Source organism: Prionailurus viverrinus, chromosome F1 (assembly GCF_022837055.1).
Source record: "Prionailurus viverrinus isolate Anna chromosome F1, UM_Priviv_1.0, whole genome shotgun sequence".
NCBI lineage: Eukaryota > Metazoa > Chordata > Mammalia > Carnivora > Felidae > Prionailurus > Prionailurus viverrinus.
In genome coordinates this window covers 37,624,075-37,694,614 of record NC_062577.1, presented here as the reverse complement: position 1 = coordinate 37,694,614, position 70,540 = coordinate 37,624,075, and the positions used below count along the sequence as shown (strand labels likewise).

At 51.8% G+C, this 70,540-nt stretch overlaps 1 protein-coding gene across 1 annotated transcript; it reads right to left on the bottom strand.

Moving 5' to 3' along the window:
• Nucleotides 1-18,942: 18,942 nt before the first annotated feature.
• Nucleotides 18,943-69,910, bottom strand: IGFN1 (immunoglobulin like and fibronectin type III domain containing 1). The gene is made up of 25 exons (XM_047840989.1): nucleotides 69,853-69,910; nucleotides 48,582-48,631; nucleotides 47,981-48,103; nucleotides 46,530-46,669; nucleotides 45,501-45,600; nucleotides 44,065-44,109; nucleotides 43,755-43,800; nucleotides 43,048-43,222; nucleotides 42,065-42,178; nucleotides 40,384-40,552; nucleotides 38,923-39,195; nucleotides 38,134-38,183; nucleotides 31,929-32,046; nucleotides 31,287-31,411; nucleotides 31,018-31,159; nucleotides 30,367-30,669; nucleotides 29,551-29,850; nucleotides 28,902-29,075; nucleotides 27,743-27,871; nucleotides 25,402-25,704; nucleotides 24,329-24,417; nucleotides 22,154-22,349; nucleotides 21,130-21,429; nucleotides 20,039-20,365; nucleotides 18,943-19,139 (listed from the first exon to the last, which is right to left on the bottom strand). The coding sequence occupies exons 2-25, from the start codon at nucleotides 48,586-48,588 to the stop codon at nucleotides 19,126-19,128; spliced, it is 3,762 nt and encodes a 1,253-aa protein (XP_047696945.1). The 5' UTR covers nucleotides 48,589-48,631; nucleotides 69,853-69,910; the 3' UTR covers nucleotides 18,943-19,125.
• Between the last annotated feature and the right edge of the window lie 630 nt (nucleotides 69,911-70,540).

Genomic DNA, 70,540 nt, shown 5'->3' with positions numbered 1-70,540 from the left:
TGGTCCATGCAAGGAGTAGAGCTCCAGAGAGAACTGTGAAGGGTGATGGACAGGCTGGCGGGGCTTCCAGCTGGTTGTGGGGTCTGGGGGAGGTAGGAGCCTGCAGCGTCGCCCAAGGTGGGCGGGAAGCTCACTTTGCACTGGGAAGACCCCGCCCCGCGCCCCAGCTAAATGCCAGGCCAGCCAGGCTGTTCCTACAGCATCGACTGCAGCAAAGGGCTGAGGACGAGCACCTGTCACTTTACCCTTGGGGACCCCACCCTCCCTGGGCCTGTGCCCAGACTATGCCCCACATCCTAGGCACCTCACCCAGGACACCATGTCCTCGGAGTGCAACAGAGCTGTCAGCAGCAAAGGCCGCGCCCTTGAGGTGCCTCCCTCCTGGGCTGCCAAGCACCTCCCAGCCGAAGTGGGCAAGGGTGGAGGGAAAGGGCCCCCCTCCATCGTCCAGGGAGGACATGTTGCCAGGCAGCAAGTGTCAGCTCTGGGTCTGAGCCCCTGGTTAGGCCCGGCATCACTTTCCTCTGCCACCAGCCCCATCCACCCTTTCTTGGCCGTGGCCATGCCCTGTCTTTGGCGGGACACTCTGCGGTCCCATCTGGACCATCTGAGCCTGGGCCCCAGAGCTCTACTCTGGCCTTGCCCCCAGCACTGCTCTTTGACCCTCAGGGAGACCCCAGCTTTGGACGCAGGAAGAAGAGACGAGGGTCTGCTATGTGGGCCTAGCCTGTCTTCTCCGGGGTCCTGCAGGGGGGAGGGGGGAGGCAGTCTAGAATCCTACCCAGGATCCAGGAGGGAAAGTGCTAAAGAGAAGTGCACCTGAGAAGAGGTAAGAAGGCCAAGCAGGCCCAGGTGGCAGCGGGAGAGGGAGAATGGTGGCAGGCTGGGTCCCCACCCAGGATCCAGGCAGCCTCTTCTCACCTATAGGCCATCCAGGACATCCTGACCTCCAAGGGTCCTGCCTCCTGCCCTGAACTCGGAAGCTCTTCTCAGTGACACCCTGGGCCCTATCCCTGACCCCTAGAAGACCCCAGGCCGAGGGTCTGCTCAAGCTGAAGTTCTGGCCAGTTTGAGGACCATGGAGGGTGGCTAGGGGTGGGGGCTGGGGAAGGAGACATCTCTCACCCAGGCTCTGTACAGGGATCTCGGGTCCAGCATGTTCTAGAGAGACCTGGGAGAGAACAGAGGGGGAGGGAGAACCTGCTGGTGCCCACTACCCCACCCCTGCTCCAGCTTCCCTTCCATCCTCCTCCCCTGCTCCCTTGCCTCAAGGCTGTCTCCGGATTTCTCAAAGGGCCCTTTCTCTTGGCCCCACCTGCTACCTCTCCAGTACTGCTGAAAAGCCTGTGGTGCCACCTGGTGGTCAAATGTGGGATGGCAGGCCATGTGACACCCAGGACTCTGAGGAACTGGCTGAGACCTCTCTGGTCCTCTCCCCACAACCTGTGATCTCCCAGAGCTCCAGGCCCTTCCGCTGCTGGACCCCACTGCTCTGGCTGCCTTCCGCCTGCTCCAGGCACTCGGTGTTGGAGAGCTGGGCCTGCACCCGAGGTGTGAGAGATTTAGAAATAACAGCACCCAGGGTGCGGGAGGGTCATCTGGGTGGCTCAGTCCTTAAGTGTCCGACTCTGATTTTGGCTCAGGTCATGATCTCGTGTAAGTTAGAGCCCTGCATGGAGCTCTGCTCTGGCAACGTGTAGCCTGCTTGGGATTCTCTCTCTCTCCCTCTCTCTCTCTCTGACCCTCCTCTTCCCCAAATAAATAAATAAACATTTTTTAAAAAGGAAAAACAGCACGGAATATGGAGTAACACTGGATTCTCGCAACGGCGTGCTGGAGGAGGTTCTGGGATGATCTCCATTGTACATACGAGGACCTGGGCTCAAGGGTATGAAATATGAAATGACCGGCCCAAGACCACACAAGTAAGTGATGGGGCTGGAACTGAACCCCCTGCCAGGACAGCCAGAGCCTCTCCGCTTTGCAGACAGCCTGTGAAATCTGCAGCCTCAGTCCCAGGACAAACTCAAGCCCTGAGGGAGAGTGTGGAAAGAACACTCAACCAGGAGTTTGATCTTAATCCCAGCCCTGCCACTAACTTGCTGTGTTACTCTGGGCGAGGCACTTTCCCTCTCTGGGTCTTATGCATCCCCTGAGGGAGTCAGATCAGACAATCCTCCAGGGGCTGGGGGAATCCGGGCTGCCCATCCAGGGCTGGGCTGGGGGGTGGGGGTGGGCTGCAGTGCCCCTGGCTTTCACAGGTCACCAGATACCCAAAGGTGTTGAATGAGGTTCTGGGGTTCTGACGTGTGGTGTTTGAAGTAGGCCTCAAAGACCATAGGTCGAGTGTTCAGTATCACTGAACCTTCTTCCTGGCCCCCACTCTCCCCCTTCTGCCAAGCACTTGTGGCAAGTCTCTTAAAATCCTCAACTTCCCCTCATAATGTGCCCCTCAGAGCCCCTCTTTCACTCCCACAGACCATGGGCTCCAGCCACTGTGGGGTTTTATCTGGTGATCGGAAGGCACTTTCCCTGGCCTTCAAGAATGCGCAGGCTCCTCTCCCCGCCAGAATGCTCTCCCTCACATCTTTGCCAAAAACATTCTGCCCTCCTGTCCTCACCCAGGTCAGCACGGGTCCCTGAGCCGTGTGGCCCCATAGCGCCCAGCACCACATGGAATATGGAACTGTTTGGCTGTGGGACCTCCAGTAAGCCTCAGGGAGCGGGAGCCTGATCGTAACTGTATTCGCAGGCATGCAGCAGACTCTTAAAAACCTTCAGAATGTCTGTACATGGCCTGACATGACTACTGCCCCCTACCATTGTTTACTCAGTAACGCAGCACCTGGCTGGCTGTTTGCTTCTACCCATTTCCTGTCGCCAGCCCCTCCTGTCCATCTAAGGACAGGGACTATGCCTCCCCTCCTCACACAGGGCTTGAAGAGAGGCTGATGTTGGGTGTCTTCGAGTCTGACTCCAGCCTGACCTGCTGGCTCCCAAGAGTCCCTGTCACAGGTATCCTGGGGAAGGTGCCTGGAACGCTGTCTACACCCCTGGCCACCTAAGGCACGTTCTTCTCCCCTGGCAGGAGAGCACACACCTGGGGAGATGTACTCGGAAATGTGGGAGGGAGGGAGGCGCAGCCCCAGCACGGCCCCCCCCTCCCCCCCCCCCCCCGAGAATATCAGAAATGCAGACAGAACAGGAAGGAACCCTGGGGGCACAGATAGGGGACGGGACTTGCTCAAAGTCGCTCAGAGCTCGGTCAGTGGCCAGGTGCCCTGGCCCAGGGCTCTTCCACTGTCTGTGGTCTTGGGTGCTGCAAGAGGGATCTCCCGGGAAGTGGGAGGGTCCCTGACCCCCTTCCCAGCATGGTTGGGGCAGGGAGGCCAGAAGAGCAATCGGAGGGCTCCTGGAGGAGGAGACAGGAGCCGAGCCCCCTTCCCTGCTCTCGGGGCGATTTAGATTCCCAGCAACCTGGCAATGAAGCCTCTTATTATTGCCATGATGAATATTCATTGTGATGTATTCTAACATCAACTGAGCCCTTCCGCACACATTTCCTCATTTCATTCTAACGACCCTAAAACACAGGTATTATTACCCGCATTTGGCAGCTGGGGAACATGAGGTTTGCAGAGATGAAGCGGCGGGAGGTCAGATGCTGGCTGCTGTACCCTTCTCTGTGCTTCTCAGGCCTTCTTTCCCGGCCTGGCTTCTGCCGCCCTCCCCTGGGCATCCAAGCAGTGCCCCCTCCCCAGGCCAGGAAGCCACAGTGAGCAGAGAGGTCTGCACGCCCTGTCGCCCTGGCCCTGTCGGGGCTGGTGATCCTCAGGCCGCTGGCTTCTCAGCCCGCAGCTGCTGTCACAGGGACCTGGAGGCCGGGGGGTGGGCGGTGAGTGGGCCTCTCCCCTCTTGCCGGATGTCAGTCTGAAAACTGGGGACCTCGGGTTGGTCATCTGGGCTCCACTGTGCCTGTTCCAGAACCGCTTGCCTCATCCTGCCTGGGGCTGCCGGACTCACCCCCAAAGGGCCCCACCCCCTTCCCACCGGGCAGGTGTGGTCCCCCTGGTGCGATCTGAGGGGGTCCGGGAGGGGCTTCTCTCTGCTTCCTCTCCAAGTATCTCTTCTAAGAGGCTGACGTTCCCCCTTAGGGTGCAGCTTAGGGAGAGTGGCGGGGGAGGACCGTCCCCTAGACAGTGCCAACTGCCCGTGGCCATCGTGACTTGGTCTGAACCTCCTGGCCTTGCTTATGTCATCTCATTCGTCCTCCCAAGGGTGCAGCAGGAGGGGGCATCCTGAGCTGTTCTACTGATTCCGACAGAGCAAGTGGCCAAGCCAGAACAGGAACCAGGTCGCTTCGGGTGAAAACATTTGGCTGGCTACCCAAAAGACAAACTGACCAAAGGACGTATGGCTGATCCCTTAGGGTGGCCCTCAAGGCCTCCTCCTCCTGCTGCCACCCAAGATTCATCCCCAGTGCTCCAAGGAAGCTGGGTCATCCTCTTCCATGCCCTGGTCCACGTTCTTCCTCCTCTGACCTCCACACATCCATTGAACTCCAGCTGAGATGTCACCTCCTCCATGAAGCCACCCCAGATATATCCCCAGTGCCCCAAGGATGCTGAGTCATGTTCTTCCTCCTCTGACCTCTCACTCATCCATTGAGCTCCAGCTAAAATATCACCTCCTCCGTGAAGCCACCCCAGCACAAGTTGCTGTCCAGGCCATGCCCCTACTCAAGGTCATCCTTGCCAACATCTTTAACACTGTGACCAACAAGCTCTTGGCCAAACCTCGCCGTGGGTTTGGGGCGGCTGTCCTCATGCCTTCCTGCTCACCTCCTGCTCACCAGACAGTGCTTGCTGGGCCCCTCACCCCACAGGGGCTCCGTGAGGAAAGTCCAGAACCCCCTGCCCCCCCCCCACACCAGCCCATCTATAGCCCCCAGGCCCCACAAGGAGATGCCGGCCCTGGAAGGGCCTGTTCTCTGGAGCCCAGCCACACCCCCAGGAGCCTTCTCAGGCTTGACCCTACTTGACCTCCCAGAGCATCTAGTCTCACAGATCCTCTCTCCTTAAGATCTACTGGCTTCCCTCCTACCTCCTTGGCTACTTCTGAGCCCTCGGTCTACCTCGGGGTCCACCCTGGCACCCTACCCCGGAGCTGCCGCATCCCCTCCCACGTCCTCCTAACCAAAGGGACAGACACCTCTCAAATGCACATCTCCAACTCCGATCCCTTACCCGACTCCCTGCCAGCCTCACCACTGGGATGCACCACTCAACGTGTTGTGTGGCTTCTCAGGAAGTGGCTTCTCAGCCTCTCAGCTGACAGCTGAGATCCAGTCTTGAAGATTCCGCTGTAAAGACCCAAACTTAACTTCTTTTGCTCCCCAATGTGCCCACTGTTCACTGGCACCCCTGTCTCTGGAAACTCCTCCTTATGGCTCGGTCATTGCTAATTTGTCCTTTGGGACTCTGATCGGGCACCACTCTCTCCAGGAAATCTTCCTCGATTTCCCTAAGCCAGGTTAGGTGCCCAGCTAGGCACTCCCATGGCACCCGTGCTCACCTGTAAGCTCACCCTAACCCCACAGTAATGCAACTGCCTGGTCACTGGCGAGTGCATTCCTAGGCTAGGGGCCCCTGTAGGGAACAGACCATGTTTTGTTCTCTTAGCATCCAGCTGGGGCCTGGTACATAATAAGTGGTCGGTTACAATTGGATGAGGGAATTGATAACTTAATGAGACTAATGCTTGGGAAACCCTGAGGCTTTGGATCTAGAGGAAAAACCCACAAGGGAAGAGGTGAGCCAGCCCACGCGGTCTTCTCTGCCCCAATAGTACTGCCACCAGGGGCCTGCCGCCATCAGCTGTCATCGGCAGGGTGATGAAGTACACCCACTGGGGAACTAGTCAGAACATCACTGGGCATTATCAGTGCTGCTCAAAGTGCGTCCTTCCTCATGGCCGTGGGAAGCAGGCAGGACTGCAGTATCAGCCCCTTTGAGGAAAGTCTAAGACCCAAGGTGGTTCAGTGAGGTCCCCAAGGTCCCCAAGGAGGCAGTGGTAGCCTTCCGACTCTCAGCGCAGTTTGTCTGGCCCACCCTGCTCTTACCAGCTGCTGGACCCTGGGGTGCCACTTAGCTCTGTCACACTCTCCTTCACCTTCTCCAGTTCCCACCGGCTCCTGTCCAGCTGCGGCCACAGAGCCTGAGAGAGCCAGGCCACCTGGCCCACGGCCCTCTCCTCCCCCCCAGCCTCCTCCCCAGTCTCTCTGGAGGGACATTGGCCGGTATCTGCTCAGCCAGCCCTGTGGCTTCTGGGAACTTCAGCCCCAGCTTGGCCTGTGCTCTCCAAAGCTTGGTAAGCTCTTAGCTCCAGGAACCTCAGGCTGTGGCTCTATAACCCAACACAGCAGTTATTCATTTCTTTTCTAAGCTTTATTACATTTCATTTTCTTTTTCTGCCGATTCCAGATGGATATTGGGTTGTTTCCAGTGTGTGGCTATCGTAGGAGCCACAGTCCTGCCATGAATGTTCTTCTACATGGGGCATGTATATAAAAGTTTCTCGTCTATACTATATACGTAGGAGTGGGAATGCTGGGTCAAAAGGTGTAACTCCTATAATGGTTAATTTTATGTGCCAGCTTGGCTGGGATAAGGGATGCTCAGCTAGCTGGTAAAACACGGTTTCTGGGTGTGTCTGTGGGGGGGTTTCCAGAAGAGATCAGCATTTGACTCTGTAGACCGAGTACAGAAGGCGGTCCTCACCAATGCAGGTGGGTACCACATAATCCATTGAAAGCCTGAATAGAACAGAGAGGCAGAGACGGGCAGATTTGCGCTCAGCGTAAAGCTTGACATCCGTCCGTCGTCTGCTTGTGGATACTGATGCTCCTGCAGACTCAGCCCAGGACTTATACCACTGTCTCCTCCAGTCCTCAGTTCTTGGGTCCTCAGTTTTGGACTAGAACTTCAGTACCAGCTTTCCTGGGCCTCCAGCTTGCAGACAGCAGACTGTGGGATGTATCAGCCTCCATGATCCCTCATGATAAATCTCTGGTTCTGTTTCTCCGGAGAGCCCTCACCAACACAATTGCCAAGGTCAACTTGATCGGGTAATGGCAGATTTTCCCTAATTTGCAGCCTTCCCAGCAGGGGGTGAGAGTCCCCATGTTTCACAGTCTTACCAACACCTGAACAGACCGCTGACTTTTGCCAGTCTGATAGAGGTGAAGGGTTATACAGTTGTGTGTTTGACGTTACTATGTGTTTAATTGTGTGTTTATTTTTTTTATTTTTTAACTTAAAAAAAATTTTTTTAATGTTTATTCTTGAGAGAGAGAGAAAGAGAGAAAAGGAGAGAGACAGAGACAGAGCATGAGCAGGGAAGGGGCAGAGAGCGAGGGAGACACAGAATCCAAAGATCCAAAGCAGGCTCCAGGCTCTGAGCGGTCAGCACAGAGCCCGACTTGGGCCTCAAACTCATAAACAGTGAGATCATGACCTGAGCCGAAGTCGGACGCTTAACCGACCGAGCCACCCAGGTGCCCCTTTAATTGTGCGTTTAAATGTCATAAATTAGGGCCAAGAGTTTAGGGTTACAAACGAAACTGAACATTTTCCCTGTGTATTTATGAGCCAGTATTCATGCTACTTTTTTGAAGGGTCTAGTAGTTTCTTTTGCTCATTTTTCTCTTGAGATGTTTATCTTTTTCTCATCGATTTCAAGACACTGACACTAATTACAGGCAATAATTCTCTGACAGATATTTGTGCAGCAAATCTTTCTCCAGCTCTGTGGCTTATTCTTTCACACACTTTGTTGTCTTTGGGTGAAAACACGGCTCTAATTTTAATGTAGTCAAAATTTTTACTCTTTTCCTTTACGGCTTTGCTTTTGGCATCTTGTTTAAGAAACCCTTCCCTACCTCAAAGTAATATAGACATTTTCCTACCGTATCTTCTAAGATTTATAGTTTCACCACCCAGAATTTGTTTTTATGTGTAGGAGAAAGTAGCAATTTAACTTCACTTGGATAACCAGTTGTCCTGGAATAACGTATTAAAGAGTTGACTCTTTCCTGTTGATTTATAATGTCCACTGTGTCACAAATCAAGTTTCCAAATAGGCATGTGTCTGCTTGTTCTGTTATTTCTAGAAGTCTATTGATAACACAAAAAACACGCTGTTTTAATGTCTGTAGAGGTAATAAATCTTGATAACTGACAGGGCAAGTGTCTTTCTTTCTTTTTTTTATTCTTCTTCAGGAATGTTTTGACTTTTTTTTTTATTCTGTTCATCCACATAAATTTTAGAGTTGCTTTATTAGTTTGTATGAAAAAACCTGCTGGGATTTTTTATTGAAAATGCATTGAATCTATCGATGAATCTGGGAAAAACTGACATCTGGGTAATATTATCTTCTTATCCAGAAATTTAGTATGTCCATCTACCTATGCCTTTAACATTTTTTCGATAGAGTTTTATAATTTCTCCATCTGTGTTTTGCACATCTTCTCTTGGATCTATTCCCGGCTATTTCATATTTCCTATTCTAAAATGATATCTTTTTAAAGGTACATTTTCTAATTGTGTGTAAATGTTTTATGAAAATACAAATTATTTTTGTATATTATTTCTTTTATCCAGAGTTCTTGTTAAATTCTTTTCTTGATCTGTATGATTTGTAGATCATTTTGCATTTTGTATGTAGGCATTCCTGTTGTCTATAAGTAAATGCTAGCTTTGGTTCTTCCTCTCGAATTCTTGTACATTTATTTGTGGTTTTTTTGTTTGTTTGTTTTGTTTTTTGCACTGGCTAGTTGTCCCAGTGTAATGTTAAGTGTAAACAATGACAGTAAGCATTATGTCTTTCTTCAGCTTTAAAGAGAATGCTTTCAACATTTCAGCCGCAATTATGATATTTGCTGCAGGCTTTTGTAGGTGCCCTTTATGGACATTATGGATGTTTACTTCTTTTCCTAGTTTGCTAAGAGTTTTTAAAAATCGCTAATATAACAGTAGCAAACGTGTATTACCACGTGCAAGGATTGTTCTAACTGCTTTACATATATAAATTATTTTAATCCTCACAACAAACCTATGAGGAAACTACTATTATTATCTTTATAGATAACAAGGAAATGGAAGCTCGGAGAGATTAAATAACTTGCCGAAGGTCACAAAGCTTCTTAATGATATAGTCAGCATTCAAAAGTAGGCAGCCTGGCTCCAGACTCCGTGTTTGTAACACTCTCTAGTACCTGTCATTAGATGTGGAATTTCACTGAACGTTTCTTGTACATCTCTTGAAATGCTTGCATGGCTTCCCTTTTATCTCATCAATGTGGTGAATTACGTTGTTTTTCTAATATGAATCCAACATTGCAACTCTGATAGAAATCTATCTTGTTCATGGGATGTAAACATTTTTCCTCCTTACTGGATTCGGTTTGTGAATATTTGTTAAGGATTTTGCATCTAGGTTAATGAGTTAGGTTGGCCAATAGTGTTCCTCCTTTGCGCTGTCCTTGTGGGTCTGGCACCAGGGTTAGGCTAATCTCATTTACTAAGCTGGAGAGTACCCCGTCTTTTTCTATTCTCTGGAGAAGTGTTTAAAAATTGTAAATGTTCCTCAAACACTTGGAAGAACATTTCACCCAATCAGACGACTGGGCTATGTTTTCTTTGTGGGAAAAGTGCTTAGCTACCAAATGAATTTCTTCAATGATATAGGACTATTTAGGTTTTCCATCTCTTCTTTGAGTCTGTTTTGATGAATGGCTTTTTTCTACAAATTCACACATTTCATTAAAATTTTCGAATGTATTAACATATAGTTTTAAATAGTGTTCCTTTTTCTGCTGAACCTGGAGTGCATCCATTTTCACTCTTAGTGTTTATTTTTGCCATTTCCTTTCCCCCATGATTAATCATAACAAAAGTTTGTCAATTTTATTAACCATTGCAAAAAGATAACCTTCGAATTTAATTATCCCCTCTATGAAGTGTTTTATTTCATTAATTTTTGCACTTCATTATTTTCCTCTAAATTTTTAAGTACCATTCTGTGGGTTTTTTTTTTTCAGTTTTAAAAAGTTATTTGCTGTATTAGTGAGGATGGGCTGCCATAACAAACTCCAAACCTCAGTAGCCTAATATGATACAGTTAAGTGGAGAGGCATGGATGAACTTGCTCTATCTGAAGTCGTTTAGGAGGTTAAGTTCCTTTCATCGGTTGGCTGCACCGTATTTTAGAGCTAGGGAGTCCCACAAAGGATTCTTTGCATCTAGAAAGTGGATGCTTGCAAAGGAAGTTTTAAGGGTTAGACCTGGGAGCTACTCACATTATGTCTGGGCATCCGCCATTGGCCCATTGATATGGGCACACATGAGCATGTCAATGGTGGGAGGCTGGATGACTGTCTCTGATATGAATCCTTCTCTCATTGATTTTGAGCCTTTTTTCTTTTTTTAGAGTTATCATATAAGCTATAAATTTCCTTCTACATTTGATTTTCACTGAAGTCTATAAGGTTTTACACATAGTTTTATTAATTTTTATTATTTATTTCTAAATATTTTTTTCTTTTCCATTGTGCTCTTTGTGGCTGTTGTTTGAATCATTAATTGTTTAAAGTGTATTTTTAAATTTCCAATTGTGTGAGATTCCTTTCTATCTGTCTTTCATTATTGATTTCCAACTTAACTGCATTGTGGTCGATGTGGTCTACATGATACCAATCATTTAAAGTTTGTTCAAGCTAGCTTCATGACCTAGTACATAGCAACTTTCATAAACGTTTTATGCGTGCTTTAAAAGAATGCTGTTCTCCATTTGTTGGTCACAATGGTCTATGTGTATCTATTACAACAAGCTCATTAATAGAGTTGTTCACATCTTCTCTATCCTTATTACTTTTTTGTCTGTTTGATACATTAACTGCTGACAGAAGCGTGGTACAATAGCATGATGATTAGTTATTTTTTCTTGTAGTTCTATCAATTTCTGCTTTAGAATTTTTGACACTATATTCAAAATATATCTGGGGGTTCTATGTTTAGGTGCATACCAGTTCAGAATTATCTTTGTAAATAACGCTAATTATTCCAGTTTTTATTTGTTCAAATAAAGTCTTTCTCCCCATCCCCATGGAATTAGCTACATGGCCTCAGTCCAGTATGACTGGAGGTTGCATTTAAATCAAGCCTTTACCTCCATTTCTGTACGTCTGCCTCATTGCCCCTCTTCTTTCATTTTTATCAGTTGAGTCAGGAGAGGAGAAGATATGTGTGTGGTTGAGTCTTTGTATGTGGGTCTATTGAGAAATTGGAAGAGACATTAACATGTTGAAGAATAATCAATAGATATCCATCATCAAGAGGAATAATCAATAGATATTTGAGCTCACTATATACCAGGAACTAAGCAAGAAGAGGAGGGTCCAAGAATGAATAAGGGCCAGTCCCCACTTGCACGGAGTCAATATCCTAGTTGGAGAGGAAACAGACACATACCTGCGCAGGAACAAAGATAAGAATGATGGCAGACTTCTCAACACAACTGAAAGTCAAAAGATAATGGAGTGACATCTTTGGAGAATGGAAATGAAAACAAAGAATGACTTAGGATTCTAAACTCCCCCAATTTTTTTTTCCAAAACTAAGGACTGGGATAATGCAATGTTGGCTTAAGCTGAATCTCCTATGGCACGTGTGGAAAACAGGGTCATTTCTAGATGCACCCCGGCTCCATGGTGAAATCTATACTCTTATTTTTTATTAAGGTTTATTTTTGACACACACACACACACACACACACACACAAGAAACAACAAAAAAAGTCAGTGGAATCTTCAAGATTTCTGAAGTAAAATAGTTACATTTTAGATTTTTTCCTTTTTGAAATGTAATGGGAGCTGTTATATTACATAGTCATTTTGAGTCTTATTACATTCAAAACTAGAATTATTGTTTTAATTTTGATAAGTAATAACATTAAATGTATGAATATTGCATTTGGAATTAAGCACTTGAATTTACTCATTACTTCAGTAACTATTTATTGAGCCTTAGTACGTGCCTGGATCCTATCTACATCCTGGGGATAAGTAATAAACTAAGTTCCTGCTCTCATGCAGAGTTATAATCAACAAATTAACATTTAATTCATTTTATCGGCTCATTTCCCTGAATATAACACCCTGACTTCATCAAGTTTTCTGAGATTCTGATCTAATGAATTGCTATCCTAAATAGCACAAATCATTTGAAAGAAAGGGTGGTCAGTGACGTATTTTGTCTTTTTACAAATTTTTTTTAACTTTATTTTGAGAGAGAGAGAGTGTGTGTGTGTGTGTGTGTGAGAGAGAGAGAGAGAGAGAGAGTGCAGGGGCAGAGAGAGTAGAGAGAGACAATCCCAAGTAGCCCCCTTGCTGTCAGTGTGGATCCCCAGGGTGGGGCTTGAACTCACTGACTGTGAGATCATGACCTGAGCTGAGACTACGAGTTGGAAGCTTAATCAACTGAGCCACCCAGGTGTCCCCGTATTTTCTCTTTTATAGCTAAAATAACTGTGAAAAAAGAGGAGGGCAGTTCTGAGGGTAAAGATAACAGGTGTTCCAACCTTCTTGCTAGATTGCAGATGGAGTCTCTCCTTTTCTTTTTTTAAACTTCGTTTTGAGAAAGAGAGACAGAGCATGAGCAGGGAAGGGGCAGAGAGAGAGGAAGAGAGAGAGGGAGAAAAAGAATCCCAAGCAAGGTCCATACTGTCGGCACATAGCCCGATGTGTGGCTCAATGCGGGGCTTGATGCAAGGGCTCGATGCCATCAACTGTGAAATCATGGCCTGAGCGGAAATCAAGAGTCAGACGCTTAACCAACTGAGCCACCCAGGCGTCCCTGGAGTCTCCTTCTAAATGATGCCATTTACATCTTGTGAAACTTCTCTAGACATTCCCCAGAACAGGACCCTTTGGGACTGTAGATTTAGTTACCGTCTCATGCTTTTGATGGCACTTGGCAGCCCCCTCGTGGCCAAATACTATAACTAAAAAAATCTTTTGCTATGCTGAGATGCTCAGATGTGAAGTGTACTCATGTTTGAAACTCGCTTTGAGATGTGTAAAAAAATAATAGGATGGATTAATGGATGAATAGAGAGACGCACAGATGGTTAGGTACGTGATGCAGCAGATACAGCACGCTAATTGTAGAATCCAGGTGATGGGCATATGGATCACAGTATAATTCAGCTTTTCTGTGAACATTTATATGCTGATATATTGAATAAAAGCCTCTTTGGTAGGCTCTGGAAAAAACAAAGGATAAATAAAGACTTTTTTGGATGACTAGTAGCTGAAAAACTACAAGAGACCTGCAATACGAGACACGTTCAAACAAGTTCTTTCAGCAGAAGCAAAATGATACCACATGGAAACCTGAACTACACAAAGGAGTGAAGAACACTGAAAATAGTAAATATAAATGGTTTTTCCTCATTAAAAATATCTTTAAAAGACAATTAAGGTTTTTTTTAAAAAAAAGTTTATTTATTTATTGTGAGGGGGAAGAGGTAGAGACAGAGAGAGAGGAAGAGAGAATCTCAACTAGGTTCTGCGCTGTCAGCACAGAGCCCAATGGGGGTCTCAATCTCATGAACTGTGAGATGATGACCTGAGCCAAAATCACGAGTTGGGTGCTTAACTGACTGAGCCACCCAGGTGCCCTGACAATTGAGTTTTTAAAGCAGAAATAATAATGTATTTGGTGGGAATGCAAACTGGTGCAGCTGCTCTGGCTATGTGGAGGTTCCTCAAAAAATTAAAAGTAGAACTACCCTATGACCCAGCAATAGCACTGCTAGGAATTTACCCAAGGGATACAGGAGTGCTGATGCATAGGGGCACGTGCACCCCAATGTTTATAGCAGCATTTTCAACAATAGCCAAATTATGGAAAGAGCCTAACTGTCCATCAACTGACGAATGGACAAAGAAGATGTGGTTTATATATTCAATGAGACACTACTTGGCAATGAGAAAGAATGAAATCATGCCATTTGCAGCAACATGGATGGAACTGGAGAGTATTATGCTAAGTGAAATAAGTCAGTCAGAGACAGGCAGATATCATATGTTTTCACTCGTATGTGGATCTTGAGAAACTTAACAGAAGACCATCGGGGAAGGGAAGGGGAAAAAAATAGTTACAGACAGAGAGGGAGGGAGGCAAACCATAAGAGACTCTTAAATACAGAGAAAAAAACCGAGGGTTGATTGGGGGGTGGGGGAGAAGGGAAAGTGGGTGATGGGCATGGAGAAGGGCATTTGTTGGGATGAGCACTGGGTGTTTCACGGAAGCCAATTTGACAATAAATTATATAAAAAATAATTAAAAAATAAAAATTCACTGAAAAAAATAACGTATTTGGGGTTTGTAACTTATGTAGAAGTAAAGAGCCATGACAAAACAGCCCAGAAGATGGAAAGAGGAGAAGAGAGTAAGCACGCTATGGTGAGGTTCTTACTCTGTATTTGAAGAGGCATATTCTTTGAATGTAAACTGTGATAAATTAAAGATACATATTGTACCCTAGACAAGTCCAGAATTTTGTTGGCTATGTCAACACTCCTTTCTCAGGAACTGAGAGAGAAAATGGCAAGAAAATCAATAAGAATATGGCAGATTTATAACACCATCAACCAACTTCACCTAATCGATATTTGCATAACACTCCCTGAAACAAAGGCAGAATGCATCTCCTTTCAAGTGCACAGGGAATATTTAACAAGATGGGCCATGAAACAAGTTTCATTAGGTTTTTTAAAAATGTTTATTTATTTTTGAGAGACAGAGCACGAGCAGGGGAGGGGCAGAGAGAAAAGGGGACAGAGGATCTGAAGCAGGCTCTGTGCTGACAGCAGAGAGCCCTATGTGGAGCTCAAGTTCATGAACCGTGAGACCATGACCTGAGCCGAAGTTGGATAGTCAACCAACTGAGCCACTCAGGTGTCCCCCATTAGGTTTTGAACACGTTGAATGACAGGGTACCTGGGTGGCTCAGTTGGTTAAGTATCCGACTTCTCGATTTCTTCTCAGGTCATAATCTCACTGTCGTGGGATCAAGCCCCGTGGCAGTCTCTGCCCTGGGCATGGAGGCTGCTCAGGAGTATCTCTCTCTCCCTCTCCCTCTGGCCCTTCCCTTAGCACACTCTCTCTCTCTCTCTCTCAAAAAAAGAATGAAGTAAACAATAAATAAATAAATAAATAAATAAATAGGTAGGTAGAATCATAAAAGTGTACTATCTAATTGCAATGGAATTAAGATAGAAATCAAGAAGGGATAGGTCGAAAATCTCACCTATTTCAAAATCAAACAACACACTTGTAAATAATCCACGGGTAAATAAAAAAGTCATAAGGTAAATTAGAAAATATCTTGAACTGAAAGAACATGAATACGCATATCAAAACTCATGGTTTTATAAACCACATAGCTCAAACAGCATTTCAAAGAAAAGAGCACGTTAAATCCAAAGTGAGCCAAAGAAAGGAAATAACAAAGATAAGAGCAGAAATCAATGAAATTGAAAACAGAAAAATAACAGAAAATCAACGAAACCAAAAACTGGCTCTTTGTAAGGATCAATAAAATGAATAAACCTACAGCCAAACTGATTAAGAACAAAAAGGAGAAGACACATATTATCAATATTAAGAATGAAAGAGGGGGCGCCTCTGTGGCTCAGTTGAGAGTCTGACTTCAGCTCAGGTCATGATCTCACAGTTCGTGGGTTCGACCCCACATTAGGCTCTGTGCTGACAGCTCAGAGCCTGGAGCCTGCTTCGCATTCTGTGTCTCTGTCTCTCTCTGCCCCTCCCCCACTCATGCTCTGTCTCTCAAAAATAAATAAAACATTAAAAAATTAAAAAAAGAAGAATGAAAGAGAAGATATCACTAGAGATCTTACAGTAAGTGAGTATTACAAACAACTTTATGCTGATAAATTCAATAATCTGGATGAAACGGATAAGTTCTTTGAAAGTCATAAATTACCAAACATTCAAGATGACACTGATAGCCTGGATAGCCCTATACGCCTATTAAAGAAATTAAATTTGTGGTTAAATCCTTCCCCTAGAGAGAACTCTAGGTCCGGTGGCTTCATTGGTAAGTTCTGCCAAAAACTTAAAGAAGATACTGTATCAATTCTATACAAACTTTCCCAGAAAACCGAAAAGAAGTAGGTAAGACAGATTCCAAAAACAGACCTACACATATACGGTCAATTGATTTTCAGTGAAGGTTCCGGCTAATTCAATGGGGGGAAAGGATAATCTCTTTTTAAAAATGGTGCTGGGCCAACTGGATAATGAAAAAAGAAAGCAAGCACGTTTTGGCTATTACCTCACACCACATAGAAAACTCAACTCAAAAGGGATAGATCTAAAAGTGAGAATTAAAACCCTAAAACTTCGAGAAGAAAACAGGAGAAAATCCTTGGGGCCTTGGGTTAGGAATTATTGTTCTTCATTTACAAGTGAGGAAGCGGGCAAAGACAGGATAAGGAACTGCTGAGGCCACATAACTAGTTAGGTGGCAGAACTAGTCTTCAAACCCTAACATTCATGCTCACACGGAATGTACTTGACTGGCAAGGGCTTGGGGGCTTTGTGCGGAAATGAATGAAAATGTCCATGATCTTTCCCTTCTCCTCCACGTTCTGTCCTGGTCACAGAAGTGTGCAACTCCCTCCCAGGCACACGTGGCGTCACTTGCCCTGGACGTGAGCACTGGTGTCCACCGTCAAAACAGACCCCTGCTTTCCACGGTCCTGGGCTGAGTTGTTCACACTGAACCGCCTGCAGTCCTTGAACCGAGCCTGTGCTTTCCCACCTCCAAGCCTGCGCTAATCACGTTCTCATCTCTGCAAGCCCACTTCCTGCTTATCTGCCGAGAAGGTTTCCACCTCCTTCAGGAAGCCCTCCTTGATGCTCTCAGCCTGCAGCTCTCCCCTCCTCTGAGCTCCTCAGGACTTTCTTGGTGCCTTTGTTAGTCTTCTCTCCCTTCCAGAAGGTAGGTGTCTTGAGGGCGGGTCCCATGTCTGAGTCACCTTTGTACCTCCCCGCACAGCACCTGCTCTGGGCCGTCAAATGGATGAATGTATCTTGAGAAGCTATCACAAGTTGGGGTCTTTTGTTTTTGTATCTCCTTGGAAGGTCAGGCCCCAGCTCCACCCTTAGGAACGCGGAAAGGGCTCTTCTTCCATCCTTGCTATGTGAGCCTTTGTTCAGAGCCAGGCAGGCCGCGGGCACTGGGTCATCCCTTCTGTGGGAACCCCCCTCTTCTCCCTATTGCTGACACTGCGGTCTGAGCTGAAGCCCTGCCCTCCCCACACTGCAGCCTAAAAAGCACTCAGGCGAACAGTTCATACAGGCTGAAGTGTTCAGCCACTGCCTCGTAGTTTCCAAGAACTTCTTTCTTTGCCCGTGGCCCCAGGTTGGCCTGCCGTGGTAGCAAGGCAAAGACGGCAAGAGAAAACCCAAGGAAAACGGCTCTTGTGGGTTTCCCTGGTGGGGGCAGGAGTGAACCACGGCTTATACAAAGTCATCTAGTCCGTCGCCCTGCCTCTGGGGGCCGCTATTGGGCCATTTGGGGTGGACAATTATTTCTCGAATCCAGAAAGCTTTCCCCGGGTCACATATTCCCACATCTCGGAAAGGAGTTTTTGACATCCACCCTCTCTCATCCCTCCGTGGGGCTTGTGCGCCTTCCTTCCTGCATCTGACTGCAGTTGGGTGTGAGGGGAGGCCAGGAAGATGGAAGCCCGGAACCGGGCAGAGGGAGTGAAGAGCAGACTATGTCAGGCCACTGGCAGGGCCTCGGAGCTGGCACCCTGGGACAGAGTGGGGCTCAGCCTTCCCGGGGCCCCCTCCTTCCTTCTCGTCCCTGGGAACCCTGGAGTATTTCATGGAAGCCCAGGAGGCGCAGAGGCCACGCCTTGGGGACGGAGGGGCACCTTCCGGTGGGAGGTCACATAGAGGTCCTTCCCTGGAAAGGGAGGCGTCCCAGCCTGTCTGTGACACAGGGACTGTGGAGAAGGCGAGGAGGGGCCCACACAGCCCTGGATGAGAGCCAAATCCCCATGCACTTGACGGTCTCTCTCAGCACCTTCTCACGGGGCCCACAGGTCACAACCTGGAGTAGGATTTTCCCCAACCCTGACTCTTTCTGGTGCCGGGGAGGGACAGGCAAAGGGCAGTCCTGGGTAACACTGGCTCCGTGACCCCTACACTATAACACCCAGGAAAGCCCTTGCTCTGCCGCTCACAGGAGTTTTGCCAAACAGAGGAGCGTGGGAGGTCTCTCTACTATGCAGACCCAACAAGTCTCCGCTTTCCTGCCCCGGGAAGCCACTGCTCACAGGCCTGGGCTGCAGAAGGAGGCCAGTCCTCACCCAATTTTTCCCTTGAGCCAGAACCCACCCGTCCTCCCAGCTGGAGCCTGGAATGAAGGCTCTGCATTGGGAACCTTTCCTCCACCACACCACCCCCAAGTTAACTTGCAAATGATAGGCTTGTATTAGCTTAATGTTTTAATGATGAAAGGCACAGAAGGCACTCCCTCCACACATGCCCTGGACGCCCTGGCCCTCACCCAGGTCCTCTGACCTCCTCATTCTTCCCTCTGGTGTCCACAGCAGGCCCAGCTCTTCCTGCTCTCCCTCTAGGAACCCAGCTCAGGAAAACAAGGACTTGGCCTCCATGTTGCAGACAGGTTCTCTCTGGATTCCCCCAAAGTAGAAAAGAAAGAAGCCCACGTAATGAGGGCGGAGGAGGTTCCCTGTCATCTGTTCAGGCACTTGGCTTGGGGTTGAGAGGCTGGATGCCCCGCTTCTTCTCTTTCTTCCCCAAGGACTCCATGCCCTTCTGGTGGAACATCCCCAGGAAGCCCCTCACTCTGTCTCCCTGGGGCTCTGGGCACTACCAGTGTGCTCCATCCTTTAGGACTGGCTCTCTGGGCCAGTGTGGGCGTCAAGAGGGAAGTTTCAGGAATCTGTCACCATCCGATGGCCGTGGGGCCAGACAGGGCCATCCCAGGGCGAGGTGGGGCTAGGAGCTAGATTCTGCAAGACAAAGCACACCAGAATATTCTGGCTGGTCCCGAAGGAGCAGCTGCCACTTCCCCTCCCACCCCTCTTACATGGTGAAGGTCACACAGAACAGGGTCAGGCCCAGGGGCTCCGCCGTCAGGGGCCATGGGTTCAAATGCAGAGACACCGCGTGCTCTCTGAGCTTGGGCAAACTCCCTCCCTGGCAACCATCTCCAAACACCTTTTTGAAAACCGTCTTTTCAGGACTAGGTGTGTGCACACGCTGGGGCGCTTTGAGAGTGGTTTCCCGAGGGCCTTGGCATAAAAGCCACAGAGACAAAAGACACGCTGGTTCGGGGCTGAAAGGGGCATTTTTGCCCAAAGGTTGATTCTGAAGAGTGAAAAATGTGTAGGAGTTACTTCCCACCCCCCCCCCTTCTTCAAAATAGAAGATGTTTAAGTACTATTAAGGAAAAATGGTTTCTTATTAACATATATTATTTGCTTTACTGAAAAGGAGACTACTGATAAGGAAATCAGTGGGGCTTTTTGGACTTAACGTCTGTATCTGGGCAAATTTATGAAGGTGCAACACAGAAGGCAGAAGAAGCCTCTTTAGCTCTCAGCTTGAGATGTGTTGCAAGGCCATACTGGGAAGCTTGGGTGGGTGGCACATAGTCCCCTAAGCCAAGAGTTGGTTGTCAAGGATCTAAGTCAATACCTCATTTTGCAGATGGGCAAATCAAGGCCCTGGATGGCAAGAGATGGCCAGCTTAGGTAACAGAGATCCTGGAGAGCCAAGGCGGTTGGAAGAACCTGGTATCCTGACCTGCAGCCCACTCACTCTTGAGGTGACAGGGTGGGCTCCCTGCTCTGACTCTCCTTCCCTTCCCCCTTGCCAGCTTGGCCTTCTGCCAGGGCGGGACGTTTACCTATGACAATGAGGGTGGCGGTGCTGACAGCCTGGCCCAGCGTGTTCTCAGCCACTGCCTTGTACTGGCCGCTGTCCTTGGGGGAGACACTGGGGATGATGAGGGAGCACACGCCCAGCACATCAGTGCTATATACTTCCGGGTTTCCTGCCAGGCTCTGGTCGTCCTTGAACCAGGTGACGCTGGGCCGGGGCCAGCCCTGCACGGCACAGCTCATGCAGCACTCACAGCCCTCAGGCAGCAGGTGAGTCCGCAGGCCCACCAGGAACCGGGGCTTCTGGCTCAGGTCAGGCTCCCGGTAGCTGGGAGCCTTCACCGTGAACCTGTCTGTGGCAGAAACCAGGGAGAGAGAGAGAGAGAGAGAGAGAGAGAGAGAGAGAGAGAGAAAGGTCAGCAAGCAAGGAAGGGCTGGCTGAGGCGTGAGTCACATGGAATGCAGGCATTTCCTCGGTCCTTCTGCCACATCTTACCTGCAAATTTGGCCCCCACGGCTTGACTCACTTTTTTATCTTTTTCTTAAAATATCTTTTGGATTTTTTTTTTCAACTACAAGCTAATACACATTCACTGTGGACAAACTAGAATGTATAGAAAGTCAAAAAGGGAAAGAATAAAAACCATGCATAATTTCACTGCCTATCAACGACCAGGGCTAACATTTTGGTGTGGAATCTTCCAGACATTTTTTGTGTGTGTGTGTTTTAGAAATATGGAATCATGCATTCGATTTCATAATCTGCTTTTTCTAGTAACCACTTTGAAGGCCCACATTTCGTTAACTCTAAAACATACTTGGTTTTCAGAGAAACATTAACCTCTCTTTGCTGTATTGCCTGCAGCTGATTTGTGACCCTGCCCAAAGGCTTCCTGGACACGTGGACACCCACGGCCCTCTGTTCTCTCTGGACCCACCCTGAGTCAAGGACACAGAGGCCCGTAGGCTGAGCGAGGTTCGGAGGTGGTGAGGCGGGGAGTGGGGGAGGCAGGGAGGCGGGGGATGAGGGCGGGGCGGCCAGAGATACACTGAGCGGAGCTCGGCCCCCACTGCCCGGGTTGCCCCCCAGTGGCAGCCCGCATCCCCGAGAGCTCACCTCGCTGCCGCTGGATGCACCAGGGCTGACTGGTGTCTGAGGGCTGGCTGGCCCCCAGCTCGTTCTTGGCCACCACCCGGAAGTGGTACTCGTGGCCGGGGAGCACACCCAGGAGGGTGAAGTGGTTGGTGTGCACGTGGTCGGCCACCTGGCGCCACGGCCCGTGTGCCGAGGAGCGTGTCAGCACCTCGTAGTGCAGGGGGACATCCCCGGCCTCATCTGGAGAAGGTTCCCACTCAGCCGTCACTGTCCCAGGCACGTTCTCCTGCAGGCGGATGGGCCCGGGAGACTTCGGGCATGCTGCTCAAGAAAGCAAAGGGAGCTGAGTTCCGGGGGTACTGAGCAGGGGTCCCCAGGGCTTCTGCACGGCCCTCCCGGAGGTCCCCAAGTCTTCCGAGGTCCTGGGAGTGCAGTCTTGCCATGCAGGCAGCTAGAGCCAGAGAGAGAGCTCAGCTGGGGGTCTGCTGCTATCCCTAGAGAGTAGAAAACCTTTCCAACAAGAATTATTTGAATTCACTCTGGTTTATAAGTCCAATGACACAGGACAGCGGAGGGGCTTCCACAAGACCAAGTTGCAGAGCCCCCATCATTAGCTGTAGGTCACTTCTGTGTTCTAGAAGCTTCTCCAGGGTGGGTGGGGGCTATGTGGGAGTCCCAGTGGGGAGGGCCACTTTTATCGTGTACAAGGACCACAGACAATCCTTCCAAGGCTCATTCAGTTGAGGTAATGATGATGGCTATCTTTGCTCACTGACCCCAAATGAAGAATAACAAGTCCAGTGAAGGGCTGTGGCTTGACTGTCCCTAAGTTCCTGGGGCAGGACAACGGACCTGCACCCCGCACCCCACTCCAGACTCTCCTTCTGCCTTTTCTCCTTTCTTCAAGCTCTTAGGAATGGCTGGTGGTGTGGTCACCTTGGATTCCCTGGCATGGTAGACGAGCTGAGACTAGGCTAGATGGAGAGCTCCATGCCTTGGGGAGTGGCAAGCCAGTGTCGGCAGACCCTGCCTAGGCCTGCCTCACCTGCCACCCTGAGGGGGAAGCTGTAGGTAGCCTCCTTGCCCTCCAAGCTCCTCAGCACCACAGTGTAGAGGCCACTGTCTGAGAGGCTGGCCACAGGAATCAGGAGCTGGGTGAGGCCATCCTTGGTGAAGGTCACATTTCTTTTAGGCAAGGGCAAGCCATCCTTCAGCCAGGTCACCTCAGGCATGGGGGCAGCCTGGGAAATGAGAGGAAAGAAAAGTAAGCAGGGGAGGTTTTGTGGGGGTGATGGTATTTAAGCTGGGCCTAAGGGGAGAAGAGCATTCTCGGAGGGGAAATGTCTGGGCAGAATCACAGAGGTGGGAAGTGCCTCTTTAGGGAGGGGCTGGTCGAGAGGGAATGATACAGGATGGTATGGTAGGGGGCGGTGGGATAGTGAGGAAGCAGGACAGGGAGAGTAAGGCAAACCCCCAGCTCCTCGCGAGATCCTCTGGTATTGTACTCACTGGGCATCAGAGTCAAATGGGCATTCCAACAGTAATGAATCTCACGGGATTGTTCTGAGGAGTGGAGAAGTTAGTAACACGTGGAAAGCATAGAGAAGAGGGCCAAGGAACACTCAGTGTTAAACACTCAGTGTGTGTTAGGTATTTTTGTCACCACCGTTGTCCTTATTATGGTCTAATTGTTAAGGACATGTAATTTAAATTTTTTTTTAATGTTTTGTTTATTTTTGAGACAGAGAGAGACAGAGCATGAGCAGGGGAGGGGCAGAGAGAGAGGGAGACACAGAATCCGAAGCAGGCTCCAGGCTCCGAGCGGTCAGCACAGAGCCTGACACGGGGCTCGAACTCACGAATCGTGAGATCATGACCTGAGCCGAAGTCGGACGCTTAACTGACTGAGCCACCCAGGTGCCCCAAGGACATGTAATTTAGAGTTATGTCTGGGTTTGAGTCTGGCTCTGCCGCCTATGAGTTCCCACACAGATGATGTTGGTGACAATGATGATTCTTTCTGAAGGTTTTTAAAATTTATTTATTTTTTTTTAATTTTTTTTTTCAACGTTTATTTATTTTTGGGACAGAGAGAGACAGAGCCTGAACGGGGGAGGGGCAGAGAGAGAGGGAGACACAGAATCGGAAACAGGCTCCAGGCTCCGAGCCATCAGCCCAGAGCCCGACATGGGGCTCGAACTCACGGACGGTGAGATCGTGACCTGGCTGAAGTCGGACGTTTAACCGACTGCGCCACCCAGGCGCCCCTGAAGGTTTTTAAAATTTAATTAGAGAGAGAGAGAGAGTGCAAGTGGGAGAGGGAGAGAGAAGGGGGGAGGGGCCAAGGGAGAGAGAGAGAGAGAGAGAGAGAGAGAGAGAGAGAATCCCAAGTAGGCTCCACACTAACAGTGTGGAGCCCAACGCAGGGCTAGAACGCATGAACCAAAAGATCATGACCTGAGTCGATATTGGATGCTTAACCGACTGAGCCACCCAGGCGCCCCGACAATGATGATCTTAATAGTAATCATCATCATCATCGTAATTACTGATGGATAACAAACACTGGGCACTTGCTATATGCCAGGTACTGCACATGCTTTCCATGTATTAATTCCTTGAATCCTCAGAAAAATCCTTTGAGATAAGTTACTATTTATCCCCATTTGACAGATGAGGAATTTGGAACACAGAGAGGGTAAGATATTTGTCCAAAGTCAAACGGCTAGTGAGTAATGATGCTAGAACCTGACCCCAGGCAATCTGGGCTTCCAGCCCCCACACATTACTGCTACATTACACATACAGAGACAGGTGGTGTTGGTTGGGGATCATCCCGAGTCAAATGCAGGTCATGTGCTTGTACAATACTCATTCTAAGGTCAAAAGGATTATCCATCCTGCAGGCCCCTGAATTCCCAGGCTAAGTAAGGAGAGGTGGAGGAAAGTGGGCACCATAGCTTAGAGGTGCAGTGACAGAAGCTACCACTAGAGGGACTTGTAGACAAGAGCAGAGTGGCCACCCAGTGGCCAGGTGAGGGGCTGTGCCTTCAGGGAGGACCCTCTTCTTTCCTCACTTCTGGCCTGATTTCCAGCACAAGCCCTGACCACTGGCTGGGGACCAAAAAGGAGGGCGGTGGGGAAGAACCACAGGGCTGAATCCGGCTCTCTTGGCTGCTCTGGGCTCCCTTCTGCCCCACTCCCCATTAGATATACTCACTTCAAAGGAAACAGGCACACGAATGGTGTCCCCAGCTCTGACCATCAGCAGGTCCTCTGTGCTGGAATCCATGAGGAACTTGGGACAGACTGGAACACACAATATAGCTCGTCACCTCCCTCCACACTTGGGCCCCAGCTCCAGGTCTCCAACAAGGAGGAGCTGGAGGGGGAAGTCTGGGCCCGACTAATTGGTGCAGAGATCCATGGTGGCAGGGGAGGCTCTGGAGGAAATGGATAGGGAGCTGGGAGGAGGATCCTGGGGGCAGGGGGAGCCGCAGGAGGTGGTGGGGAGCTGAGAAAGGGAAGCCATCGGGGAGAGGGTGAGGGTTAGGCCGGAACAGAGGGGGACAGTGAAAAGTAATCCAACTCTTATTTTGCAGAGGAGATAGATGAACACTGATCTGAGCTAGGAAGTGATAGGCTTGGGACCACACCAAGCCGGAGGCGGAACCAGGACAAGGTTCCAGGATTCTGGACTCTGGGTACACGTGCTATTCATTGTACTTGTCTTCCTTATGGTTACTATGACAACTAGGGCCTGCTGGGATGGCCCAGGTCAGCTTGGGTCAAAGACGAGTCAGCTGTTTCCAGGGGTTAAATCCAAAGGAAAAGATCCACATTTGGGTAACAGGGAGCTGTGTGTCTTCTACTCTGAGCACGAACTGGGGGTGCTTAGTAGCACTTGAGTAGCACTTATGCCTTCTTAGGTCATGCTTGGGAAGCAGCAAAGAATCCTGGAGAGAGCCTGGACTTTGGAGTCAGAGTCACCTGGTTTAAATCCTGGCCATGCCACATACCAGTGGTATGACCCAGGGCCAAGGGCCTCCGACCTCAGGTTCCCTATCTGTAAATTGGGGGCAAAAATACGAACCCTATAGGATTTTTATGAGTTGTAATGAGAAAACATTTCTGGACGGGCCTGCCTGGTCCAGTGCCGGGCTCATAATAGGTGCTTGATAAATGGCCCTTCATGAAACTGGGGAAGGGGATCTTGGCTCGGCAAGTGCACGGACGCTGCTCAGAGGCCCTCTCAGGAAGGGGGCACAGGAAGAGCAAGGAGGTGGCACTCACCGGTAACAGGCATGGCTTGCACTAATGCATCCAGGGCAGTGGGCTGGCCGTGGCCCCCGTCGTTAACTGCTGTCACCCTCATGAAGTAGCCCTCTTGGGGCCGAAGCCCTTTGACTGTGAAGGTGGTGACCAGCACGGTGCCCGTATGGCATGGGCTCCATTGCAGACTGTCTGAGCCACGCAGCTCCACCACATATCCCTGGGCTTCGTCCCCATCCTGAGCATCCGGCTGGGCCCAGCTCAAGGTGATGCTGGTGTTCGACGTATCTGTGACTTGGAGGTCCCTCACGGGCCCTGGGGGTCCTGGCCAGGTACCACGGGAATGTCAGGAACGGCATCACCCTCTCTTGAGGGAGGCCACTCAGTGTGGATATTCATTAGTTTTCATGGGGGAGGGTGGGTATCTCTTTCACTTAAGGATTCTGCCCCTAGACTTCCCTAGAGCAGGTACCTGGAACCACACCCTTACTCTATCCTATACTCTGCCTCAGCTACACACCACAGATCCCAGGTCACCTGCTCCAGAAAGCTTTCCCCACCTCAGTCCACTCATTCAGCCACCTGCCAACCCACTTCCCCTAACTGCCCTTCTGTATTTCCTGGAATGGGGTATTTTCGTTGATGACCTCTTGGGCTCCAAGATCCCCGAAGGCTAGAATTCTATCTTTTGGTTCTGAGCTCTAAGTTAGTCAAGACCGCCTTTTGGGCACTCAGTCCATACTTACTCTTCACCTGTTAAATGGGAAGGATAATAACAGGCCCTATGCACCCACAGGGGTTGTGAAGTGTGTAAAGAAAGGGCTCTGAATTGCACAGCAGTCTCTCAGGCCTGGTTGCCCACTGGAATCATGTAGGGGGAGCCTTACAAACACTGATGCCTAGATCCCACCCCCAGAAACGTGCATTTCATTAGTCTGGGGTGCAGCCCAGGCAGCAGGATTTTTAAGAGCTGTCCACGTGTTTCTAAATCTGGGCTAGGGCAGTGCTTCTCAAACTTGAATTTGTTTACAAACTGCCTGGGGATTTGGTTAAGACTACAGATCCTAATTCGGCAGCCTGGGTGAGGGCTGAGATTCTGCATTCCTAGCAAGTCCCCAGGTAATGCTGCTGGTCCATGGACCATGCTTAGTAGCAAGGGTCTAGGACAGGTAGGGACTGGGGTGGCTAATGTGGGGCGCTGCTTACGCTGCTTGCTGTCTCCATTCCCTATTAGCGATGAGAGAGGGAGAGAGATTGATAAACTAGGACGGGGTTGGTCCACTTGCAAGGGATAAAATCTTCCCCCTCTCATCCCCTCCACTCCACACTCTGCCCTTTCTAGGACTAAAACTTAGATGCCACTGGGTCCATTCAACTTGTACAACGTTCTGTTCCTGCTGGGTTCGTTTCAACAGACCTGACACCTACCGTGTGTGCCCTGTGGGGATACAAAAGGACTCTCAAGGTGTGGACCACCTGGCCGACCCAGGAGGTGCCAGAAATGTGCCGCTCCCTCCATGGCTTGTCATTAGCAGACTCATAAAGGGATAAGAGGCTCATAAGAGGTATACAGAGGAGCGTCTTCCAAGTTGTATGTCTTGGGGTGAGGTTTTGGATAGGTGTTTTGTGGAAAAGGTATTCTCTCCTCAAATTTGGGAAATCTGGCTCAAACTAGAACAGGACCCTTTCCTGTAGGACTTGGAAATATCAGAGGCTAGATGTTATAAATATCTGTTGTTGTTGTTGTTGTTATGCACATCTTTGATCACAGAACTTTTTGGCTGTCTGTGTTGTTCTCAACATCATGATGCTCTGACATCTCTCTGTGCATGGAGGTCTGAAATCACAGACAGGGAAATGCTGTTCGAGGCTGAATGTTTCTCAAGGGCAGAGACCAGGATTTATTTACCTAGTTGCGGGCACAGTGTTAGCCACCTTGAAGGGCAAATATCTGCTGTTTGGAGAGTCAATGGTGAGGTTCCACTGTGACCTCCCACCTGCCCCACAGAGATGATGACCCTTCACTGGGGTGGGTGGACTGTTATAGGACTGGAATGAGTCCTTGAGAGCTGACCTGCTCAGAACCTGAAGAGTGAGCAAAGTGATCTTAGGAAGGGCTTCTTCTAATCCCCACTGCCTGGCCCCTGGGCCTGTCTGATCTCAACTTGGGGGCTTATGTCTCCCCCAGGCCCCTAAAATATGCCTCACCCCAGAGGCCTTCCGACCTTTGTCTTCCAGCCTTCCTGACCATTTCCTTCAGTACTGGCCCTGACCTACGGTCCCAGTCCTGTCCCACGGGCTTCAGAGCTGTCCCCTGCGCCTCACCACCACCACCCCCAACCTGGGTTGGTGTTCTACTTACTCATGGGGTCCCGAGCAAAGACAGCATCTGATGGGGGTCCAGGCTCTCCGGGGCCAGAGGGAGCCACAGCCGTGACCCGGAACTGATATTGACAGCCCTGCCGCATGTCCACCACGGTCCACTTCCTGCCTGTGAGAAGCCAACCCCACATTAGTCCCACCATGACAGGACCAGGTGATGGGGACACAGATGGCGCCACCAAGCTCTGGAAAAGACCAAACCTAGGGTGCTAACACCTTCCTCCTCTCCAGGCAGCCAGCTACCGGCGACTCGGTTCTCTCCAAGGTGAAAACAACACTGCTCAGGATGTCAGAGGCCCTAATCCTTGTCTGGTTCTGTCACTAACCTGCTGGTGGTCTCGGACAAGTGCCTTAATCTCTCTGGTTCTCTCTGCTTTACAGAGTTATAAGAGTTGTTATAAATATATATATTTATAAATAAGACAGAATGACTAAACAGGGAAGTTGGAAGAATGCCCTTAGTTCCAAACCCTTTTTCCAGAGATGAGGAAACTGAGGCCCTGAGAGGCCTCTGCTCCTAAGTGGCACAGCCCTGGCTAGAAACCTGGTCTCCGGACAACCCGCCTCGAACCTGGTCTTTCTCCTGCAAACTTGGCTTGGACTTTTCTGAGTTCTTTCCGATCTCAGAAAGCGGTTTCTTGGAAACCGCAGGGAAGTTAATGGGATAGGGGACACTTCTCCCCATCTTATGGATGAGGAAGGTAAGATCTAGAGAAAAGAGTGCATTGCCCAAGGTCCAGGCCCGAAGGAAAGGGGTTAGTGCTAGCAGCTCCATCTCTGGCTTCCATCCTGAGACTTCTGGAACCCTCTCCAGGGTTTCCTAACCTTGGCACTATTGGCATTTGTAGCCAAATAGTTCTTTGGGGGCGTGGGGATGGGGACAGGGGCGTGGCCCTGTGTATCGTAGGATGTTTAGCAGCGTCTCTGGCCTCTACCCCCCACCTTCCCATGCTTCAGTTATGACAACCCCAAATTGCCAGACAATTGCCAAATGCCCGCAGGGGGCGAGACCACCCCAAGTGAGACCCACTGTACTAACGGGATCGGGCACCATGGTGCCACAGGACCCTGGAGCCCGGAGGTCACGTAGGGAAGCTTTGGGCCAGGATAACTCAGAGCGCCCATTCTGGCCCACTCACCAGGCACGGGCTGCGCATTTACTGCTGTCCAGGTGTTACTCCCCTTCTTGCGCTTCTCGATCAGGTAGCCCAGGATGTGGGCACTGCCGGGGCCCCTAGGTGCCGTCCATGTCAGTGTGATGCCCTGGCTGGAGGCCGACTGGATGGCTGGGGTGGAAGGGGGCCCGGGGAGAGCTGGGGGCAGAGAAGGTGCCGATCAGCCCAGCGGCTGAGGAAAGGTGCCAGCTCACAGTGAGGTCCTGGGGACCACACTCTGCTCTTTCCTAGGGAGCATCAGGGGGCTGAGCCAGCCTGCCCTAGGACACTGTTCTGGCTGTGGCCTGGGAGCCTAGAGGCTGCCCTGAGGCCCCTCAGCTTCCAGTTCCCTCCAGATGGAGGGCATCTGCTGGAGAATGGCGCTTGCCCCACCCACGCTCCTGAGAACGCAGGCTCTGCTTGTCTACCCCTACTCCCAGAGAGCCAGGGCCACGAGAAGACCCCATAAATCTTGCTTCCTGATCGCCCGCCAGATCCCCAAGGAAGCTGACGTAAGGAGTCTCCACAGTGCTCTCGAAGGGCCCCAAGACCCCCGGTGTCCCTCAGTGTCTGGGGCAGCCCCGCCTACTCTCTGGGCACAGCGGAGAGCCCGGGAGTGTTAGAGCCCTCTTACCCTCGGGAGCCACCAGCACCTCTGTGGACTCCAGGGCCTCCCCGGGCCCCTCAGAGGTCACAGCCCGCACTCGGAAGGTGTATTTCTTGCCCTGCTCCACGTGGGTATCGGTGAAGGTGGTGGTGCCTGCGGGGGGCTCGCCCACCTTCAGCCAAGTGCTTCTGCCAGCCTGCCGCCTCTCCACCACGTAGTGCTCCAAGGCCCGGCCCCCGTCGTCCTGGGGGGGCCGCCAGTGGAGGCAGACACCAGCCCCCTGGCAGTCCTGTGCCTCCAGGGGACCTTGTGGGGGCTGGGGCTTGTCTGGGGTCCCACCGAGGGGAGCAGAAGAGAAGGGGGGGTCAAAGAAGCTGGAGGGGAGTGGCGCTAGACTGCCCCCCTCATCAGCGGATAAGCCTGCAGTGGGGTAGAATGTCCAGAGGGCCTTGGGCATTACCTGGAGGTGTCCCTGGCCTCCACCCCCAACACACACACACAGACCCACAGGGGTGACGTGGAACGTGCCACCGTGGCTGCCCCTGCTCCGCGCTAACTTGCTGCCACCACTCAAGGCCGGGTGCATTAGCTCCCGGGGCCGGGTGCATTCTCCCGGAGAAGCACAACCAGAGGGAGCCCAGCCCTGTATTTATCTAAACTGCTTCTTCCTGACCAGTCTGAGAGGGGGAGAAAGGACAAGGTGGAGAAGGTCTGGATCTTAAACAGCATGCAAATGAGGATCTGAGCCCGGGGACCGCACTCTGGGCCTGCTCCTCCTGGCAGGGAGGTTCCAGAAGCCCAGGACCCTCAGGCCTTGGCTGGGGAGAAGGCTGGGGCTGGCACCTATAACTTGCAGGGTGAGCTCGGCCTGGACGGAGCCTCCCTCGCTCCTCAGCGTCACGCTGTACTGGCCACGGTCCTTCCTGCCAGCGCTAGGGAGGCACAGCCGAGTGAAGCCGTCCCCCAGGGCCACCTGGACCCCCCGGCTGCTGCCGCTGCCCACCAGCTCAGCTCCGTCCTTCTTCCAGGCAGCCTGAACTGGGAGGTGGCTCTGGAAGGGGATCTTCACTGTCACCGGCTTCCCAGCCTTGACCACCAGGGGCTCTCTCAGTTTCTCTGTCACATCTGGAGCGATGACGGGGCGATCTAGAGACACAACGGGGCAAGGGCGTCAAACGGCAGCCTGGGCACCGCGCACCTGGGGGGTGGGGACACAAGGACCCGGAGAAGGAAATGTGGCCGAGAGTAAAGACCCCTCCCCAAGAGGACTAACAAGGGGATGAATGGGCTTCATCCGCTGCAGGAGGGACTAGGATTAGACCTCTCTTCCTGGCAGAGGGTAGGGAGAGTGTGGGTCGGCTTTTTAAAATCACCTTCTCAGACTGAGGATGACATTCGTCACTGGCTACAGACTAGCACACAGTCAGGTGTCTAAAGGGGGAGCATACCACCTGGTGCAAAGGGGCTGCTGAGCAGGGCAGGGCGGAGCCTCACCATGGACACTCAGGGTGGCCTCGCTCCGCTGGTTGCCGGCTACAAAGGTGTACCTCCCAGCCTGGCGCCCCTGCACGTGGGCAATGAGGAGCCTGTGCACGAGACCATCTTGCTCAAAAGTGACTCCATCCTGGGCGCTGAGCTGGAAACAAGGGCCACAGAAGAGCCTGTCATCCCCACCCCTGCCCAGCTCTTCCAGCCCCCCCCCCCCGGGGTAAGCAGAGGCCCCTCCCACAAACTGGCTGGAAAAGCACGGGAGCAGGCCGTACCTTGACTCCATCTTTAAACCAGGCACCGGGGCCCAAGTCACGGGTGAGGGTACAGGAGAGGACAGCGGCCTCTCCCTGCTGTACTTCCAGGTCAGCCAGGCTCTTGGAGAAGTAGCTCATGGGGCCTGGAGATACAGAGAGGGAGTTGGGGGGGGGGGGCTAGCCACCCAAGGATTCCCCCCAAGGCCCAGCCTCCCAGACCATGGCCTACACTGTGCCCTGGGAGGCCACCACATCCTGCCAGCTGGGCTCAGCAAAGCCAAACCTTCCATTTCTTCTCAGCAGGACCTAGGCTTGTATGGGAGACCTGGGATGCAAGGTAGATGAAGGGGCCCCTTGAGTCACATGGGTGGGAAGACTGAGGTCTGAGTGGCTCACACAGAGCATTTCAACAGCTCTAGTTCTTTGGACATAGGATGTTAAGACAGAGACCCAGAGACCTCTGGGCCCCACGCAGCCTGGATCCCACCTGCACAAGGAAGAAGAGGCTGCTTCCTAGATGGGAAGAGATCCCTAAAAATGGGGGGAGGGGCGCCAGCAGGGACAAACTCCTGGGGCTGGAGACAGAATTGAGACCGACCCAGTCATTCCAGTTGCCCTTGGCTCTACCCCACTGGAGCCATTCCCCTGAGAAATACTTACCTTGGGCCTCCTTGGAGAAAGCGTCAGTGCCACGCTTGGATCTGGATCTGGTACTCGGGGTGGCATCCCTCCCCTGGCCATAGATGTCTGACCTGCCGTCCTTGCCACCTCTCCTGCTGCCAAGATGACTTGGGGGCTCCTGGCTCCAGTCTTCGTGTAGAGTCACCCCTCCGCTCCCTCTGCTGTCTCCTCCCAGTGGCTGCCCCAAGCCTCTGCCCTCCTCTGCTCCCCTTCTCTTTGCTGTTCCAGCCTCCACCCCTGACTGTCTCAGGGACCTGCTTCTGAGCTGGCCAGGCCTTCTGTCTGAGCCGCCCCACTCTTCTGCTCCCCATCCCTCATATTCCTTTTGGGCACCTGGACCCTGGGCCTTGTCATTCTCAGCCTCCAGGGACCCTCTTTCTCCTCTATGTCCTTTGTCTAGCTGAAAGCCCATGCCCTGGATGCCCCCTGATCTGTCTACAGAGTCTTTTCTGCCAAAGGGCCCATCTAGGCTATTCCAGGCTCCCTGAGGCCCTAAATCCCCAGGTTTTTGGGTGAAGCCATTCTCCCTATAAGTGGAATTCTCTTCCTCCAGGACACCTGAGTCCCCTGGGCCAATAGACCTGCCCCTTCCAGGACCTGACCCTTTGCTATCCAGGAACCATGGGCCTTGACGCCCACCAGCTCCTTCTTGGCCTGGAGCACCCTTCCTGCTCCTGGAGCCATCATGGGTCCCACTGAAAGTGGGATCTTTCTCCTGCAGAGATCTGGAAGCTCTGGAACCTGGGGACTGATTCCCAGCACCTGTGCTACCTTGGCCAAATCCCTGGTCTTCCCTGTCTAGGGCCCCAGTGTGGCTTACACCTTGTCCATCAGCAGAACCTGATGCTGATTTATTCCTTTCCCCAGGCATCCGGTTGCTGTCCAGAACCTGGCCTGTACCCACTGAACTCCTCCATGTAGCTCCCATCCTTCTGCCTTCCACCTGTGAGTCCCCACCTCCCCGAGGTGCAAATCCCCCAAGGCCAGCTGCTCTACCCCTGTCTGATGTTCCTGGGCCTGCTTTCCAGAAGTCCTGCTCATGTCCACATTCCAGAGCAGCCACATCTGCCCATGTCTCACCCTCCATTGCGCCCTGACCATCAGGAAACCCAGAAGCCCCCATACCCCCTGCTTGATCTGCAGACCCACCCTCCCTACTGGGAGGTTCTCTGCCCCCAGGAGACCCTGGGATCCCAGCAGCATCTTGCCACTCTCTGACACCTGATTTTCCCATAGAGCCAACAGCCCCCGGCGCCTCAGGGACCCCTGAGGTTCCAGGGCCCCTGAGACCCTTCTTGGAGTCCTGCCCATCTGAAAGACTCTGTGACCCTCCTTGAATCCCCAACACCCCTGCGCCCGAAGGGTCGTCCCTGCATGCTGCACCATCTGTAGTTGCTGGCACCCCAGTCGTCCTAGAGCCCAGTCCTGGACGTGCCCCTTTCAAAAGCCTCCTTCCTCTGCCCCTCTCCGAGCCATCTTTGGAGTTTGTGCCACCATCAGCCCCTTCTGATGCTGTCCAGTATCTTGACCCTTGCCCTATGGCTTCTTGGTCTCTGGGTGCACCCTCATATCCCACTCCAGCCTGTGTGCCTGTTACTCTGAAACTCCCTGAACCATCTCTGTAGCCCACCTCACCTTCTGACCCCATTTTTTCAGATACCCCTGAGCCTCTCCTATAATCTGCCTCATTTCCTGACCCCAGTCCCTCAGTACCCCCCAAATCACCCCTATGGCCTGCTTCACCCCCTGACCAGATTCTGCCAGAACCTCCCAAGCCATCCTTATAACCTGCCTCATCTCCTAACCCGATTCTCCCAGAACCCCCCAGACCATCCCTATAATCTGCCTCACCCCCTGATTTGATTCTCCCAGAAACCCCCAAACCATCCTTATAACCGGTCTCATCTCCTGACCCCATTCTCCCAGGACCCCCCAAGCCATCCCCATAGCCTGCCTTACCCCCTGACCCCATTCTCCCAGAATCCTCCAAGCCATCCCCATAGCCTGCCTTACCCCCTGACCCCATTCTCCCAGAATCCTCCAAGCCATCCCCATAGCCTGCCTTACCCCCTGACCCCATTCTCCCAGAATCCTCCAAGCCATCCCCATAGCCTGTCTTACCCCCTGACCCCATTCTCCCAGAACCCTCCAAGCCATCCCCATAGCCTGCCTTACCCCCTGACCCCATTCTCCCAGAACCCCCCAAGCCATCCCCATAGCCTGCCTTACCCCCTGACCCCATTCTCCCAGAACCCCCCAAGCCATCCCCATAGCCTGCCTTACCCCCTGACCCCATTCTCCCAGAACCCTCCAAGCCATCCCCATAGCCTGCCTTACCCCCTGACCCCATTCTCCCAGAACCTTCCAAGCCATCCCCATAGCCTGCCTTACCCCCTGACCCTATTCTCCCAGAACCCTCCAAGCCATCCCCATAGCCTGCCTTACCCCTTGACCCCATTCCCCCAGAATCCTCCAAGCCATCATCATAACCTGACCCGATTCTCCCAGAACCCTCCAAGCCACCCTTATAACCTGCCCCACCCCCCATCCTCATTCTCCCAGAACCCCCCAAGCCATCCCCATAACTTGCCTCACCCCCTGACCCCATTTTCCCAGAGCCCCCCAGACCATCCCTATAACCTATCTCACCCCCTGACCCCATTCTCCCAGAACCCCCTAAGCCATCCCCATAACCTGCCTCACCCCCTGACCCCATTTTCCCAGAGCCCCCCAGACCATCCCTATAACCTATCTCACCCCCTGACCCCATTCTCCCAGAACCCCCTAAGCCATCCCCATAACCTGCCTCACCCCCTGACCCCATTTTCCCAGAACCCCCCAGACCATCCCTATAACCTATTTCACCCTCTGACCCAATTCTCCCAGAACCCCCCAAACCATCCTTATAACCTTCCCCACCCCCCATTCCCATTCTCCCAGAACCCTCCAAGCCATCCCCATAACCTGTATCACCCTGTGGCCCCATTCTCCCAGAACTCCCCAAACCATCCTTATAACCTGCCTCACCCCCCATCCTCATTCTCCCAGGATCCCTGAAGCCATCCCCATAACCTGCCTCACCCCCTGACCCCATTTTCCCAGAACCTCCCAGACCATCTCTATAACCTATCTCACCCCCTGATCTGATTTTCCCAGAACCCCCTAAACCATCCTTATAACCTGCCCCACCCTCCATCCCCATTCTCTCAGAACTCCCCAAGCCATCCCCATAACCTGCATCACCCCCTGACCCCATTTTCCCAGAACCCCCCAGACCATCCCTATAACCTATCTTATCCCCTGACCCCATTCTCCCAGAACCCCCTAAGCCATCCCCATAACCTGCCTCACCCCCTGACCCCATTTTCCCAGAACCCCCCAGACCATCCCTATAACCTATCTCACCCCCTGACCCCATTCTCCCAGAACCCCCTAAGCCATCCCCATAACCTGCCTCACCCCCTGACCCCATTTTCCCAGAACCCCCCAGACCATCTCTATAACCTATCTCACCCCCTGACCCCATTCTCCCAGAACCCTCCAAACCATCCCTATGATCTGCCTTACCCACTGAACCCATTCCCTCAGGAGCTCCCAAATCTTTCCTATAGCCTACCTCATCTACAAGCCCTATTCCCCCAGAGGACCCAATACCATCCTTATAACCTTCCTCACCCCCTGGCCCGATCCCGCCAGGCCCAAGACCCCCTGACCTTTCTCCATAAGCTGTTCTCCTTCCAATTTGCTGAGGCCCTCGAATTCCTGATCCACCCCCATAACCCGGCACATCACCAGAGCCATAAGCCCCCTGGCTCTTGGAACAGGCCCCAGTATGAGGAGCTAGTGCCTCAGGGAACCTGGTATCATCCCAATGACCAGCTCCAGCTCCAGAGGCCCTAGCACCAAGGTCCCTGATCCTACCCCCGTCATTCACTTTACCTCCTGCCTTCAGATACCCTGGCTCCATGGCTCCTGCTCCCCCAGAGCCATCTTCATGGCCTCCTTCTCCAAAGGCCCCCAGAGGCCCTGAGGCTCTGAAGTCCCCATAGTCTCCAGTCTGACCCCAGGGTCTTATTCTTCCAGAGACCCCTGGTTCTGCTTCCGCATGTCCCTCCCCAACAGACTCCACTGTTGTAGAGGCCCCGTGGCCACCTCTACCTACAGACCCCACTGTCCCAGGACTCCCTAGGCCACCATGAGAATGATGCCTTCCCCCAGGGCCAGTATCCCCTTGGCCTCTGGATGCATCCCTGGCCTCTGGATGAATCCTGGCTTCATCCATGGGCCCTCTTTCAGGGCTACCTGAGCCACTCTTGAGACTAGCAAGTTTCCCAGACCCCCTTATTGTAGGACCAGAACCATCTTTGTTTCCAGACCACATTTCCCCAGGTACCCCTGAGCCATGCCTATAACCACCCCCTTCCTCAGACTCTGTTCCCCCAGGTGTCCCAGAGGCAACTCTACAACCAGTGCCATAACCAGATCCCATTTCTCCTGACGTCACTGAGCCATCACTATAACCAGCCGCATTTTCAAGACCTAGTTCCCTGGCATACCCTGAGCCACCACCATACCTAGATCCTATTCTCCTTGCACTTCCTAAGCCATCCTCATGGCCTGTCTCACCTCTGGGTCTTTGTCCTCTGGAGTCCCCTGACCCATTCCAGAAGTCTGGTTCAGAACCTGTTGTCCCTGGACCTCTTAACCCATCAGGGTCTCCTAGTGTCCTCCCAGACCCCTGAGCACCCAGGCTTAGAGACCCAATTAGCCTGTGGCTTCTGGTATCCACCCCCTGACCAGATCTCATCAGTCCAGCCCCTTGGGCACCACCCACACCACCATCCCCTACACTAGACCCCAACATTCCAGGCCCACGGTGAGCCCCAGTTTTGCTGAGGCTGGACCCTGTGTCATCCCAAGGACCTGTGCTCTCAGACTCTATTCTGCCACTACCCTCTGCTCCCCACTGCCCTGCTGTCCAGCTTTGTGAATACTGGAGGCTTCCGGAGTCATGCCCTGCCTCACCCAAGCCCCCTGCTGTCTCCTGGCCCTCCCTTCCCCGGAGTCCCTGTAGGCCCTTTTCCCAGCCCCCAGGACCTCCTGGGCCTCCAGGGCTAGTTTTGTAGCCCTTTCCCCCACCCACAGACTTCCCTGGGCCACGATCATCTGCCTGTAGTGAACCCTCAGCTTTGTCCTCAGGCCCCTCTCGTCCCAGGAGGAATTTTCTGCTACCAGATATTGATGATTCCTGGAAGTTCTTTCCTAGAGATTCCTCTGGCCCCCAGAAACCCCTTGCTTCCCCATTATGAGCATCTCTACCTCCCTGAGAGCCCCAGGACTCAGGGCCTATGCCTGCCTTGGAGCTAGAAGCTCTTTCTCCAGAGTACTCCTGGGCCCCAGGACCACCTGCCCTATGACTGTCTCTGGCTTCCCCCAGGTCAGTCCCACTACCCCACACTGCCCTTGTTGCTCCTTTCTGCCTTTCCCTGCTCCGATCACCCCCTCCCTCCACCTCACCCAGGCTTCCCTCCTGCAAAATCTCCATCATTTCCTCTTCTGACCAAGAGCCCACAGGACCAGACTGGGATCCCCTCAGAGCTGTCTTTCCCCTCCCAGGTCTCAGATGAGCACTGCAGAGTTGTTCCTGGCTACGCCTGTCCAGGGGACTCTGATGATCTTCTCTGTATTCCTTTCCTTCCCCACCGCTTCCCAGGCCTCCCACCTGAGAGTGCCTGGACTTAGCCTCCCAGCCTCCTGCTGTCCTACCACATCTGTCCCCATCACTGTCCCTGCCATGATCTTGCTGTTGACCTTCCGTGAGGCCCAAACCTGATTCCAGGCCTTCTCCCTGTGGATAGGGGCTCCCTGGAAGGCTTCTGTCCCAGCCTCCCTCCCTGTGCAGCTGATTTTCCCCAGGGGGAGTGACTGTGTATCCCTCTGCTTCCCCAAAGCCCTTTCTTGCCTGTCCAGGGCCCCAGGTTGAGCCAGCTGCCCCATCACCCTCCATCAAGGAATAGCCATGCCCACCAAGGCCACCTGTCTCTGAGCCAGCTGTGAGCTGTAGCTCAGAAGCAGGCCTGGCCCCATTAAGGGAGCCCTCCAGGGGGCCCTGTTCTCTGGGTTTCCCTCCCTTGCCACTGACGCTCCTGGAATCTTCTGCTTCTGAAGTCTGGGCTCCTTGTGCTTGCAGCTGGTGGTAATCACTTGTGGTCATAAGGCCTTTATCCTTCCCAGCTTTGGTGAGAGGTCAATGGCCCCACAGAGAGACAAAAGAAAAGAACCGTTAAATCAGGCCAAGGCACCTGTCTGACCCCAACTGCTTTGACTGACCTTCAGGTTCCCCAGTAGAGAAAAAGCTGACCATCTCAGAAGCCAGGGTGTGCCAGCTCACTGATAGATGAATCCTATCACCACCTCCCCCAGCCCTCAAGCCACAGACCATCCCGCTGCTGCTATGTGCTTCACGAGGATTTTTGGAGAAAACACATAACCCCAAACTCATCTCCTTATCAAACTGCCACGAGCAGTTGCATGGTTTTTAAAAGATCTATTTGCCCCACCATCTGCCTTACAAATGCCCAGTTTAGTTTCCTGAGATCACCTTGAGCCCACATCCCTAGGGGGATTTAAGGGTGTTCTTTGGCCTAACCCAGGGACTTCTCACCCATACTGAACTTGGGCCAAGCGCTGGCCAGGACCCTCAGGCCATCTTGGATCTGCACCCCCAGAGTAATTCCAGAGGCCTCGTGGAGGAGATATAGCTGAGGTCGACCCGGCTGGCAGTGAAGGGCCTACATCACAACAGCTCAGGAATAGATCTCGGGAGCCTTCCTCATTCTCTGACAGGGAAGGAATCCTCAAAAGCAAATGACTGACCAAAGGGAGCCCCTACTCCTGACCTTCTTCATGCCCTCCTCGGCCCTGAGGCTTGCCTTGGTAGAGGCAGGGAAAGACAGAGGTGTGAACCACTCACCTTCAACCACCAGCCAGGCGCTAGAGCTGTGGAACCCAGTGCCAAGCGAGTAGAGGCCCATGTCTGAGAAATGGGCCCCCCTTACCACCAGACGGTGGGTCAGCCCATCAGGAGACACAGACACTTCATATTTGTTGCTGAGTTGGAGCGGCCGGTGCCGGAAATTCCAGGTGGCATTGGGGCAGGGGTTGGAGAGAACACATTCGAAGACGGCGTCACCCTGCTCTTCACAGTGGGCCTCAGCCAGCGGGACCACCACTCTGGCAGGGATGGCTGTCCGGGAGGTAGGAATGGGGGTGTCAGCTTGGCAACATGACGCAGTGTGACCTGACACGGTGGGGCTGCTTGGTCAGAAGCCCAGGTTCAGACCAGCTCAGCCACAAACCCCCTGTGTCATCTTGGGCAGGTCACCTCCTTACCCCAGGTGACGGTCCCCCCCCTATAAAATGAGGGATTATAATTAGGTTATGAATAGTAAGACTGTTTTCAGCTCTGGAATTCTGTAATTCTAAATCCGGAAATTGTATCTCGGGGTAAGATGGGTACATGAAGAAAACCTATATGCTGACTGCCAGTGCTTTATATATGTTATCTTATGTATTCTTGTGACCACTTCCAAGGTAGGTATTATTATTTCCTTTTTATAGGAAAGGAAACAGAGGCTTCAGAAGTTCAACGATTTGCCCCAGTTTCACCCAACCAAGAGGCAACCCGGTCAGAATTCACACCCAGGTCTGACTGATTCCAAAGCCCCTGCCCCTCTCTCCTATACCAGGCATATGCCCAGGCATACCAGAGATCTCATGCCCTCTTTTTTCTCAACCTTGATTTAGAACCATGTTCTTTATACTCTATCTGCCCAAAGCTTTCTTCTCCAGTCTCTCCTCCTCCCAGGAAGCCTCTGGAGCTGTCAAGTGCTTCGGTGGAGGGGGGTGGGGGGGGTGTGGAGACTGCATACACAGCTACTTGTGGGATGGGGCAGAGTTTGATGAGGGAGGAAGGGACGGTTCCCAGGTGAGGTGTGGGCACTAGAGGCAGGGAAGGAAGAGGTCTGTACGGGGCACAAGTGTGCCTAACCTGGGTAGAGCTTCTTGCTGGGGGGGGGGGGGGTCTGGGAAGTGAGAGTCTGCATCAGAAAGGAGTGACGAGGAGGAGTGGTATTAATTTGGACCTAATCTGGAAATAATTGGTTGCTGCAGAAGGTCTGTGAGCAGGGGTATGGCATGGATGTTGTATGTCTGTGGCTGGAACTCAGCACCAAGAGAACATAGACCTTGGACCAAGACTTTTGGAAAGCAGAGATCACTTCAATTTAACATCTGGGTGTATCTTCCTCTTCTGAACAGTCTTTGCAAGGCAGGGGTAGGGGGCACATCACATTTCTCTTCCCCCCAACCATGGCATGAGCCCCCCTCCTTACGGATCTCCCCCATTCGAACTTCTGAGGGGAAGAGCACCCACCGCTAGCATCCAGTTCCGTGGAGAAGATTTCCACATCCTCCACCTTGACCTGGTAAATGCCAGCATCCTCAGGATGCAGGTCCCGGATCTGAAAGTGGTAGCGTTTCCCCAGCTGCCGCAGACAGTGCTTGATCTGGTTGTCGAAGCCGTAGGGGATCATCTCACCATCCTGAGGCAGAGAAAGGAAGAGGAGGGTTCAGGGCCTCAGCGGGTCCCCAGGACCTCCTGCCCCAACCCCATTCTGACAGCTTTCTCCCACTGGCCCAGGCAGCAGACAACATATTGTTGGAACCACACGGGGGATGGGAGGGGGACAGGGGCAGGGGGTGGAGAGCGGGGCTCAGAGGCCTTGAGAACAGGGAATGCGAGGTGAAGGGGAATAAATGTCCTAGGAGTGTCCTTGACTCTCACCGTGGAGTAAGTAATCTGTAAGTGTTACCCAAGAGGCACCTGAGAGTGAGAGATCTCAGCTGAGATTGAGTAGAGCAACTACCAAGCAGCCTAAGGGGGTTAGCAGGGGGCAGGGAGGCACCACCAGGAGCCCGGGGAGGGGGGGGGGGGAGATGCAGCACATTCATTCCCAGAGGGGCACGAGAGAGTTCTATCAGATACTCTCAGGGCTCTACAAAACCTAGTACTCTATACCCACGCCCACTTTAGCTAAAGCCTGGATAGATTTGCTATGTGCCAGATACTAATAATAGCTCATCTTCGGTTGTCTACTGTGTGCCAGGCACTGTTTTAGGTACTTGGGGCGCATCAGTGAATACAACAAAGATTCCTGCCCCCAGGGAGCTAAAATTCTACGAGGGACGCAGACACACAACCAATATCATAAGCAGGCAATATAACGTATATTAGAAAGAGATAGAACTAGGGAAAAAAAGAAAAGAGAGAGGAGGGTACAGATTCAGGAAGGCAGGATGGGGTTGGGGGGGCACAACAGTGTCACACAAGGTGGCCAGGGGAAGCCTGGCTGCGGGGAAGACCATAGACGTGACAGGCAGCAGGACCAGTTGGAGCAGGGAAACCGAGGCGAGCCCAGGGGAGGGGGGAGGGGGCAGGAGGAGAACAGAGCTAAGAAAAGTGGTAAATCATATATAATCTCATTCATCTTCTAATTGTGCCATGAGATAGGTCCTACATGATCCTCACTTTACATGTGAGGACCCCGAGGCACAGGGACGGTAAGCATCTTGCCTGGGGTCCCACAGCCAGTAAGTGGTGGAGCCAGGATGAGTCTGACCATAGAACTAGAATTGCTGTGCTCTGTTTCCTCCCCCAACACACACATCTGCCCCAGTTCCCACTTTGTTGACAGGCAGTTACTATTGGAGCCCATGCAAGGATGTGTCAGATCTCTGGAGAGAGAGCTAGATGGATGGGGGTGCAGAACTGGATGGGGGATTTCTCAGAATTCTCTTTTAACCCCCGCCGCCGCCTGTCCCCGTGCCCTGGCTGGAGAACCTGGCTGCGTAATGAGAGGTAAGAACACTCTGCGAACTGTCCACACCGAAGTTTGACCTCACCCGAACCAGGAATTCCATACGATGCAGGACTCACCATCTGTGGACCTGAATTGCTCCCAGAGGAGAACCCGCGGGCCCCTATTTCCTCCCCGCCCAGGACCTGCAGCATCCCTGCCAGATCCCTCCCCCTTCAATGGCTCCTCCGGCCTCACCTTATACAGGTAAATCTTGCTCCCAGAATACTTGAGGTCCAGCTCCAGGTCAAACGTTGCGACCCCCTCCTTGCTGACCTTGATGTGTCTCAGGTTGGAGATGGCGTTGACATACTAGGGAAGACAAACCCGCCCGGGGAGCTGTCTGAGCTCTCTAATCAGGGCACTCCAAACCCGCAGACCCCAGCCCCCCAGGGCCCCACTGGAGCATGCATTTGCCCATTTTACAGGTGGGAAGAAATTTTCCAAGGTGAGACATCAGGTCAGCAAGGAAAGCGAGAAAGGACCCCAGGTGTCCAAGTGCTCTGAGAACCTGGGAGGGCTTTTCTGTTCATCTGTTATTCCGTCCAATAAAAATTTAGTTGAGCTCCCACTGTGTGCAAAGCCCTGTGATAAGGTCAGTGAGAAAGCCTGGAGGACAGAAACTGAGTCCCAGGATGTTTGATGAACCACCTTCAAAAATGATAAAATACTATTTTCAGGATGATGGAAACTAGTTGTTTTGCATTTCCAGAAGACAAAATCAGACTGATGCTATAGTTAGGTTAAACCCAGGGCAGAAGTTCTTGCAGTTTATAGGACACTGTGGAATTCCCTCCACTGGAAGCGTTTAGAAATAAGACAGGTATCCAAGGTCTGGGGAGGCTGACAGCTGACCGGAAGCCCTTGCAGCACCCGGCTGGGTGCCTTAAGGACCTTCCCTCGTTGATCCTCTCACTAAGCCTAAGAGGCAGGTATGTCTAGAACACCCATTTTACAAATAAGGAAACCAAGACACAGAGGCCCTAACTTTCCCAAAGCCCCAGATTTTAGTAAGTATCAGAGCCAGATTTTAAAGCCAAGTCGTGGACTTTGAGGCCTGGGTCCTTGGCCCGACACCGGGGTTGGGCGGGGACGGTGCGGACGAGGGCGGGTCCTCCACCAAGCCCAACTCCAGGAGGGGGCGCCCGCGAGGCACCGGGCTGCGGCCCAGGAGAGGGTACCTGGGCCATCTTGTCCTCGTGTTCCTTGCGCATCTCCCGCAGCTTGCGCAGCATGCCGCGGTAGTCCACGATGCCGTACTTCAGGCAGATCCGCTCGTAGTCCTTGCGGTCGGCCGTCATCAGCAGCTGCCACACCTGCTCCAGGTTCGGCTTTTTCTTGGTGGGAGGCGGGGCCCTGGGGAGCAGGGTGGGCGGGTCAGAGGCCGGAGGAGCCCTGGGGGAGCCCCAGGAGCTGGTCTCCCGGGCCTGGCCCCCCCGAAGGGCCCGTGGGGAGCTGCCCTCTCTGCCTTGGAAGAAAGGGACAGGGAAGCTGGGCTCTGGGACTGACCACTGTCAGGACACGATGGACCCAGAGATGGGTGCGTCCGCCTTCTCCCCACAGTGCAAACTCGCTCGCAGGAGAAACACCACTCCTGACAACTTTTTTTGTGTATTTCTGAGAAAGATGCGCAGGGCGGGGGGAAGGGGGAGAGTGCAGATTATTCTGTTACTTTAACACTTAAAGGAGTAAATCAGGACCCAGACAGGAGAGATGATTAAGGACATAGAGCTTAAAGGCGGCGGAGCTCCCAGGTCAGTCCTCCACCTCCTCCCATTGGCCACCTGCAGTCTAGCTTCCTAGCCGGTGGAGTGGAGAGCTGAGCCTGGCTTGCCCATGGAAGTAGCAGGGAGCCTTCACCCCTGCCCCTGGACGGGCCCAGACCCACCTCTTTTTCAGGAGATTTCGGTAGTCCATCAACTCCTTCCTGAGGTCTAGAAAAGGAGCAGGAATGAGGCCCCAAGCCCAGGATGGGATGCCCAGGGGCTAACACGGGGCTATTCCGTAGCAATGGGGGTAGGGTGGGGTGGGCAGTCTGAGGACCTGTGGTCCATGGCTGACAGCCAAGCTTTTGAACAGACTCTCCTGGGGACTGGTTATGCTCCATAAGGTAAGGGTTTGGCCAGGTAGGGAGCACCGGACAAGGAGTAGCCCATTCCCCCAATCCCAAGGAGATTTCTGGCCACCCTTCCACCTACCCTCCTGGGGTTCCTTGTGCCTCTTCCGATTCTTCCGAAAGCCAACTGGACCATCAGGAGGAGAGGAGGGAGTTAATGTGGACAGATGGGGAGAGAAACAAGACACATTGGTGGTCTTCCTGAGAGCCAGCTGAGTGCCAGGGCCCTGCCCTCTCCACTGACCTCCAAGTCACAGCAAGGGCTCAGCAAGAGGGCTCAATAGGACGGATGGTCTGTCTGTCATAAGCTTTGGTACCCCAGAGCCTTAGCATGATGGAGGTGGAACTCACCTGATTATCATCGCATGCAGGGGAGGCCCACTGACATGGCTGCAGGGACAGGGAGGTGGCAGAAGTGAGTGAGGTGACCGTGGGTGACGGCACACTGAACTGTCTCTGGAGGGGCTCTTCCGGCACCTGGGAGCTGCCGTTTCAGGGTATAGGCCAATGTTGCCAAAGAAGTCAGACACTGCCTTTTGGCTGACCCTGCAGCCATTCCCAATCCTCGTCCTCATCACCTATCCACTCCCACTAGTAGGAAGGAGGCCGGAAAAGCTAAATACTGGCTTCCCTTGCAACTAGGAGTGGCCGTGTGAGTGACACGGTTCTGGCCAATGAGATATAAACAGAAGTCTCCAAGGACTTTCTGAGAATGCTTTGGCTTTCTTGATAAGAGGGCCAGATGTACCCGGTACATCTGTCTGTGGATTCAGTGTGGGTCTGCAGCAGTTGTCTTATGACTCTGAGGAGATAAACCAGCCTCTTCGGGTAGCAGAGCAGCGAGACAGGAAGAGTCTGGCTGTCCCGTGACAGCCCTGAGCTGTGGTTTGATCCCTGGACTCTGACCTCAGGACTTCTTATCATGTGACATGCTCAAGTGTCTTTATTTCTTGGGCTATTCGTAGTAGGGTTTTCTGTTACTTGTATACAGTATAGCCAATTGAAAGACTATATCTGCTTTCTCAAGAGACATGTACCTTCCCGTTATTACCCGTGGACAAGTAACTTAAAATTTGGAAACATTGTGCAAGCCAAAGCAAACAAACCGACCCCACATATCTGACTGTCACCTCGGACATAAGCCTGTACAAAGGATCCTTTGTACAGTGGAGAACTGAGGCCCAGAGAAGAAAATGAAGCCCATTGAAGAGGTGAGCAGAAGGTTCAGGACCAGACACCAACCTCCAGCTCCTGCCCTCATTCCAAGGGTTTAAGAGAATATCATCCAGAGCCTCTGCCATGGGGCATCTGCTGAGTGTGCGCCTTTTAAACCAGATGCAGAGTTAGCGCGGAAGTGGGTAAAGCCAAGGGCTCTGGCACCAGATGGGGCAGCAGCCTTGGTGCCCCTCTCTCCTTTTACCCCACCAGCTGCACAGCCTCTGAGGTCTCTGAGGGGAAAAGCAGGGCCAACATCCAAGCACTGACGAGACAGGAAGAGGGGGAGGGGGACAGGCCCACCTTCGATGACCATGAGCCTGGTGGAGCACGTGGCTTCTCCGTACATGTTCACTGCTGTGCACCGGTACATGTCTGTGTCCTCACCCGTCAGCTTGTTGATCTGCAGAGAGGCCAAGGCCAGGGGAACAGGGCTAGCACCTCCCTTTCCTCCACTTACTGGACATGGCTATAAGTGTATAAAGATGAACAAGACACAGCCCTTTCCTTGAGGAGCCCCCAGCCTTCATCAAGAAAGTCAGACCCCAAAACAAAGAGCTGGGTCATGACAGAGAGCAGATGTACCAACTCTCTGCCATCAGAGGCAACGTGGCATAGCAGAAAAAGCGCGCGTGTTTTTTTTTTTTTTTTTTGGATCGGATGGATCTGGGACTGAATATCATCTCTGTCATATATTATGGGCTACGGCACCTTGGGTATATTACTTCACCTCTTTGAACCTTTGTTTCTTAGAAGGTGAGGATACCATCTCAAAAAGTAGTGAATGGTCAGGATTGAGTTATATAATCTATGTCAAATGTGTAGCCCAAGGCCCAGCGCATAGTAGGTGTTCCATGACTGGTAGCTGTAATTATTACTCATATTGGCCGGCACGGACAGAGCGCTCCCTGGAGGCCAGGACTGAGTAGACACTTTACATCAACCTTTTGTATTCATAACAACACCATAAAGTAAGTACCGTTATCACCCCCATGTTACAGGTGAGGAAACAGGTACAGAAACAGAGAACTAAGTAACTTTCCAAGGCCAAGGTGGTGGGCCTGGGATTGGAAGCCAGGCTGTCACACTCCAGAGCTGGAATTCTTAAGCTCCAGCCTCCGCCATCTGCCAGGTTATCAGCAGAGGTACCCGCAAGGCAGCCAGATCCACATCTGGCTCAGGCGACCTGGAGCCACAGGATGGAGCTGATTGGACTCATCCCCAACTGGGACCATCTCCTACTCCTCTGGGGATTGGAGGCCACCAGGGAGACCTTCGAGGGGACAGGAAGAAATGAGTAGACCTGGGTCAGGGGGAGAACTCAGATCTTACCTGTAGCACGTGCTCCTTGCTGCCAGGGGCAGAGGAGATCTCGTACTTGCTGGAGTTACTGAGGTTACCTTTGGTGCACTGCCAATGCACTTTGGGTCTGGGCTCCCCACAGACCACGGCCCGAAAGATGGCATTTTTCCCTGGGGCAGGAAAAGTGGTCAAAAGATTGGCAGGTTAGGGGAGGGGTGACAGTGTACTTTTATTGAGATTTTCATTTATGTTACTTTCACTGCTTTAGGCATTTCAATTGCCCAATCCAAAAAGGGTGTCAGGCCTTGGTGCCCTTGACTCCAAGGCTCTTATGATGCCAGGCGGAGAGCAGGAATTTCCAGACAATGCCTGCTTGGCTTCTGTATCACAGAGTGTGGCTAGACTGTCCATGTGGAAGGGGAAGCAAGCAGGCTTGGGGCAGAAGGGGGTATTTCTTTGCAAGTGGTTAAGGAAAGGAGTCTGAAGGATTCTCCCAAGACTGGGAAGGGGATGAGTCTTTTGTAGGTTCCATGTCCACTCTCGAGGTGGGATGGTCCCGAGACACAGGGTTCCAGCCTCAGAAAAGCGCCCGAGTTCCATGTTTGGCCTGAAAGGCTGGGCGCTGCGTACCCTCAAGGAATCCCTTGGGCTCCTGCCAGGAACATCTCAGTAGAGATCAGTGAGGAGTGAAGACCCAAGGGCCCTCCCCAGTGATGAAAGACAATTTCTCATGACTTTGTTGAGTGGTGACTTAAAGTCAGATTTAGAAAAATAAAGTGCCATTCTTTTTCTTATACCGGAATGTTGTAAACTCAAGGTATTGCAGGAAGCTGTGTTGGGAAAAGAACACCAATTCTCATCCCTTCCCCCTAAAGCCTTTGCTGCCATCACTTTCCTGGGCACTTTTCTCACACGGCTCAAATTAACTTATTTTATTTTATTTTATTTTATTTTATTTTATTTTATTAAGAGAGAGAGTGCAAGCGGGAGACGGGCAGGAGAGAGGGAGAGAGAGAATCCCAAGCAGGCTCTGTGCTTGGCTCAGAGCCCAACGTGGGGCTTGATTTCACCACCATATCACAGCCTGAGCTGAAGTCAAGAGCCAGGTGCTAACCAACTGAACCACCCAGGAGCCCCTTAACTCCTTTTTATAGTGTCTACAGTAGCTGCTCGGAGGCAGGGAGAGGGGAGGGCGCTAAGAAACACCACCACCGTTCCCGCTCCACGGTTAGCATCCCCCAATCTTATTCCCAAATATTTCTTGTTTCAGCATACCGTAGTATGTCTTCACTCCCTTTCTTCGTTCGGCTCCTCAGGTCCCTTGCCTTTCGGGGGACCCAGGCAGGCAGGCATCGCACAAGTATAAGGAAACACGGCGTGGCCTGGTGCTGGACTTGGGGGCTGGGAGGCAGGCTGGGAAGGACAGCGCCCAAGCCCCCTCCACTGCACACACCCTCAGCAGCTCCCCTCCCAGGTCTCACCTTCCTGCAGCGCCATGGGGACGGGCTTCTGCTGGAAGTCTGGGGTGCTGAAGCCTTCGGGGATATCCTCCACCAGCTGCCGGATGCTCACCCCATGAAGGCGGGATTTCTTGAGGGGCTTCCCTGGGAAAGGTGGGGGAAAGGGAGATGAGCCCTTCCTACTCTTCCTCGTGGGTGGCCCTTCGACACAATGGAGCACCGACCCAGGCACCCAAGGACCATGAACCCCTCCTCACTTTCCTACCAGGGGCAGGACTATCTCCCAGAGCTCCTGCCTGTGAGCAGGGCGTTTGAATTTTCTAGTGGAATCTGACAGTCCTCCAGCAGTGTGAATGGAGCCCCTGGGAAGCGGGCAGGGAGCACCCAGGGAAGACCCTGGGAGCGTCATGGAGGTAAAGCTGGAGAAGGGAGAATGCGAAGGGGTTCCCCATGGGGGGCTTTATTCAGGAAAACAAGTTAAAACCCAAAGCCGAGACTAAAAAGAGCCAAGAGACAGGTGAAGTCCCAAAGACCTCTGAGCCCTATCCTTCCCTCCTCTTCACCCAGTGAGAAGCCCAGATGAGGGGCAGGGCAGGGGAGGGGAGGTCAGCTTTTCTCTCACCTGCCATAGTTTGGGTGCCTCTTTGGTTACCGAGGGTGGCAGCTGATCTCCTGAGAACAGAAGACAGAATTGTTTATGAGAGGTGCAGGCTGGTCTTACCCCATCTCTCCCACACCATCGGGGCATCAGTCGCTCTCTGGCATGGGAGCTGGGTAGAGTTGTTGTCCCTGAGAGCTTCTCTAACCCCACCTAATGACACTGATTTGTGTCCTGCAATTCCCTGCCCAGAGACAGGGAGAGGGCAGGTTGGTGCTTGGTTGTACCTTTCCCAGGTAATGGAGACCACAGGGCTGAGCCTGTAACTGGTGACCTTGTAACAGCCTGAGCTGGTGGCTTGGCCTTTGAGTGCGTCCCCAGGCCTGATGGCCACTCAGAGGATGAGACATAACCTCCTCGAAGCTCAGGGAAAACAAATTCCTGGCGTTTGGGATTCCTTTAGCTATTTAGTGGACCGCCCCCTCTTGACTTTGGAATGTCAGTTTTCCAGGGATATTCTCTGGGACTCCTGGCTCCTCCCCTAACTCTGAGATTTTCTAGCAAGACGCGGCAGCCTTCTGCCTCCCACCCTCAACCAATCTGGAATCCTACTGATGACCAGATCTGCAGGGGGGAATCCCTTAGTTGTCTGTTCTTCAGCTCTTTTTGACCCAGGCTGACAGGATCCTCATAAATCCATCTGGCCCCCCTCTGAAGCCAGTGAGTTATAGTGTCAGGTGACCAAAATGTTCTCCAGCCTTTCGCAACCACCATTACCACTATCTCCCCCTGATTTCTTCACAATTGCCCCCTTCCATTATGGCTGATGGGGAGTGCCACCCAGGAGAGAGAGGGGACTTGGCCCTGGGCTGGGATGAGAGCCTTGATGAGAGCCATGAATTGAAGGGCAGTGGTGGGGGGATGTCTTGAAAGAATTCTCCAGCAGTCCCACCCCCTGTGCGCTTGGCCCGTGGCCGAGGGGTTCCATTTTGAAGATGCCGTTCCCTTCCCCAAGAGCCTTGTGTTCAGGATAGAATCACACATGACAGAGCAAATTCTTCCCTCCAACTGACACTTCCATTTCACAACTGTCCACTTCTGGCCTCAAGGTGTCCCCTCTACAGCCCAGCGGCTGCCCCCCAGCGCGCTGGAATGCCATGGCGCGCCAACTGCGTTCTGGAGCGGTCACAGGGCCACAGCCGCTGCGCAGCAGGGAGTCATGAGGGAGGGCGAGGGATGATGGAGAGCAGCCGCCAATGGAGGAGGACGCAGCCGACCATGAGTGGCGGGAGCTGCAGGGGCCTGTGTCCCACCCGTTCCCCGGTCCCATGCCCTGGCACCTGTCTACGACCCCCACCCTGGAGTAGTCAGCGTTCAACAGGGACACCTTCGTTGTCATCTTCATTTTCATCACCCCCCGCCCCCATCACCCTCACCACCAGCTCTCAGTCCCTTACTCCGCTGTTTGTCACACATGAAGTGTAATGCTAACCGCTGCTCTCCCTCTGGCCTCCTGCCTTCAGGTCCCAGCTGAGAAGGGAGAGAGAAGCAGAACCCCTACAGGAACTTAAGGGTCCGAGATTCGGCCACCTTGCCCTCTGCACCCCCATTCTCTCCAGGAAGCCAGATTTGGGACAAGGTTAGTGATAAACGGGCAAGAGATCTGCTTGGTTGGAGACTAGAGGGGTATGGTCTCAATCAGAGGGGAGGAGGAAGGAAATGAATTCTCTTCTCATGAATTCTCTTTGCCCTTTTGAGAAGAAATCCCAATTTTTCTCAGCACCAAAGAGCAGCCGTGTCATGCCCAGCCCATCATGACTCTCAGCCCTGGAGCCCAAGGCAGTGTCTCCTGGTCTGTCCCGGAACAATAGCCCTCAACACTGCTCACCCCTGCCCCTACCTGCCTTCATCTTGCGTCTCTAGGTAGCTGCTGCCTCTACCTTCCAAACTGGTAGAATTGAGGCAGGAAGAGTCAAATGGGGTTTGTCTCAACTGCTTTGACCATGTTATTAATCAAGATGTAACAAGCCCCAGACCTGAAGTCGTTATTCTAGACAGCTAGTCAGATTTTTAACCTGATCATCATTTCACACTCTAAGCCAAACAGTGCCTGGAAAATCAGAGCCAGGACAAAACTGCTCAGACAAGACTCACTGAGATTCTCTCTTCCAAATATCCTGGAGTCCTCTAGAAGGGATTGTACAGGCACCCCAGGGTGGAATCAGCCAGCCAGCAAACGTGCCCCAGGCTGATCCCATGCCCACTGCCTGCCCCTTCCTGAGTAGAAAAGTTAGAGAGCATTCCAGCATCCCCATCTCTCCCCTGCTCTGCCATGGGTGGGCATCCAGGTACCCACTTACCTGGGCGCACCGCTGACCTCCAGCCTCCTGTCTGCTCCCTCCTCCCTGTTTCCAGCTGCTGCACACTGCTAAAGGCTCTGAATGGACTGCTGGTGGACAGACAGTGCCGGGAGCAGATGTAGGTCACTGCGGACGCCCCAGGCTCTCTCTGCCCCTCCCACTCACCCCGCCTCCCTCCTCCGGCTCCAGCTCAGGCTTGGCAGGGCAGCCCCCCTCCCCCAGGGTTAATGCCCTAGCCTCTGAGGAGGTCAGAGATGGAAGGGTCCTGTGACATCAGTTCATCCACCTCCTCGGTTTGCAGACCTGTAAGCTCTTAACCAGATTGGCTTGGTTAAGTTTGTTCCATTTGCCTCATTCAGATAACCCCTTTTGGCGGGGTGGGGTGCCTCATCCAAAGCCCTAATTTTTCAGCTAGGCTGATCCCTTGAGACCCTTGACACCATAAGTCACACTAATACATAAAGCCACTGCCCTCTTGGGAATCACAACCCAAAGTGGCACCAAATAGACAACAGACTTCGGGAACTAGACAAAAGGGCATGATCCCAAATGCTGCACCGTGGAGGTGCACTTCAGTGACAGTGTGGGGCGGGGGGAGACCCTGGGAGTCCTACAGCCAGGAGGCTTGCTGGGAGAAGGTAAGTTTTCTTGGGATAGAAGGCGTGACCCAGCCAGCTGGGCTGGGGGCTGAAGGTGGCAGGCAGATGGTTGGGTTTTTGAGGATGTGTGGACAGAAAATGGGAATTGGGGCTAGGATGGCTGGTAACATTTTCTTTACAAAAGTTTTTTTTTAACGTTTATTTATTTTTGAGGGAGAGAGAGAGAGAGACAGAGCATGAGCAGGAGAGGGGCAGAGAGAGAGGGAGACACACAACCCGAAGCAGGCTCCAGGCTCCAAGCTGTCAGCACGGAGCCCAGCGCAGGGCTGGAACTCACAAGCTGTGAGATCATGACCTGAGCCGAAGTCGGACGCTCAACCGACTGAGCCACCCAGGTGCCCCTAACATATTTTCTTAAGGAGAGTGGAGGGGAAGCGAGGCCCAGAAGGAGATAAGATGAGAAACCCACCTGGTCTGCTTTGGAAGAGCCACCTGCTGTCTCCTTGAGGACAGAGAACTGGTTTGCTGCCACCAGTAAGCAATGGTTGATCAAGAATTCAAGTGAGGTAGAAGGGAAATGGGGCTAATGTGTCCTTCGAGGGGAGGGCATTGGATATTTACATGTACTCATTAACACACTGCCAAGTCTATAGGAGCTACCTCTGCATATGTTCTTAGAAGGGAGATGTTCGACTTCTTCCACTCCAGTGTGTGTGCGTGTGGACACGCGCACATGCAGATGTATTTGTCGCTCTCTGTGTTCCTAACGCTAGGTGTCAGAGGCTGGTGTTTCATTTATTCAAGAAGTATGTGCTGAACACCTGCCCTATGTCAGGTCCCAGGTCTGGCCCTGTGTGAGGCATTGGGAATACAAAAGTAAGCAAATGACAGGGCCTTTCCCTCGTGGGGCTTACAGTCTAACGGGGCAGACACATGATAAATAGCCAATTACGAACTGCAGCGTGTGCTCTGAAGGAACTGATAGAGGGCCGGGGGAGCTGGAGCTCAGAGACCTGGGGCAAGAGCCACACGAGCTGAGCTTGGACAGGTGGGCTTGAGGAACCAATGAAGAACTGATCTCTGTCCTAAGGGCTGTTGAGGCTTATTTAAGCTGGAAGGGTGACAGGACCCAGTTTGCATTTATTATTTTATTTTTTTATTTTTTAATGTTTATTCTTGAGAGAGAGAGAGAGAGAGAGAGAGAGAGAACAAATGGGGGAGGGGCAGAGAGAGAGAGGGAGACACAGAATCCGAAGCTGGCTCCAGACTCTGAGCTGTGAGCACAGAGCTCAATGTGGGGCTCGAACCCACAAACCACAGGATCATGACTGGAGCCGGAGTTGGATGCTTAACCAACTGAGCCACCCAGGCGCCCTTCCAATTTGCATTTTTAGAAACTCACTCTGGTGCAGAGCGGAAAAGGAACTGAGGAGGGTAGAAGTGAGAGGGAGGAGTCCAGGTCCCAGGAGGGTGGTCCAATAAACCCAAGATGTTCTTTCTGAAAGTGGAGCCCTGGGCTCCAGGGGACCTTCTGCACTGCAATGCTTCATTGTCCCAGGAGGGGAAGAAGGAGGCCCAATACAGAGCCCTTCAGCATTGTAGGTGCCTCCATTGGCCCCCAAGTAGCTGGTAGGCTCTTCCCTGAGGCCTGGGAATGGCCCAAATACTACCATAGGCATGCCTCTCTGCTCTGCACTGTCCCATACTTGGATCCTTCTCATTGCAGTAAGATGGAAATTTCAGGACTCCATGGAACTAAAATGGGTCAAATAGTTTTCACCCATCCCTCAACTTCTGTTTTTATCCTTTATCCTTTATCAAATGGAATGCCCAGTAATATTTAGCTATGCTATGTCTAGTATGTTCAGCCATCTGCCTGAAGGTGAGAATCTTCAATGGTATGAAAGCTCCTGGGCCAGAAGCTCATGTTGTTCCTTGTAACTGGCAGTAGATAACAAAGGGGGGGTGAAATGGGGGTGCTCAGCCCCTTTAAGGGATTTCCTGGCTGTCTACCACCCAGGCCAATGATAGGGTATTCTGACAATTCCCCAATGAACATTCCCAGTGCCCAGATTTTATCCAGTGGTGAAATTTTCACACCGCCTCTCTCCATAACATAACCTCATTACACCTCCTGATAGATTTTTTTTTTCCTTTGGGAGATAAAGGAATAATTTTGGCCTACATTATTAGGGGAATGTCCATGTCAGAAGAGCTCTAGGCAGGATTTGTGTGTATCCATTCTTTCACAGTGTCTTATGGGAAGGGCTCAGTGACTTTGGGTAGTGAAATGATCATAATTTATTATTGTTCCCCTGTCCCCACAACAGGGAAGGGCATTATTATATGGCAGGTGCCAAAAGGCTCAGGCCCCCTACAAGCCTCCCTCTGGGAACCATTTTAATCCTCATGGCATGGGTTGGGTGGGATGATCTCTGAGATCCTGGCCAACCTGAATCTTCTAGAGTCCTGTGATTTGCTGAGTGGGTTCCATGGGCAAGGCCTTGTGGATTTGGAAAGCAGGGCTATTTCATGTGACTCAGGAGAGAATTTGAATTCATTTGCGGGCTGCTACTGCCTCTATGTCTTAGTGTGAAAAATGGCTCTGCTCTAGCTGGGCAAAGCCCTGAAGACATTTTCCATGAGTCCTCTTGTTCCCATTGAGGTCCAGGTAGATGGGATGGGAGGGCATCGTTCTAATCAAAGACATGTATGTACCTGTGCACATATGTGCGCGCATGCACACACACACACACACACACACACACACAAATGTCACCAACTGGACTTTCCAGAAAGATAGAAGGCCCCATGCTGTCCTGTGGGGATGGCTTCAGGGATTTGGGCCCATTTCTGGGCTTAGGGCTAGGGAACAGGACTCTATTCCCACCAGTTCTTACCCAGGAAGACGGGGTGGGGGCAGACAGCACCCTTCCTGGTGCTTCACCAGCCTCCCTGGGACACTGTCAGGGCTGTCCTTCCGTCGGCCATTCTCAAACCATCCACACCCCCCTCCACAGCTGCCCACCTGGCAGTATGCCTTCCCATCTCCAGCCCAGCCCACGGGTCAGCCTTAGTTCATGTCTTTCTCACCCACCTGCACGTAATGAATGTAGCCTTTTGTAAATGAAGATCTTGGAGACCCCAAGGGCAATTTCATGCTTGCAAAGCCAGCTTTCATCATCAGAAAGATGTGGGTCAGGAGCTCATCCTTTCATCTGAAAGGGTCTAGCCCTGTAGGTCCTGCTGACCTGAGGGCCACAGAAAGGGATCTTTGGACTCCCCCAGGGAGCAGAGGGCGAGAGGATTCCTTGCTCCAGTTTCTAGGAGGGGTTAGGCCACAATGGGCATCAGTCCACTGGGTCAGTACAGAACCTTCCAGAAGATCAGAGCTGGACAGAACCTTTGTTAGCATTAACAATATCAACACAATGACAATAATAATACTTAGCTCTTACAGAGCTCTTGCTACATGTCAAACATTCTTCTAAGTCTTTAGATACATTAACTGTGAAATCTGACTCTCAACAACTGGTAATCTGTGGATCTAATCTGACTCCTTCCTTTCTAGAGATGGGCTCTGTTCAAGCCTCAGCACCCCTCTCTGCAAAGGAAAGAGGCAGAGTAGATCCACGGATCACTAGTCATTAATGGAGACGAGAGTGACCTGTCAAAAGGCCGTGGGCTGGGGCGAAGCACCAATTGGTAAGTCATCCCAGAAAGCCGCTCCCTTGAGGTGTCAGTCAGATGGTAAGGAAGTGAGGAAGTAACTCTCGCTCAAGGATGCGAGCCTGCTCTGCTCTCTAAGGTTGCGTTTTCGTATGCCTGGCTATCTCATGAGATCCCTGTTTGTTCTCATCTAATCACAGTAAAGTTCAGCACTTCCTGGGTCCAGAGATGCTGCGTGACGTCGTTACATGAGCTGTTCTGTTTAGCCGTGTAACAACCTAATGAAGTAGACACTTACTATGGTCCACTTTACAGAGAAAAAAGCTGAAGCTGAGAATGGTTAAATACCCACCTCCTGCTTACACAACTAGTAAAAGACTGAGTAGGAACGCTGGGGCACCTGGGTGGTTCAGTTGGTTAAGCGTTCGATTCTCGGTTTGGGTTCGGGTCGTGATCGCCTGGTTTGTGGGTTCAAGCCCTGTGTCAGGCTCCACGCTGTCTTCGTGGGGTCTTCTTGGGATTCTCTCTCTCTCCCTCTCTACCCCTCTCCCTCTCTATCTCTCTTTGTCAAAAAAAAAAAAAAAGACTGAGTAGGAATGTCAAGCAGGCACTCTAACTCCATTACACTTGCCTCCTAGCCCGGCTCTTCAGAACTTTAAGAATTAGATATAATCTAACATTTTGCAGCCTTCATGTCTGGATTCTTTTGACCATAAGCCTTATCCTCAAAAGATCTACCAGGGCCTATCAGAAGTTGAGAAGGGTCCAGCCACTTGCAATTTTTGAGCCTTCTGGCATTTTTTAAGGAAAAAATAATAAAAACAGGGTTAAAATATGAGTAGTGTACTTTAAATATTTGCATTTAGCCACTTTACACTTTTAACACCTAGACACAAAGTACCGTGCAATGTAATCATGCACTTTACAGTTATTACAGGGCTGATAAAATGGCTAATTCTTGGTGTTCTGCCAGTAGCACGATCTGGGAATGAACAGTTTGTGCTTAAAAAAATTAAAAGGACTGTCCCTTTCTTTCATTCCTGTGGGTGTTTCTCCTATGACCGTGTGGAAAGATCATTGGGCGATAATGTTGAACCCTTCAAGAAACACCCTGCCGTCACTGGTTACAGGCTCTGCTGGGGCAGGAGCCGGAAAGGGAGGGAAATCCATGGGGTTCAGAGAACACTCTTTGTCACCCCTTCTCCAGTCCCCCCACCTCTCGGAAAGTTGTCCCAGCTCAATGTCCTTAGCAGCCCCACCCGATGACGGGCAATGCAGGACGGGTTTGCAGGTGGCAAACCGATTGCGGAGAAGACGCCCTCCTGGCATCTCTCCAGAGAACTCTCATGGCATCCAGGCCATGTGCCCCTGACAACCACAGGCCTCACAGCAAGAGGCTTTATAAAGCTGGCAGAAGAGGGGACACGGAGGGCAGGAGACCCCACCTGGGCACTCCTCTGGAATCCTGACCCAGCTGTCTGTCAGATTGCTACCCTGAGCAGAACTCAACTCCCCTTTCTCAGGTAGAGAAACTGAGTCCAGAAGGCAGTGGGGAGCTGGGAAAGCAGCAGCGAAGCAGTCTGGAAGAGGAGCCAGCCACCTTGAGCTGGGACATGAGGCAGACTGGGGTAGGGGGAGCTGCGAGCCCCCTGGAACTGCCCATGGAAGCCCCACAGGGCAACCTGACTCAGACTCTTGTATTAGAAGCAGGCTCCATCAGGGCTAGGCCCTAGTGGAACCTCCATGCTGTGCAAGGATTCTGCTTGTACCAAATCTAAGCTCCTCGTGGCGTTCAAGGCCTTTCCACCAACCAACGCCCTTCCCAGCTGACCTCCTGGCTTATTCTCTCCAACTCAGACACGCTGGCCCTTGTCCTTCAATTCATTCTCCCTCACACCCCAACCTCATCTAGAATGATGACTTTCTTGCCCTCCTGTGACACCCATATTAAGTGACATGTCCATGTGACCACATTAATTCACCTCAGCTTTTATGTCTCAGGCCTGTCCTGGGGATACGTTCTGTCTCCGAGTCCCTGGAATTTCCTAAATGCCAGAGTGTGTCTTTCCTTTCCCCATACCCACTGTGTCCCAGGATGGGGCTCTGCTCCCGGCAGCTTTATCACAGGGCAGTGTCTCCTGAACCTGTAGCCTCAGGGGTTAGGAGACGGTCAGAAGCTCTCTCTTCATGGTCCCCGTCCCACCCTGCAAAGAAACATTCCCTTTAAGCAGAAAAGAGTTCTGGCTAAACCTGAGTTTAGCACACCCTTGAAGGAGCCTTTAGGCAGGTCAAATTCCTTGACAGGGCAGGAAAGAGCCCTTCAGTAAAACTCCCACCTACCCTGAAGGCTTCATACCCAGGGAGGTTGTAAAGTGCTTTCTGTGCCTTGCAGTGGAGTTTGGTCTTTATTTGGGAGTGGATGAGGAGCCATGAGGTTTTTAGGCAGAGAAATAATAGATTTGTCTTTTCGAAAGAGCTTTTGGGTATTGTTTATTGGTTAGATTGGAGTGGGAAAAAATTCAAAGCCAGAACCTATCTACCCCCTCCCCCCTTAGACTGATATTTTTGAGAGTAGGGCTGTGTCTCCAACATCAGACCAGGGGCTTCCAAGGTCAGGGACAGGGACTTCCAATCCCTGCACCTAAGCCTGGATACATACCCAGGGAAAGCTCAGTCTTGTGGACTGGTTTGCAAAAGGTGGAAATCGAGGCCCAGATGAGGTATGACTTGTCCCTAGGAACCTCCACTCCCCTAGCCAGCTGAGATGAGTACCATGGGGATGAGACCCTATGACGCAACCCCCCGGCCTCAGGTTCCAAGGGTAGTATGGCTCCTTCCCTGACATCAGCTGGCCTTTCTCTGGCATCAACTTTCCGAGTTCCCAGCAGCCTGACCACATGCAGCTGGTGGTAAAGTTCAGGCTGAAACCCCATCCCTGACCAGTGGCTTGGCCCTGGGGTACCATGCCAAAACACCACTGGCAGGGGCCTGGCCGAGGGCTGGGCAGAGAGCGAGGCTGGGGCCTGCGGGGCACTTCAAGTCCTTGTGAGATCCAGCCATGGGGAAGGAAGGTACCCGTCAGTCTCCTGCTTAAGAAAACCTGAGGTCAGGACCTCCCCTGGGGACTGGAGAGGAAACCAGTCCTGCCCTCAGGGGGCTTGCTCTCTGATGGGGAGACAGCCCCTGCCTTCTACACATGGTGGCAGAGGAACAGCCCCAATCCTCAGAGACTCTCGTCTGATTGGGAAGACGTAATCTCCACCATCAGGGTCACCAATAAATGGTGTCTGTCATTGTGGTTGGCTCTGACAGTTCTCCATGACGGAGATGGAAACTAGCGCGTTTGAAGCATCCACAATGGGCGACTGGGCTAGGCACTTGGAATCATTATGTCGTTTAATTGTCTCATTTCCTCTTACAGTTTCCACTGTGGCTTGCAGGGAGGTGTTTGTGCACGCTGTTGCCTCTGCCTGGCTGGCTCTTGTCACTGGTTGGAACTCCTTCTCTGATGATCCAATGCAAAGTAGCTAGAATTTATTGATACAGAACTGATCCAATCCATGCCTTTGTTTGTTGGCTGTGTCCCCAGTTTGAAATAGAAACCCCATGAGAGAGATTCTGTTTTGTTTACTGAGTTGAGAACAGTGCTTGGCATTCATTTGTTGAATGAAGGGCTCCCAGCCAGAAAATCTACAAATTATTTACCTGACTCTAACTGGGGGGAGTGACAAGCAAGCCCCCACCGCTATTTGATTTTAGGTGGGCCCGTTTGGAGACCCCAGTGTAACTGAGATGATTAAAAGACAGGAAGAAGATACCTCTCACGGCTCTGTGTAATGGAACCGGAAGATGGGGAAGGGAGAGGTCCCAACAAAAGGCAACAATGAGACTCAAAACAGGGATGGGACTCATTGGGAATTACACAGCCATTTAGGTGCAGGTTGTGAGAAGCATGGTTGATCATAGCCTCAAAGTTAGGGGCTGACAGATGAGGGCCAGGATGTAGGATTAACAGAGTGACAGGCCCTTGACTCAACCCTAACCACAGCATTACCAAACTCTTACAGTCATCCAAGCCATCCTCCTGAGCAATTCTGGACAGAGATGGAGAATCGGTTAATGTTTGAAGACACAAAGGAGCCACAGTCAACAGTCAAAACTAACTCCTCTTTATTGGCTTTGGTTCAGAAAGATCAGGGGCTCACCTGCCCAATCAGAATTTGAGATGCGAAGTGTTAAAACTCAAATAATTAAATATTCTCAACGAGTAGAACAGCAACAGGAAATAACCATTGAGTAGAGGAGGACTTTAACCCCTATAAAGTAAGATCGAGAATCCATAGCTTATGTGTCTCCATGCAGTGTGGCAAAGCCAACCCTGTGAGATCTTATTGTTTGAGATAAACATCAACTCTTTGACCTCCTCCAAATGTTTTCCCCACAATTGATCCCCACCCATTTAATTTCTCAAACACGGCTCCAAATGAAAGTTTTATTTCTTTTTCCAAAGATTAAATTCAATGTTCCAGGAGGTATGAGCTGCTGTCAGAGGCCAGTGAGTGATGGAGTAACCAGGTGGACTTGAAGACCTTCACCAAGGGCCTTGACTTAGTGGCAGACCCCATCCTTGGCTCTTACACCTATGGACACCTTTAATTCCACAATTAAATTATCCTCATTTTACAGAGAGGGGACCTGAGACATTGAGAGGTGAAGTAAGTTTAGGTCACAGAGTGAGCCTTAACTGAGAGCTGGGAATAGAGCTGGGAATAGAGCCAGGCAGACAAACCTCTGTGTCCCTCGAAACTTGGGCTTCTCCATTTATAAAACAAGAGAGGTTCAGGTCTGCTTGACTGCAACTCTGTCCGATACCACTCTGGAAGTTCCTCCTCGAGAACCGGAAAAGACAAAAAGAAAGAAAGAGAGGGCAGGAGAGAGGGAGGGAGGAAGACAGAGAAGACAGAGAAAGAAAGCACTCCCATCCCCCTCAAAAAAGAAACATAGAAAAAGAGAATTCCGCCACAGGAATTCTATTAGTTCCAGTCACAAGGAAAGGTGACAAACCCCTTTGGTTTGTTTAGCTCAGTGACACATTTTCATGCTGTTCCTTCCAAAAGCCCAGCCTGCATCAAGAGACTGCGGGACCCCCACCTATGTTCCCACTTTCCTTTTCCTAAAGCTCTCATGCCTCCCACCCTCCCTGCAGTTAATTCTGGGAAATGCCCTGGACAGTTCCTGGGCTCCATTATAGACTATATCCCAGGGGGCCACCTGTCAGCCTAGGTTGTTAGATGTTTGCTCTTGGGAGATTGACAGGAGGCGGCTGGATCTCATTAATGCCCAGGACAGAAGAGGGATTTACTGCCTGGTGGCTGACTTGTGCCCCTGGAGGAACTCAATCAGGAACCACTTGACAGAGTGCCAGCATGATGGCTACATAGAACCAGGAACCTGCAGATCCTGGGTCCCTACTTGGTCTAGTCTTGTGTCCATGCTGGAGACGGTAACACCAGTGTTCATCTCTATTCTGGAGAAAGTTCTCCAGGACCCTCTTGCCCATTTCATCTCTTTGCCTGGTTCTGATCTAACCCACATGAAGGAGATAATGGTGCCCTGAGCCTCTTGGTTCTCTCCAGGGTTACAATGTCTGATGGGCTTTCCTCTGTTCCCCCACAATGATTCCACTGACTCTACAGTGAAGGATTTCACTGGCTTCTCCTGAAGCCAGCTTCTCCTCTCTGAAGGAGGCTCTGAAGCAGAAGATGTGATTTCAGACTTCCTGGATGCCACCCTCAGCTTTATTTACAAAAATCATGGGGATCGGGGTGCCTGGGTGGCTCAGTCGGTTAAGCGGCCGACTTCGGCTCAGGTCATGATCTCGCGGTCCGTGAGTTCGAGCCCCGCGTCGGGCTCTGTGCTGACAGCTCAGATCCTGAAGCCTGTTTCAGATTCTGTGTCTCCCTCTCTCTCTGACCCTCCTCTGTTCATGCTCTGTCTCTCTCTGTCTCAAAAATAAATAAAACGTTAAAAAAAATCATGGGGATAAAAAATTACCTTTACATTGAGGGTAGCATGAGAATTTAAGGAAGAAAACTTTTCATTTCCTGGCTGACTTTCTGAGATCAGTTTGAAATGACCTTAGGCTTAAAGGATCAAGATCACAGCTCCCTAGAAATGAAAATCAAGGGAAATTTTGTATGGTGGAAGTCACTTGAGTTGCCAATGATATTATTTCCTGGTCTACACTGGTGGACACTTACGATCTTCTAGAAGAAGTGGTAGGGGGGTCTATCCTGGATTTGCAATTATGCAGGTAACTGCAGATATAATTTGCAAAGATAGTCACATTTCTTAATCATGTGACTCTAGCCTCATCTTAAACTTATTGACCATCTGTCTCCTTGTTTGTAGAAAGGGGATGATAATATTCTTAGTGGAGGGGGCATGGACTCTTGAATCAGACAAACCCAGGTTTAAATACCACTTTTGCTATCCGGAGGCTTTCAGCCTGGAGGGCTTGAGCAGAGGAAAAGTGGGAGGAAATATGTCACAGAGGCAAGCGGTCAGCAATCACACTGGGCCACTGGCCGTGATAATGACTTGCCTTTTACTCTAAGATGGCTGTTCTCAGCAGAGGGATCACAAGATTCGGCTTATGTGATGAAAGGACCACTCTGGCTGCAGGGTTGGAAATAGACTGCAGGGAAACAAGAGTGGAAGAGGGAGAGCAGACAAGCAGCACCTGCAATAATCTAGTGATAGATGAAGATGCCTTGGGGCATCTTATAGCAGTGGGGCTATGGGCAGTGGTCAGATTCTAAATGCATCTGCAGGTAGAAACAGCAGGATCTGCTGACTTGTCATTATTTATCATTATATATTTGAGCAAGTGTTTTTAAGCATTTGTTCCACTAGACTGAAAGCTCTATGGAGCGCGAATCACGCGTGTATTTTATTCCTTGATGGATTTCCCATGTTGAGCCCAGTTCAGCAGTATTTGAGGGAGGAATGGAGGAAACCCGGGCATCTTCTTGATAACCTGTGCCTGTTGTGCCCCTGAGCAGGTGACCTCTTGCCCAAGCTCCCTTCTCTTGCCATAAGTTCTCTGGTGCCACAGCGAAAGGGCAGGGTGGGCTGGGACAGAGGCTGGAGTTGCACCAGTGGAGGAGATGATGCGGGCAGCGGGAAGGGACGGTGGGGGGGGGGGGGGGGGAGAAGGATGCACTCATCCAGAAGCCTGAAGAATCACATGGCCAAAGAGAGGGAACTGCAATGGGAGAATGAGTCAGGGGGAAGGAGGAGAGAGACGGACCTTTCTAGTAGAGTTGCATGGCCACACACGTGCTCCCCTGAGATCAGTCCACCGGCGCATGGGGTCACGGGCATGGTGGGGATGGACTTCACAGCAGGAACCCCGCAGCCGTGGAACTGGGGGTTGTGCTCCTCCCTGGGCACCAAGGTCAAAGGTCTGCCCCTTCGGTAGCCCGGTGGCTCTGGGGCAGGGTAGAGGTGGTTGCAGGTGGATGGAGATTCCGAGGGGCAAAGGTGAGGGAGGAGGAAGGGGCATGCGGAGGCGCAAGGAGAACCACGGAGGGAGCCAAGGCGGGAATCTGAAGGAGAAAGCAGGAAAGAGGGGTTCACTGGGAAGGGGACCCAGAGGAACAGCACTGCCCCTCTTCTGCCTGACATTCCATACTGTCTTAAATTAGCGATCCTTCCGCATGGTGTCAGGGTCATTACTTCTGATCGCTGTCCTCCGGGGCCGTTCACACGAGCTCACGGGCTCACTCTCACCTCAGTGTTCACACGCAGCTCGCCCTGGTACCTGCAGCACACACATGCCACGTGACTTGCTTCTTCCACCGCCCTAACCACAGAAGAATCTATACATCGGAGTGTCCAAAGTGCGCGCATGCGTGCGCGTGCACACCCACCCACAGACACACCCACAGCCACACCCACACAAGTACCAGGACAACAGGCGCCAGGCAACATAGTCTTACTATCTCTATGTCTGTCCCTGAGATACAAAGCCTTTCTGGCCCCCTCATTTTTCTCTAGGTCTGATCTAGAGAGGGAAAAATTTCATGGTACTGTAATTTTATCCTAAAGCCTCTGCCTCCAAGGACTTTATTCTAGTCCTTCCATTCAAAGGTCCCCTCTGCTGCCTCTGAGCCTTGTTTCTAGGTCACTTAATCTGCCCTGAACCTGGATCTCTGCCTTTCTGTCAAGCATTGTTCAAAGCTTGTTGAAGGCCGTTCTCTGCCAGAAACCTTCCCTGCCCTCCTGTCTCTCCTGCCCTCCCCTGCCATCTGCTGCCATTCCAGCATCACACAGATGCAAGGAAGTTTGCCAAGGACGGAGCCCGTGTGTCTTTTTTACACCCCCTTCTCTCCCTCCGCATATTTGCACACAATCTCTGTGAACTCCCCAAGGAGAGGATGATGTCTCCTTCTCCCTCTGTTTATCCTTGTACCACCCGATCCTGGGTTCTGCCCAGGAATTACTCAGCCTTGGGTGTTCTGCCAGGAGATGGGATCCTTAAAGCAGAGACCTGAGCAGGCTAAGCATATCACGTGTTCGCAAGTGACTGCATGGGGCATGGGGGCGGGGGTGCAGGGTAGAGGGGGCAGGATGCTAAAAGGGTGGCTCCTTCAGGACTGTAGGTGCTGGGGTTAAGCTCCCCACCCAGCAAGGCCAATCTCAGCACTTGAAACAGATCTTTCCTATTGAACGACCTACAGGCGGTTGCCCTTGACTGGTTGGAGAAAATTTAGCACCTCTCAGCTCTAGTATTTAATGAGCTGCCCAGGCTGTTAATTGCTTTGTCAGCTTTCCTGCCAGAGGCGCTCTCTGGTGAGGAGAGAAGGTGAGAAGAACCTGGGACAACCTGGAATAGGGAGGGCAGGTGTCCTGTGGCAAGGAGCTGGGGACGCAAAGGGAATCTGGGCAAATCAAATCTAACGCCCCCCCCCCCCCAGGTATGAGAGCAGAGGCAAAGGGCCAAAATAGAAAGAGAATGAGATATTGGTTTGCAATCTATTTTTAATATCCCGTCAACATGCCTTGCTTGTAAGCAAGTCCTGGCTAAGCTGCCAGGCAGGCTCATTCCAGTTGCCCCCCAAGAATACCTCAGAAGTTATCCCATCAAAGGCACAAAACCCTGAAACGAAGAGACGTAGCAGCTCCCGAGGCACAGGCCTGGCAGGGCCCAAGGGCTGGGACTGTGGCCATTCACAGCTAGCTCTAAAGCAAAGGGTGAAAGATCAGAACAGGTTTTCCAAAAAGTTGGGGGGAGATGAGCATCGGGATGAGAAAACCATCAGGTTGGAAACCGCCCTCTCTGCCTCCTCTCCCCAGTGCTCCTGTCTGACTCCCCCACCACATGGAGCTGCAGCGAAGTGAGTCTGGCTGGGCACCCACCGGCCCGGCGCCTGCACCACCCTGCACAGCCACAAACCCTCCACAGCCACAACGGGAGGAGTGGGGGCGGTGGGAAGGAAGGGTGGGCTGCAATTTGGATTCAAATTCTCATTGACTTTCTGACCTGATTTCCTTTAGCCTGTGTCCCAGTTTCCCTGGCTTTCCAACACCCATCTCTGTGTCTTCCCGCCCTTTAGGGGGAAATTGGGAAGGCTGGAATGGTGATATCTGGCAAGTTCTTGTTCTTTGGGAGACAGTTGCTGGGCCCCAGGGGTATTATCAGAACCCTAGACTGCAAGCCTGGCCCATGTTGCCCCAGCTGGTCGGGAGGGGAGAGGTCGCGGTTAATTTTCAGCGGTGTGACTGTCCTAATCGCTGTTATAATTGGAGTTTTCTGAAGATAGTGCGAGCTCAGAAACTCCCCTTTCAAAAGAAAACCCCTCAAACTGCTCCAGAGGTAAATATTCACTCTCTCAAGGGTTCCTTCACTCATTCACCCCTCCCCCCCACGAACATGGCACCTGCCTATTGGAAGTCCCCCTTCCAGACAGAGTCCAGGAAAATATTCCTCCTATCAACTTCCCTCCCCAAACGAAGGTCTCTTAAGACAAGATATCTGCCTCTGTTCAAACAACTCTTGGAACATGTGATGCACATGTGTTTGGCCTTAATTAACAGAAACGGGCGCTGAAGGGGAAAGGCTGGTTCTGACCACGGGAAAGGACCTTTGCTCCCTCAAACCTCGGGAAGTTTATAGAGAACGTGATGGACACATGTATTCCCACGAGAGTTAAGGGAGAGCTCTGCCCAGTGACAGGTGAGATAAATTCATCCCTTTGATACATATTTAACTGATCAGCTACTGTATAAACATTTATTGAGCAGCAGGTCTTATGCCAAGTGCTGGGATCCCTCCCTTCACAGAGTTTTCGGTCTAACCCCCTCCTAGCAGAGGATTCAGGCAAGCAAGCGGTTACAACGAAGCACAATAAAGCTACAGTAGGGGACTGCTGGGGTTTAACAGGAGCACATGTGGCAGGCCCAGCCCAGACGCGGGAGACAGGAGCAATCTGAGGAGGCTTCCTGAGGAAGCGGACAGGATGGGCAAGGTAAGTGAAGAAGATGGAGGAAGAGTGTTCTGGGTAGAGAGAACAGCACATGTAGTGGCATATAGAGGTGGAAAAGAGAGGGGTGCCCGGGAGGAAGTGAAATGATTCTGTCACATCTGGGATGATTCCTCGCGAGGCTCGTCCCCATCAAGGTCGTCCCAAAGGCCCCAGACGGGAAGCATGTCACCAGCCGTACTCAGCTCAATGAGGATGTGCTTTGGGTGTTCTCCTAAGTGCATCGGCCTTGGGCTGCTATGGCTCCAGCAGCAGAATACATGGGTGTTAGTCAGTGACAAGGCCTGTGGAGACTGCCCCCTTAGGAAGAAAGCTGTCTCTGCACAGGTGCTAGAGAAGGCTGAATACAGTGGTCAAAAAGCCTGGGGAACTCCTCACTCTTAAGACAGCATCCCAGTGCCCCATTCTAGGCTGCTTCGAAGACAGCAATCCTGACCCTCAGTCAGTGTTCTCCCTGGGCCTCTGTCCACTCATGACCTCTGGGGGAGTGGGAGAGGTAGGCATCCCTGCTTGTGTAGGTCCAGGGTGGGAAGTATGACATAGAACCTGCCCGCTGCTGCCTTTTATCAGGGATCAGCAAACTACGGCCGATGGACTGTTTTTGTAAATAAAGTTTTATTGGAAACAGCCAGACTTACTACTCATTTACTTGTCCTCTCGAGGTACTTTGGCGTGACGACAGCACAATCGAGTAGCTGCAACGGAACTTGTGCAGCCTGAATAAAATATTCACTGCCTGGCCCTTTGCAGACCCCTAGCCTAGATGAATGGAATACTTTAAATCTGTGTGTGTACCTGCAACATTTCTGGAGGCCTGCCCCCAGAAATTCCATCTCAGCAAATGCCCTGGCCTCAGGGCAGTACAAAGAACATGAAGAATTTCCTCCCATGGAGATTTTTGAGACGAGCTCTCAGGTGGGCATGGAGGAGGGAATATCCTGCAGAGAAGCAGGAAGTACACTTCTTAACCTTCTAGCCCTTTCTGCGAGCTGAGGCTGGATGACAGAGGGATAGCTTTGAGGGTCTGACAAAAAATTAATGAAAACCGCAGCTGCGAGAGAAGGGGGGATGGCAGCCAGAAGGGCTGGGTCACAGGGAGGCCAGGGCAGCCAGAGGGGCAGGAAGAGGGCTCCACACTCAGCCCTTGTGACTAGTGAAATAGAGAGGCCTGTCAAGTGATGCTGTTTTCTGATGGCTGCCTCATCAGCATCCCTAATCCTGCAGGGGTTTGCACACTCCTCTCCTGGTCCCACAGCGACAGCTGAACTCAATCAGGAGCCCCAGATCAGCCTGTTGGACCGGACAGAAAGAGAAGCAAGTGAAGTCCAGAAGGGAAGAATTCTCCAGGGAGAGTTTGAGTCTCCTTGTCTGCAAGGGCCTTCAGAGGTCATCTCGCTCTCCCCGCTTCTCCAGAGCGGGCTGCACACACCAGGCTGGAGGGGCAGTCTTGCAGGTGGGTGACATCTGAGTCTGACAACCACACTCCTAGAAGGTTCTTCCCAGGCCCATCCTTTCTAGGTGGTTAAGAGCATAGACCCTGGAGCCCAATAGCCTGGGTGTGAAAGCCAGCTCGGCCACTCCCTTGCTCTGTGACATTGGTCACATAATTTAATCTCTCAGCACCTCTGTTTCCACACTTGCAAAATGGGCATAAAATAATATCTGCTTCACGGGGTTGTTGGGAGTTCTAAGTGAGGTAATATTTGAATAATATGTAAAAGAGTGCCTGGCATAGGGTAAGTTCAAAATACACAGCAGCTCCTAGACTCAATCAAGTTATTAAATCTTTTCCCTCACTTATATTCACTTGCTCTTGTAGGCTCAAGCATTAAAAAAAGTAGTTGGCAAAAGACAACAGATACTTCCTCTGATTCAGACCTCAAGGGGCCTAATAGTATGTTGGGTCCTGTTGATTCAGTGTTTGGCTCCAGGGCACAATCTAAAACTGGGATAGAACATTCCAGAACGCGATAGCTGGCCTTCCTACCTCCTCAGCGCTGAGCACCTAGAACTCTGTTAGGAAGCCTGCCAAGAAGGCTAGTCCACCAGAATTCTGGCCCTGAGTAAATCCAAAAGAGTCTCCAGTTAGAGATGTTATGGATGTGAAGACTCAGAGCAGTGTGGGCCCCACGAGAGGCCACAGAAAGAGAAGCAAGCTCTGCGACATGAAGCTAACATCTTGAGCCCACTGCCCCCTTGCGAGGACAACGCTGTCCCTGAGCTACCTACCCAGTGGCAGCTTCTATCACCCTGGAGACGAATCACAGCAGGTTTCTGCCACCCAGATGACAGTTGAAACCACCATAACTTCTCCCTCCCTCTCTCCTGATGCTTTGGGGCCAGTCCTCCCAAACACCAGACTCTTTAAAAGTACTCAGTAAGTACCTGATGTGTGCCAGACACTGTGTTAGGCATTTTACTCAAGTTCAGACATTTGGGGAACTTGCTGGAAAGAGTGAGTCACCAATCATATGTGCCCATGGCGCCATGTTGGGAGCACTTACTCCACTGCCTCCTTCTTGGGACAGATTTCTGGGTCTTGGGGGTAACTGAAGGAGGCCCTTCCCGGTGTACTCCTGCCTGCCCCGCCCAAGGATGGTGAGCCATCCCTGTCCCAGGCGGAGCCAGCTGCAGTTGGCTGTGATTAATGGCCTCTATTAACAGCAAGCTGTAAACTGATCGAGTGCACGGTGTCTGTGAACATCTCACCCCTGCTGAATTCCACACCAGAGACTACTCTTTAACCCCTGGAACCTCCTGCCTCCCCCAGTTTGAGAGACATAGGATCAGAAAATGGCTCGGAGGGGGGGGAGGGGGGCAGTTCAAAATGCTTTGGAATCAGGAAGCAACCCTAGGAAATGCTTTGGAATCAGGAAGCTAACCCTTTGGGGGAAAGGTCCAAACCCTAAAACCTGAAGGTAGGGGGAGGCAAGACTGATGTCTGGGTCAGGGGAGCCAGTTTCAACAAGCCGCAAAGAAATTCCAGAGCTGACTCTGGCCAACACCTGGGTGACCGTGGGCAAGCCACTTCCCCTTGTCTGGACCTCAGTTTCTTTATCTGTAAAATGAGGGGGCCACCTGCTCTCAATCAGCCAACTCAACAACACCGGCTGTGATCACAGGAACGGTTACAGAAGTCACAGGTCAGGCTTTCCCCTCATTCCTTCATTCCCTGAGAGAATTCCTGCACATAAGCAGTCCCTCCCACACCATTGCCCCCCACCCACCTCTGACCCTCATCTGACCTAGCCATGAGGTTGATTTCCTTCAAGTCAATTACACTTTTTAAAAGAAAACAAAAGATCAAATTGGCTTTCCTTGGTGAGCAAACACACTGCCAGAGAGGCCAGTGAAATTCATAGACTTCCATCCCATTTTAACTTTCAAACACTCTTTGGATTCTCTTTTTTGTTCTTAAAAGGAGGTAAGATGTGCCAGGTTTAGTTTAACCCATTGACCAGGTACGAAAACTGAGGTCCGGGGAGATGCTGTGGTTCAGAGTGAGTGGCAACTCAGGGATCAGAGTCAGGGCCCCTGGTCCCTCCCTGGGAAGCTCCCCCTGAGAACACGAGCTGAAAGCCTCTAAAACCACCAGTCCTTCCAGCTATGAGTGCAATTTGAGGTACAGGTACTTAATCTCTGCCGGCTGAAGTGATTACGTGTAAAAACTGCGGATTAGTGTCTCCCGTGCTGCTGTGCCTCCTGGGATCCGCTGGATCGAGCCTCCCCACCCGCCGCCACCCGCGTCCCCCGCCCCAGGAGGCTGGCGAGGACGCAGAGCGGTCACCTCGGGGCTGCTGGCGCCGTGAGCCCAGTAGCCAGCACACCCCCTGCTGTGGTCCAGGCTCACTTTCTCTGACCTTAGCCTCGTGCTTCTAGCTCGCCGCCTGGTCGCGGCACCCGAGTCTGGAGCCCCAGACGTCCCCCACGGGATTTGTGTCAAGTCCTCCCACCCGCACCTCGTCGAGAAAGGGAGGGGACGCCCCCACCACTTGATTTCTTCCTGAAACCTTCTAGGCTCAGGCCCTGTCTGGGAAAGGCCCGAGCGGAGCGAGTGAGCGGCAGGCTGGAGGGCGGTTGCCCCAGGGATTTGTCACATTTTTTTCCCGGGGTTAATTACCTAGCGGAGGGAATCTGAGCTGTGCCTGTCTCGGGTACAACAAGCCTTGTCGCCGGTGGGGGGATCTTAATCTTTCTCAGGTGACAGCTGCTGGCCGGGATAGAAATGTCCTCATCCTGGGGGCGTCACCTCCTCCAGAGGGCTGCAAAGGCCCAGGACCGGCTAGACCAGGGTGGGGTGATCAGCGGTTGGACAGCTGGAGCGTGAGGTCACTTGTGGGTGGGGCTAGGGCGGCCACATTAGGGCCGGAAGGCCCGGGCCTGTAAGGTAACCCTCCTTGGCCAGCCCCAGGCTGTTTAGCTCCAATGCATTGCACTTGCCCTTTGCATCTACGGGGCAAATATTTAACCTTTCCATTTTTGCACTGGCTTAATGAGTCTTGGTGTCTAGTATAGGGCTTGACACATAGAACGCATCTGATACCTGTTTGTTGATGTACACGCCTATCAGCTTGTCTGTCTCCCCGGGGGGTGTCGTGGTCTCAGGCCTGCTGGCTTGTCACCACACAGTGAAGGCATGTGTCACATGTGCTACTAGTAAAAATGTAAGCCTCCAGAGGGATGCATTTTTCCCTTTCAATGATAAATTAGAATCGGTTGAAGATTGTTTTTATCATAATAGATCAAATGCTCTCTAGAGCTCTGTTGTGCTGTCCTGAGTAGGAGAGAAAAGGGTGAAGTATGCAAAC

Bases quoted from the DNA above. Each gene is read 5' to 3' on its own strand.
- IGFN1 (XM_047840989.1), bottom strand. The intron at 43,223-43,754 runs GTGGGTCTGGGC...CCTGCTCCCCAG, and splicing joins CGAAATCTCCTGAAAAAGAG to GGCCCCGCCTCCCACCAAGA. The intron at 27,872-28,901 runs GTGAGTGGGCCA...GGCTTCTCACAG, and splicing joins AAATGCGCAGCCCGTGCCTG to GCAGGAAGTGGACCGTGGTG.